Source organism: Erinaceus europaeus, chromosome 15 (genome assembly GCF_950295315.1).
Source record: "Erinaceus europaeus chromosome 15, mEriEur2.1, whole genome shotgun sequence".
Lineage (NCBI taxonomy): Eukaryota > Metazoa > Chordata > Mammalia > Eulipotyphla > Erinaceidae > Erinaceus > Erinaceus europaeus.
In genome coordinates, this window is record NC_080176.1 from 1,020,201 (window position 1) to 1,090,200 (window position 70,000).

Genomic DNA, 70,000 nt, shown 5'->3' on the forward strand with positions numbered 1-70,000 from the left:
TTGCGAGTGGTGAAGCAGGGCTGCAGGTGTCTCTCTGTCTCTATCACTCCCCTCCCTCCCTCTTGATTTCTGACTGTATCCAATAAACATATAAAGATAATAAAAATTGGGAGTCGGGCTGTAGTGCAGTGGGTTAAGCGCAGGTGGCGCAAAACACAAGGACCGGCATAAGGATCCCGGTTCGAACCCTGGCTCCCCACCTGCAGGGGAGTCGCTTCACAGGCGGTGAAGCAGGTCTGCAGGTGTCTGTCTTTCTCTCCCCCTGTCTTCCCCTCCTCTCTCCGTTTCTCTCTGTCCTATCCAACAACGACAACAACAATAATAACTACAACAATAAAACAACAAGGGCAACAAAAGGGAATAAATAAAATATTTTTAAAAAATAAAAGATAATAAAAATTATTTTTTAAAAAGTGGGGACTCCCCACTGCGAAGGGCAGCTGGTCAGCCTGCTCTGCCCCTCGAGGAAGACGGGTCCTGACATGGGAGCAGCCTGGAATGTTCCAGCAGTGCCCAGGGACTGTGAGCTCAGCCTGACAGGGACTCGGGTCACACAGGCTCCCGTGCTGGATGTGAACAGACGTGGGCCTGGGGCAGGTGGATGGGGCGACAGTTAATGGTACTTATATACTTTCCTCATGTTTGGGAGCTACTCTCTGCCCTGATCCAGCCTTTTTTTTTTTTTAAAGATTTTATTTATTTATTCATGAGAAAGATAGGAGGAGAGAAAGAACCAGACATCACTCTGGTACCTGTGCTGCCGGGGATTGAACTCAGGACCTCATGCTTGAGAGTCAGATGCTTTATCCACTGCGCCACCTCCCGGACCACCTGATCCAGCTTTCTAGGCCCAATCTCAACATCTTCTCAGATGATGCTTTTTTTAAAAGATTTTATTTCTGATTTTAATTTTTTAATATTTATTCCCTTTTGTTGCCCTTGTTTTATTGTTGTTGTTGATGTCGTCATTGTTGGATAGGACAGAGAGAAATGGAGGAGAGGGAGACAGGGGGAGAGAAAGACAGACACCTGCAGACCTGGACTTCAGAGCTTGACAGCGTATGCCCTGAGTTTAAGTCTCCCACCCAGGGATTCTGGATCTGCTCAACACCTGCACTCACCACTGCGGCCCCAGGCCCAGCCCTGTAAGGACTGTTCCCTTAAGGCTCTGGTGGGTGGGCCCAGCTGTTGTGGCTTGAGGTGTCTTCAGACTCCCAGACAGGAAGTGAGTCAGCGCTGGGGAATGGGCAGCAGCCCTAGCGGGAGCAGGGCCAACCCCAGGTCACCCAAGGGGGGGACCAGGCCTTGCGGGGAGCAAGGAAGGTCTCTGCCGCCGGTGTCCCAAGCCCACTCAAGGCTGAGGGCACAATGAGAACCCCCCAAAAGGGCTGGACCCACCCGCCAACACCCATGTCCAGCGGAGAAGCAGTGACAGAAGCCAGAGCTCCCCCCTTCTGCTCCCCATAGAGAATTTGGGTCCCTGCTCCCAGAGGGGGAGAGATGTCAGGGGAAGAGGCCCAGAGGGCTCTGAACCCCCAACTCCATCAGGACCCGGAGACAGAAGAGGGAAAAGGGAAGGCAGTCGGGGAAGTAGTGTAGGTGTGCCTTGGAAAGGAAGAGAAGGCAGGACCATAGGAGAAAAAAGGGGTGGGGGAATATATATAAATACAGTTAAGAGAAATAACAGGTTGCCGGGTGGTGGCGCACCTGGTTAAGCGCACACGTTACAGTGCAAAGGACCTGGGTTCGAGCCCCCGGTCCCCACCTGCTGGGGGAAAGCTTCCCAAGTGATAAAGCAGGGCTGCTGGTCTCCGTCTCTCCCCCTCCCTCCCTCCCCTCTTAATTTATCTGCCTCTATCCAGTAATAAATAAAAATTAAAAAATAATAAGTCAACCCAGATCTGTGACCTTGGAAGAGTCACTGCAGTTCTCAATGGAGGGGGTGGTGGGAACAGGAGTTATACCCCATTATCTTACCATTTTGGAAATCAACATTGTCACTAATAAAATTAGATTTAAAAAAGAACCCCCCCCCCAACAAGAGGGTACTTCTTTCTAAGCTGTTACCCTTTCTCAGCCTGACTTCACAGAGGGGGTAACTGGGGAAGCCCACCCCGTGCCCCTCGATGTCTGAAGCCCAGCTCCAGCCCCACGGGGAAGGTCCCAGGGAGGAGCACCCCCCTCAGGTCAGGCCCTGAGGGGGAATGACAGGGAGGCCAGGGCTGGGCACCAGATACTCAGTCCCTGCCCTTCGAGGTGTGTCCTTGCCTGGGCCAGCAGGGTCACCTAAGCCAAGGACAGCCTCCAGCCTGAGTCACCGAGACTGCTGGCCAAGGGGTTCGCCTCACCAGGATCAGAACCTGAGCCCGTGTGCTGGGCTCCGTGTCCCCTCACCCATCGCCACAGCCACCACGGGGCAGGAAACTGAGGCAGGGGTGCCCTGCGTCGCTGGGCAGCAGCCAGTGGTCAGAGCACGCAGCCCTGAGCTGGAAGCCGGGTGGCGGGGCTTGGGGTCCGCTCACTGCGTTCACTCCCGGGCCGCAGGTGGGTGGTGAGGCGTGTCCCAGGCCTCCCCCCAGGTGACCCGGGCAGCTGGCGCACAGCTGCGAAGCCCTGACTCACCACCCGGGGCCTGTGGGCACAGCTTCCTCTGCCCCTGCGAGGAATGTCCACACTTCCTCCCAGCCGCCCGCCGGCCCGCCCAGGGAGGGCGGCGTCCTGTGGCCCTGGAGACCAGAGCCTCAGCATAAACAGACTGCTGGCACCCACCAGGCCACCGTCCCTCGGCCTTCCCCGCAGACGCAGGAGCTGGGGAAGGGCCCCAGGGTGCACGCAGAGTGTGAGCCAGGGAGCTGGGGTGAGGGAGATGGGACGCTACCCAGAGAGGCGGCAGCTGGGGGCAAGTGTGTGCCACAGCCTGTCAGGGCTCAGCTGGGTGCTGGGAAGACCCGAGACTTGCGGCTTTCCCAGGGGCCTGGAGCACCCCGTGACCGTGATGTCACCCGGCCCATCCCCATCCCAGGGAAGGACGCCCTGGGGTCCCTCTGTAGCTGTGAGCAGGAGGCTGGGGAGCGTTCAGCTCAGGTGTTCAGGGAGGTGGAAGTGGCCGGACCCGCAGGTACAGATGTCAGGTTCCAGACACAGGGACTGTCAGCGCCACTCAGGTGCCAGCTCACCTGGGGGGGAGCTGTACTCCCAGGGCACCCCCCCTTCCCCCAGGGCCAGCCTAGAGAAGGGCCCCTGCTGCCGGAAGCCAGGGTGCTGACCCCCAGGAAGCCCAAGCCCACCCTCGGCCCTCCTGCTGGCTGAAGCTTGTGTGATAAGCTGGCGCTGTGGTGCCCACCTGAGACCCCAGCAAAGCACCCGCTGGGCCCTCACTGCGCCGTGCGGGGGCTGGGCTCCGGAGACCCCGGGAAGGAGAGTGTCTTGCACAGGGTGGCGGCAGCCCTGAAGCCCCGTTCAGCACACACGCTCATCCTCCGCCCGGTGCCTCCCCGGGGTCTCCTGTGCCAGGCCCCGTGAAATGAGACCAGAGCCCAAGCTGCAGTCACAGGGGCCGGGGGCCGTGCCCAACTGGCTCTCAGCGCGCACACGCACACACACACAGACACAAACACACACACACACAGACACACACACAGAGCAATACACCGCAAAGGGCCTGCGCGACTCGGCTCTTCCAACTCATCCCGTCTTTGCCTCTGGCGAGAGCAGGAGAGAAGAACAAGTGCCAGGTCTTTAGGCTGAGGTGGTGGTTCCAGACAGACAGACACACTCAGCACAGCCTGCTCTCGCAGGAGCCTGCATCAGTGCCGTGCACTCCTCGCCAGGTCAGCAGCCAGCGCAGGGCCTATCTGGAGCTGTGCCTCCCAACACCCGCTCACAACAGGCTCCAGGGGCCCAGCTGCTCTCAAGGATTTTTTTTTCTTTTGCGCCCAGGGTCACTGCTAGGGCTCTACACAGGCTCTGCCAGTCCACCCACCGTCCCGGGCTTCATTAGCACCTTTGTTTATTGGATCGAGATGGCTAGAAAGTGAGAGGGGAGGGGGAGAGAGAGGGAGAGAGACAGAGACACACCTGCAGCCCTGTTTCACCACTGTGAAGCTGTCCTTCTGCAGCAGGGGGCCAGGGGCTCGAACCCGGGTCCCTGCACATTGCAACATGTGCACTCAGCCTAACAGCTGTACCACCTCCTGGGCCCCCCTTTATTTTTCTAATTTTTTTTTGCCTCCAGGGTCATTGCTGGGGCTCAGTGCCTCCACCACGAATCCACTGCTCCTGGAGGCCATTTTTTCCCTTTTGTTGCCCTTGTTGTGGTTATTGTTGTTATTGATGTCGTTGTTGGATAGGACAGAGAAATGGAGAGAGGAGGGGGAAGAGAGGAGGACAGACACCTGCAGACCTGCTTCGCTACCTGTGAAGCGACTCCCCTGCAGGTGGGGAGCGGGGGCTCAAATTGGGATCCTTAAGCCAGTCCTTGTGCTTTGCGCCATGTGCGCTTAACCCGCTGCGCTACTGCCCGACCCCCTTTCTCTAATTTTTATTAGATAGGACAGAGAAACTGAGAGGACGGGAGACGGGAGCAGGCCTGCTTCACCGCTGCAGGTGAGGGGCAGCGGCTGGATCCCGGCCCTTGCGCTTAAGCAGGTGCACCACCACTTTAAGGAGTCTGGCATACAAGATGGCGGGAACCAGACTTGGGGCCTCATTCTTGAGTCTAGCACTTTTATCTACCGTGACACCTGAAGGACCAGAGACGGCACCAGTAAGTGCAACAGACTACAACTGCCCGAGGTTCGGGGGTCGCAGGTTCAATCCCCAGCACCACCAGACCAGAGCTGAGCACCTTTCTGATGGAAGGAAGGAAAAGAAGAATCTTTGAAAGGTGTCCAAGAGTACACCAGTGGCAGGTGGGCTGAGCGCAGAGGTCAGCGGGGTTCTCTCAGCCCCGGCAGCAAGCCGGCCCGCCTTCGGCCACGCACTCTGCCTTCAAAGGGGACACGAGGGCCATCGGGCTCCAGGGCTTCTGCCTGCTAGCGTTCAGCTCCTGAGGGCTAAGATGGGGGGACACGTACACTCAGCTTCTGAGGGCTGGCTAAGATGGGAGCCGGGGGCCTCACCACCGAGCTCAAGTAGCAGCCGACAGGGCGACCGGGACTTGAAGGGCCGGCGGTAGTGGGCCAGACCATCCGATGTCACCCATCTCCGCCTGCGTCACGAGAAAAAGAAAGGAATCGGAGCGTCACCTGCCGCTGTGTATCTGCTATGGAGACGGGTTGCCAGAGGCCCGGCAACAGTGAGCACAGCTTGACCGTGACAACCACCGGGTCACCGCCTGCAGAACCACAGCAAGGGGCACGGGGAACCCACAGCAGCGCCGGTGAGGTGAGTGTCGTGTCGGGCTCTCAAAACCGTCCGCCACGGCTCACTCAGGGTGTGTGGCAGGAGGGAACGCTGCATCTCACCAGGTGTCAGCCCGGTGCAGATGCCAGGGCCAGTCCATGTCCATGCTGAGCAAAGCTCCACACTTGCCAAGGAGGGGGAACTGAAGCTTACGCGTAACTTTCAAGCAAATCGCTATCTCTTGGCACAAGTTTTCAGATCTCTCTCTTTTTCTAAGATCCCCAAGCTCAAACTAGACAAACTATTAACTGTCTGAAATAAAATGAGATGAAATTAATGTCAAGTCACCAGGTGTCTCTCTCAGAAAAAAAAAGTTTTTTTCAGGTAGTAACCATGCCAAGCTTTTAATGGTGTGTTCAATTTTCCTCAACTCAACTGTGCTGTCCAGGCCCCCCGGCAAGGCGCCACTTTCCAAGTCGCTTCCTGGGCTCCGGCTACAGGTCAGATGCCCCGGAGCCCAGCCCAGCCGTCCGTCCGTCCGTCCGTCCGTCCGTCCGTCCGTCCGTCTGCCGCTGGCTGTTGGTTGTCTCGGGACCCAGAGCCGCTGAGCTGCTGTTTTCCAGCGGCAGAGAAACTTCAGAGGCCCGATTCTTCTTCAGAAAGCCTGGGCTTGCTTTGACTGCAGAATGATTTGGAAGTGATGACCAAAACAGGACATCAGGCAGGCCCTGTCACCTTCAGGTTTTTGAGTGGTTGGTTCGCTGAGTGATGGAGGTGTGCAGCGCTGCCCCAGCAGGGTAAGCCACGCTGGAGGTCTGGCCGCAGGGCTTCACGTTCAGTCAAATGCTTGCGGCTACTTCCGCTGTGGTTTTGCAACGCTTCATCATGCTCAGATGAACTCAACGCACTCAACGTACTCAGGGCGGCAGGAACAGAACTAAGGAGCAGCCAGATCCCAAAGAACCAGTCAGTCTTCTGATTTAACACGGAGAGAGGACCAGTCCCCCACAGCAAAATTCAGCCCACACTGTTCAGACTGGGACCATAAAACAGACCAATGAAAAACCCTCTGAACAAAATACCACCACCACACAAAACATGCGCCCTCTCTCTCTCTCTCTCAGGATTTGGGTTAGTATCTGAAGTGGCACAAAGAAAGGCTTGAAAACATCTAGCAGCCAGAACAAAGTTCTCCTCAGAGAAGTCCCATCCCTTCCCTTCCTGCTCTTCAGTCTCAGGCGGGCTCTGCAGCAGGACAGCGGGCGGGACATGGTGAGCGGACGGCATCTAGCATTTATGGGTAGATGCAACGGAAAAAGGAACAAATGCTGTGGTTTTTCTTAAAAGTTTAATGGCGCCAATAAGGTATATAAATTGTGTTCTGGCAGAGACCTGCTTCCTCCTAAGAAAATGGCACATGTTTTTAAGATTTGACAATCAAGAGTAAGGGTACTGAGATTAAGCTTCAGAGCACCAACTAAAATAAAAACCAAGAAAAAAAGTTATTCAACTTGGAAAGAGGAACTAGAACAGAACCAAGGCATAAGGGGAGAGATTAAATAAGCGTCCCTCAACCTCACGATCCTCAAGATCCTCACGACCCGCACGGGGCGGTTCTGACCCCGCCACAGGAAAACAAAGGGAACTCCAGACGCGTCTCAGCTCCTAAAGGAAACGCCAAAGGGCTCTGAACACACAGGCCGTCCGTCTCAGGCACAGTGACAGGTTGCTATGGTTCTTCCTGCTATTCTATGCAAACAAGGGAGGACCCCCACTTTTGCAAAGTTTAGCAATACCTTACTTTCATTCTTAGTTTGAGTATGGGATCGACTGCTTGAAATAAGGGCCCTGTCGATACTGAAGCAGAACTTCAGTTCACACGAACATCTGTCTGTCCACATCCCACCTGGTCAGTATTATGAACTGAGCAAAGTCTCTCCACTAAAAGGTATTATCAACTGGCTGAAGAAATTGCAGACTTTAACAAAGTGCTATAATTACTAGAAAAACCCTCACACTAATTTGCAATGGTCTTTAGAGATCAAAACAGGAAGTAACTGATACTGGACTACAAGTTTGCAAGGAAACATGTTTCACTGTCCTACTTGGTATATAATATGATAAGAATAAATTACAGGGCCTGGCAAGCTGACATCCGTCCATCTACAATGACTGTCATTCTCCAAGGGATGAAAAGGGAGGTGAAACATGCTGTGTGTAGCTCAAAACTAGAGTCTACGGGGAAGTTCATGTAAGTCTACCTAAGTCTCGAAGCTCCCACGGAATTCCATCTTTTCCAGCATGAGATTTCAGACTGCGCTTCCTTGGGGGAGGGTCAGAGCTGTCACACTGTCAGCAGAGAAGGCAGCTTGGCCGCCCAGCTAGCCCAGTAGGACCTGGAGGTGGGCACTCGTGAATAAGGTGAGTACTGTCCCATCCATATCTTAACACTGAACATAAGGAAGCCCAGCCTCAAGATCATGACCTCTCTCTCTCTCTCTCTCCCCAGGCCCCTGGCGGTCCATGTCACGTCACCCTAAGGACAGTGCCCTGTGCGAGGAGGGGCAGTCCTCATCTTAAAGCCGAGTACTGTGAGCCTACAGGATAATCTGGATCATTTGATGGCATCGCTAAGTTGAGAGCACTAACACACACCAGGAGAATCCACAGAGTTCTACGTATCGATCCAATGTCAAGCCTCAGCCGCCTGGCCACCAGAGCACCTCTTTAATCAATCACAGAATCACCAGAACTGAAAACAGGGCACGGCCCAGGATGAGAAGGGACACACTGTCCCGGCATGGACACCAGGTATGTGGGGCAGTGCTGCTACAAAAAAAGTGGAAGCCTGCAGGCTGGACGAGGAAGCCGAATCGTGTTTCAGACAGTTTTAAGAACCCGGCAATACTGTTTAAGTAAAATACTCAACACAGCAGGAAATGGACCAAAAAAAGGAGCGAGAGAGGAAAAAAAAAAAAAAGCATTCTATAACCAAATAAACATCTGCTATTTCCTTTCCCTTTGAGAATAAATACAGGTAAGGTCACTTTTAGCCTTGGAACGGATATGCGCTTGCCTATGACGACCTTGCTAGTGACTACGGTATCTGGCGTCCTCCGCTAGGATCATGGTTTAAGAAAGCCGTGGTTACAAGAGGCATCTACTGGAAAGACCTAGGACTTCCTTTATGGCGACCACTACAGAATTCACTCCTCTTAAACAGTGAGCAAGGGAAGACGGCCTCCGTCTCCTTCGCGACGGCACGTGTGGGGCCGAGTGGCTTTCAAGCAGCAGCACGCGGGCGAGGAGCCGCCCGCCACCTAGATCATCCGGTTGCGTTTGTGGGTGGGAGAGTCTGTGATGACGTCGCCACACTGGGCTGAGCTACGCTTTCTAGTTCCACCATTGTCCAAGTGGAGTGCCATCTCTTCTGATATGAAAGTGTTCAGGTCCACATCGTGGAGTCCATTTCTCCTCCGACTAGCGTTGGAGCCGCCGCTCACATGTGTGGGAGAGCCGGGGGCGCCCGAGCGCACGCTGATACTGGCCATCGCACCGCTGAGGCCTGGGGGGAGAAGAGAGGTTCAGAGTCGCTCCACCACGGCCCCTCCGCCCCGCGACGGCCGCTTTCAAGGCTCACCGGGGAGCGACTGAGTCTCCGGCCACTCGGCTGCGACCTGGAAGGCGCTTTGGGCGACCCCGCCCGCGTGTACACTACCGGCGACCAGGCTGGGTGCTGTCTCCCACGGGACGTTCAGCTTCCCAGCAGGTTCCGCCAAGGTGAACACGGGGACTCGAGGGTCAATGCTCCTTGCCGAGCCCGAGCGGGCTTGTTCCAACAGCCCTCTGAACACGGGACCACAGAGTCTGGGAAAGGCCGCCGCGCCAGCCAGCGTGGGGCGAGCCAGCCCTGCACACCCGGTCTGCACTCTACCTGGCAGGCAGACACGGCCTCCGTTAGACTAAACCTTAGCGAAGGGGACGGCAAGGCTGGGACAGAAGCCCGCCCTTGTGTCGCAGCGCATCCACGCACCTGTACCCGGCTGAAGACAGGCTCCCACGGCCGAGGCCGCACAGCAAGAGGCAGATGGGACTCCGGCAGCGAGCACACCCCGCCAGCGCCCTCTACAGGGAAGCGCCTCGAGTCTGCGGCAAGGCTGTAGGCTGGCTTCTCCCGCACCTGCTCTCCCCCGGCAGCCTTGGGCTCACTCTTCCTCTGTCCTACTTTTTTCTGTTCTCCTGTCTGCCAGCTCCCTCCTCTATGGCCTCGGAGGGCCCTCTGTCCCCGACACTTTGGAACCCAAGGTGAGAGCATGGCCCTAGGGCTCACCTACGGTGTCATCCCAGAGTGCCACGGGGCAGGTCTTGCTCCTGAGCACAGGGCCTCGCTGCTTTTCCAACCAGCTGCTGGACATCTCAGACAGCTGCCAAGCAGACAGGGCCTGTGCTACCTTCTTCCCCAGACAGGCTGACCACACATGCTGTGAACTAACGGCAAAGAGCAGACAGGACCGGGGAGACAGCACGGTGGTTCTGCAAAAGATCCCTGCCTGGGGCTCTGACTTCCGGGCTCAATCCCAAGCACCACCAGCAGCCAGAGCAGTGCTCGGGTCTCCCTAACTCTTTCATTAAAAATAAATTAAGGGGGGGTCGTCGGGTGGCAGCTCAGCGGGTTAAGCGCACGTGGCGCACAGCACGAGGACCGGCATAAGGATAACGGCTCGAGCCCCGGCTCCCCACCTGCAGGGGAGTCGCTTCACAGGTGGTGAAGCAGGTCTGCAGGTGTCTATCTTTCTCTCCCCGTCTTCCCCTCCTCTCTCCATTTCTCTCTGTCCTATGCAACGATATCAATAACAACAATAATAACAACTACAACAAGAAAAAACAAGGGCAACAAAACAAAGGGGGAAAGAAATAAATATTAAAAAATTTAAATAAATAAAGGGAGTCTGGCGGTAGCACACTGGGTTAAGTGCATGTGGTGCAAAGCGTAAGGACCAGCATAAGAATCCTGGTTCGAGTCCCTGGTGTCTGTCTTTCTCTCCCCCTCCTCTCTCCATTTCTCTCTGTCCTATCCAACAACAATAATAACTACAACAATAAAATAAGGGCAGCAAAAGGAAATAAATAATTTTTTAAAAAATTTTAAAAATAGGGGAGTCGGGCGGTAGCACAGCAGGTTAAGCACATGTGGCGCAAAGCGCAAGGACTGACGAAGGATCCTGGTTCGAGTCCCCGGCTCCCCACCTGCAGGGGAGTCACTTCACAGGCGGTAAAGCAGGTCTGCAGGTATCTATCTCTCCCCGTCTTCCCCTCCTCTTTCCATTTCACTCTGTCCTATCCAACAATGACGACATCAATAACAACAATAACTACAACAACAATAAAAAACAAGGGCAACAAAAGGGAAAATAAATTTTTAAAAAAATTTTAAAAATAAATTAAGTAGTGGTCTGGCAGATGATGCTGCAGTGGGTAAAGCACTGGATTATCAAGCATAAGGTCCTGCGTTCAATCCCTGGCAGCTCGTGTGCCAGAGTGATGTTTGGTTCTTTCTCTCTCTCCTACTTTTTCATTAATAAATAAAATCTTTTTTAAAAAAATGTTAAGTAGGGAGTCGGGCAGTAGCACAATGGGTTAAGTGCAGGTGGCACAAAGCGCAAGGACCAGCATAAGGATCCTGATTCAAACCCCTGGCTCCCCATCTCTCTGTCTCCCCCCCCCCCTCCATTTCTCTGTCCTATCAACAACAACAGTAACTACAACAATAAAACAACAAGGGCAACAAAAGGGAATAAGTAAATAAATATTTAAAAAAAAATAAGTAAAAATGTTTTTTGAAAATAACGAGAAAGCGAGGGTGGGTGGGTGGATGGATGGGTGGATGGGTGGGTGGGTGGGTGGGTGGGTGGATGGGTGGGTGGGTGGGTGGGTGGGTGGATGGGTGGATGGATGGATGGATGGGTGGGTGGGTGGGTGGGTGGGTGGAGGCGAGGGGAAAGAAACCCTGAGCTAGCCTCCCATCTCACAGCACACTAGCAGTGGCTTCCAGAGGCCCCTCACCTCCACCTAACAAACGGCAGGCCTGACACACAGCGCCGCCTTCTCGAGGCAAGGCCTGAGGCCCTTCTGAAACCCAAGCCTGCTGGTGTCTAGTCACCTCCTCACGCCAGGTTTGAGATAAACCGCATGGCTCTCTTCGCGGATTCCTTTGCCATCAAGTCAGTCGATCCTTTCCGAATCACTAGCTTTTTCTAAACTCTCCACTCAGCCCAAGTCCTTTTCTCCAGCCTCGAGTCCCGCCACAGAAGCTGTCAGCAGCCAACCACCTTCGCGCGCTCAGTTCCCAACTGGAGGGGCTCTAGGGTGACGGTAAATTGGCCTCCTTGACCCCCGAGAGCACTGAGCTCACAAAGCCCACCCCACCGGGGAGCTTGTCAACACCCAAAGCAGCCCACCCACCACAAATGACCAGGCACTTCAGGGGATGTCACTCTCAAAGGCTAGTCTCCATGGAGGGGAGAAGAGCAGGGATGACAGCTGGAACATCTTTCTCGCTGCAGGTGACTTGGGTCTCGCTTCAACATCTAAGCAAAACCACACGTGCAACAACAACTGCTTACTCCTTGCCGTCAGCAGGAAAATGAAGTCGGCCCAACCTCCCCGACTTCCGTGTATACACAGGCATCAACTAGCAAAATGCACAGGCTGTAAGAACCAGACTTGGCTGCGTAAGAAACCTTGGCCAGGCCACAAGAAAACTAGGCCTGTCCAAATGCTGAGCCTAAACATGCTGCAGGACTGAAAACTAAGCTGTACAGAAAATACACTTTTCCAGGGCCAGGCAGTGGCACACCTGCTTAAGTGCACATATCACAGTGAGCAAAGATCCAGGTTCAAGCTCCTAGCCCCACCTGCAGGGGGAAAGCTTCACGAATGGTGAAGCAGGGCTGCAGCTGTCTGTCTCTCTCTCAACGTCTCTGCTCTGTCTCTACCACTATTAATACGTGGATTTTTTAAAAAAAAATATTTACTTATTTCCTTTTGTTGCCCTTGTTTTATTGTTATACTTATTATTGTTGTCGTTGTTGTTGGATAGGACAGAGAGAAATGGAGAGAGGAGGGGAAGACAGAGAGAGGAGAAGAGAAAGACAGACACCTGCAGACCTGCTTCACCGCCTGTGAAGCGACTCCCCTGCAGGTGGGGAGCCGGGGGGCTCGAACCGGGATCCTTACACCGGTCCTTGCGCTTTGCGCCACCTGTGCTCAACCCGCTGCGCTACCTACCGCCCAAGTGCCAGTCTTTAAAGGCAACGACAACATCAGCCACCAAAGGCAGCAGTGAGCAGTGTGACTAACACAAGTCTCAGAAGCTAGCAGCAGCCAGAACCAGTTTTAGATGATGGGAGCCGCGGGTAGGAGAGCTGCTCACTCCTTCACTCCTTGAAAAGAAGGCTCATCAGGTGCTCAGGTTGTAGGCCACTGTCCAGACCGAGTTCGCGCTTCCACTATCAGCCCTTTTCAGATGCCACGCGACTCCACGGAGTTAAGTCACACACAGGACAGGCACAGAACGAGCAGTGCCAGGCCCGAGCCCCTCCGCCTCCCTCTGGCTGCGGCCTCGCCACCTACAGCCCCGGCCCACCCACAGGTGCGGGCTGACCCTCCCCATCCCTGCCGGCCCTGGCCGCCCTGGCCCAGAACACTGTAGCTGTCTGAGAGCTCCCCAGCCGGCTCCCCAGTCTGAAGCCTACTAAGGTGAGGGCACCAGATCAACCGATTCGAGACTCGCGTGTCACACCGAGAAGACATTTTTAGCCGTGCCGACAGCCTGAGGAGCTTGAGAGGGTGTAACGGCACGGGGAGGGCGCCTGCGGGAGGGAGGGCCTCAGCTATGGGATTACCTACACCGAAGTCAGACGTTTTAGCTGCACTGACCTCTGCATTAACGGGATCACAAAATACGGAGTGTCTTCCCTTTGGGGAGGTTTTCCAAGGAAATGTTATTTACACATCAGGAATCAGTAAGAAATTCAAAGTCTGGTGTGGAAGCTGCTTCGTAAGGGCCAGTGGATATTCCAAGCTGCAGGTGTGGTGACATAACCTCCCTTCACACTCCAATGGGAAAAGCCCGGCAGTGTTACTGCGATTGAGACGGCTCTTCTGTCGCTATTGTTGAGAGCTTTAGCTTTAAGCTGTATGCCCAGAGAAATTCAGCAGTTAATATGTGATATACAGAAAATGCCGACTTTTCATCAGTATTTGCATTGTCTTAACGGCCTTGACTGCTCTTGTTGTCAGAGACTGGCTTGAACAGAGGGTCTAATTTAGAAATCCCACCCTTCAGCGGGAACTTTAGTTGAATCTTTGAAATGGGGGGTCGGGCGGTAATGCAGCGGGTTAAGCGCACATGGCGCGAAGCACAAGGACAGGAGTAAGGATCCTGGTTCAAGCCCCCAGCTCCCCCACCTGCGGGGGGGGGGGGTCCCTTCACAAGCAGTGAAGCAGGTCTGCAGGCGTCTGTCTTTCTCTCCCTCTCTCTGTCGTCTCTTCCCTCCATTTCTCTGTCCTATCCAACAACAATGATATCAATGACAAGAATAACAATAAGCACAACAATAAAACAAGGGCAACAAAAGGGGGGGAAGCCTCCAGGAGCAGTGGATTCATGGTGCAGGCACCGAGCCCCAGCAATAACCCGAGGGAAAAAAAAAAAGAATCTCTGAAATGACCGATTTCAAGCAATTAAGAGATGCAATTGACTTAGTACAATTGACCTCTGACACCTTGACTTTCTTTCTTTTTTTGACACCTTAATTTTCAAGTAAGGTCTTAATACAGTTTGACTGCTCAACAGTACAGGGATCCAAGATGCAGACTGCAACATCCAGCTCTCGTTTTTTCCTCCCCTTCCTGTCCCCTCAACTCCTGTTTTTAAAAATCTTTGTCCCGGGTAGAGGGGTTAGGTAGCATCATGGTTATGCAAACAGACTCTCATGCCTGAGGCTCCAAAGTCCCAGGTTCAATCCCCCGCACCACCATAAGCCAGAGCTGAGCAGTGCTCTGGTTTAAAAAAGAAATCTGTGTCCTGGGGGTCGGGTGGTAGTGCAGCAGGTTAAGTGCAGGTGGTGCGAAGCACAAGGACCAGCGTTAAGGATCCCGATTCGAGCCCCCGGTTCCCCACCTGCAGGCAGGGGAGTCACTTCACAGGCGGTGAAGCAGGTCTGCAGGTGTCTGTCTTTCTCTCCCCATCTTCTCCTCCTCTCTCCATTTCTCTCTGTCCTATCCAACAGCAATGACATCAATAACTACAACAATAAAAAAATATATATGGGCAACAAAAGGGAATAAATAAATTTTAAAAATCTGTGTCCCACACGCCAGAGAAAAAGCATTCTGACAGCTGGTAGAGGCCCACAGATCAGTTCTACTAGCCCTCTGCAAGAAAAAAACCATACAGCCCGTCACCCTGCACCTCCTGCCCACCAGCTGGCAGGCTGTCTGCGAACATTCAGCTCTACCAGTGGAGGTGATGGGAAGGAGAGGCAGGGTTCCAGCAACTTCCTGACAACCCAGGCCGTGAGCGTCTTGGAAATTCTACTAGAGACTTGCTTGCAGTAGGATGTGATGACTTGTGTATCATCCTAGTAAATACAGGTCACAGAATGTTTGAACAAAATAACAAAAGTTACAAAAAAAGAAAAAAAGAGGCTGGCTGGACGTTACAGTGTATGAGGTCCTGGGTTCAAGCCCCCAGTTTCCCACCTGCAGGCCGAGCCCACACCAGGACGGCACGGCGGCCCGCTCCCGGAGGCCCCACTGGGGGGAGAGACCAGGGAAGGTCAGCTGGGGCACGGGGCACAGTGCAGGCGAGGCGTGGAGGCACCTGGAGGGGCAGAGACAACAGGAGAGCAGGAGACCCCGCAGGCGCCTCCTCAGCACTCAAGGGCCACCGCACAAGCCTCACCCCGCCGTAGGCCTGAGTGTGCAGAGTTCCGGCGAAGACAAAGAATGTTCAAGAAACGGGGGGCCGGCGGTAGCACAGCAGGTTAAGCACACATGGCAGCAAGTGCAAGGATCCCGGTCCCGGCCCCCGGCTCCCCACCTGCAGAGGGGTTGCCGCTTCAGAAGCAGTGAGGCAGGTCCGCAGGTGTCTGTCTGTCTCTCCCCCCGTCTTCCCCACCTCTCTCGATTTCTCTCTGTCCTGTCCAGCAACAACATCAAGAGCAACAATAATGACAAGGGCAACAAACGGCCTCCTGGAGCAGTGGGTCATAGTGCAGGGACTGAGACCCCTGGAGGCAAAGAGAGGTTAAGCTAGGCAGGGGAGACAGCATCATGGTGATGCAAACAGACTCTCATGCCTGAGGCTCCAAAGTCCCAGGTTCAATCCTCCGCACCACCATAAGCCAGAGCTGAGCAAAAAAAAAAAAAAAAGAAGAAAGAAATGGGTGAGCCGGGGGGCACACAGGGTTATGCACACATGGCGCGCAGCACAAGGACCAGCGCAAGGATCTGGGTTCAAGTCCCCGCTCCCCACCTGCGGGGGGGGGGGGGGCACTCTTCACAAGTGGTGTAGCAAGCAGGTCTACAGGTGTCTCTCTTTCTCTCTCCCTATCTCCCCCCCACTCTCAGTGACAACTCTGGAGCCAAAAAAGCAAAAAAGCTTAAAATAAAAATGAGTGAGCTAACAGAAGGAAGAGCTTATCCAACAGCAAGGAGGCAGGCGGCAGACTAAGCAGGGTGGCAAAGCTACCAGACCCCAGCTGCAGACTTCCCAAGCCAGTCCTGCCTTGACCCTGCAAGCCAGGGGGAAGCAGAGGGCCTCAGGGTCTGGCAAGTTGCTCCAGGGACTCGGGAAAGACAGGGCAGCGAATGGGCCAGCTCACCTCAAGGGTGCAGGACTGTGAAGTGTCCCTTCCCACCCCCGAATAGCGTCATGACACGTTATCAGCCCCAGAGAAAGGCATGTTCCCAAGCCACCCGGGCTGCGGGGAAGCACGTCGACGCTGAGGACCAGGCTCGCGCCTGCTTCTACTGAGCTCAGGACGTGTTGCGTCAGACAAGGCCTGGCAGCACACCTGACAGACAGCTCCTCCAGAAGAAACCGGCGGCCTCTCAAGGGCCTGTCGGGGCATCACACAGCAAAGGGGCAGTGTAGGAGGGAGGGGTGACAAGCAGTCATTATTAAGTGACTAATACAATTTATTCTAAAAAATTAAAAAGGGGAGTCGGCCGGTAGTGCAACGGGTTAAGCGCACATGGTGCAAGGATCCCAGTTTGAGCCCCCGGCTCCCCACCTGCAGGGGAGTCGCTTCACAGGCGGTGAAGCGGGTCTGCAGGTGTCTGTCTTTCTCTCCCCCTCTGTCTTCCCCTCCTCTCTCCATTTCTCAGTCCTATCCAATAATGACATCAATAATAACTACAACAACAATAAAAAAAAAGCAAGGGCAATAAAAGGGGAAATACATATTTTTAAAAAGTATTTTATTTATTTTTCCTTTTGTTGCCCTTGTTTTTTATTGTTATTGTAGTTATTATTGTGCTGTTATTGATATTGTCACTGTTAGGACAGAGAGAAATGGAGAGAAGGACAGACACTTGCAGACCTGCTTCACCGCCTGTGAAGCGACTCCCCTGGTGGGGAGCCGGGGTTCGAACCGGGATCCTCACAGTGGTCCTTGCGCTTAATCCGCTTAATCTCCCAAAATACATATTTTAAAGGGTGGGGGTATGCAATGGTTATGCAAAGAGACTTTCATGCCTGAGGCTCTCAAGTCCCAGGTTCAATCCTCCACACCGCCATAAGCCAGAGCTGAGCAGTGCTCTGGTAAAAATAAATATTTTTAAAAATTTTTTTAAAAAGAGGGAACGTGGACCTAGAGCGTTGGTGAAAGTGGTCAGTGACGAGGGCCAGTGGTGCACCCAGCAGAGCGTACACACCAGCACACGCAAGGCCCTGGGTCCAGGCCCGTCCCCGGCTGACTGGGGGCAGAGTATGGGAGGACCTTCACGAAGCAGTGCTCAAGTCTCTCTCTCTCCAAATAAATAAATGGGGGCGGGGGCCTTCCCGGGAGCAGCAGACCGGTCGAGCAGGCACCCCACCCGGTGGCAGCCAAACACAAAGGCACAGCGCCACTCGTCTGCTTTGAGAAGCTGGCGCAGGTGCTGCTTCCTATGTGCCTCCCATGGCGTCCGGCAGAACCCCACAACTGCAGCGGCCAGGCTGTAGCTAATGACGTGCACCCCTGTGAGCACCTGCTCAGAAAGAAGTCACCTGGCCACTTAGAGACTCCTAGTCAATCGCTAAACAGAAAAGCTTTTAACAAAAAAAGAAAAAGGCAGCAGGGCAGGGCAGCAGTCTTCTCCCAACGCGCTGATGGCTCCAAGCCCCCAGGAGAGCTCGCTGCCCGCCCAGGCTCCAGTCCATCCTAGCAAAGTCCCAAAACCCAGGGAGATCAGGTCCCAGAGGCAGGGCCTATGTGCACAAGCATCCAGGCTCGAGGGCGGCTCTGTGGTGCTGTGCTGTCTTCCTGGTGACGACCACAAATTCAAAGAAAGAGTATCTGTGTCTCACCATAATACTCTAAGCTACAGGATTTTAATAGTATTTTACCGTTAACACTCAACTACATGAGTTTGGTATGTAAACCCTAGAAATGAGAGTTAATTGAGGACTGAGGAGACAGCGTAATAGTTCTGCAAAAAAGACTTTCATGCCAGAGGCACCAAAAGTAGCAAGATTCGATCCCCAGCACTTGAACAGTGAAGTTAAAAAAGAAAGCTGAGCTTCCAGTGGACTCTGAACTTGCGCTACTTCAAAGCCATCAAGGGACACTCTCTACACTGCTTTATAACTCCACTTTCTCAAGCACCCCCTTTTTTTTTATTGGGGAATTAGTGTTTTACATTCTACAGTAAGTACAATAGTTTGTACATGCATAACATTCCCCAGTTTCCCATCTAACAACACAACCCCCACTAGGTCCTCTGTCAAGCCCCCTTTTTAAGAAAGGCAAGTCTCACCTCAAGTAGCCCTTAGCAGAAGCACACCATCACTACCAGCCCCAAGTTGAGGGAAATAACAAGCTGCAACGGGAGACGGAGTGGAGCTGGGGTCCATGGCCACAGTAAGACTGAGGGGCAACAGTGGCTGTGTCCTGGAACGTCTTCTCAGAATAACCACGATCAAAGCAACTGTGGAGTCAACTGTAAGCCTACCTGGTAAGAACTCAGAATACGGGGCCAGGCAGTAGCCACCTGGCTAAGCGCACACAGCGCATGGACCCAGGTTCAAGCACCTTGCAGGGAGAAAGCTTCCCAAGTGGTGAAGCCAAGCTGCAGGTGTCTCTGCCTCTCTCTATCTCTCCCTTGCCTCTCAATTTTTCTCTATCCATTCATAAATAAAAACATAAAAAAAATCCTTCGGGGGAGAAAAAGAGAGGCAGAATACCCCAGAGGCGACTCCATCAACAGCACCAGGCTAGCACGAGTCATCTAGAAGCCGCACTCCTGAGAGCTGCTCCCCCACCTCACGGTGCGCCAACAGAAACGAAGCCATCTCTCTGTCGTCCGAGCTTCAACGATTCTGCCGGCACGACCGTCCCACTGGATTAGAATCAGCAGGCAGTGGAAAGGGCTGTCACCCACACCACAGAATGGACCTTCTCAAGTACTTCTACCTCGCAGGGCTGGACAACACCTTTCCTAACTTCACGTTCTGACCAAGGGTTTCAAGAATCAAGGTTTGCCGGAGAGAAGAGGAATCTCTAAGACCCAAAGCTTGCAGGCTCTGGTTTCGGGACCGGTTCTGAGGCCCAGAAGTGTGGACTTTCACCAGGACTCATGCCTTCCACCCACACGGTCACCACCCAGGCTCTTCCTCTGGTGTCTGATGTCCCCGGAAGGCCTCCCCCAGCTCCCTCTGCAGTCGTGTCAGAAAGCAACGAGGACCCTCAGTTTGACGTGCCCTCCCATTTCAATCTGCCTACCCCCTTGGGCAGGTCCTCCACGCTGGCCTCTCCAGGCAGACCCACGACAGAGTGGCAGGACGGCCCTCAGAACTGCCCATCGACGGGCCTGATGCCTGTCACTAGCCAGGCCCTGTCACTAGCCAGGCCCCCCGGGCAATTCTCAGCAAAGCAGAGTGAAGACATTCCTCCTTGGACTCTACATAAGAAACACAATTATTACCCTGGAATCCTCACCAAGGTTGTAAAAGATCAAGCTGCTGAATGAATAAACACTCTTCCTAGACATTAAACGGCCTTTTAAAGGGATGAGATGAGCTTCAAGCCTGCCCGTGACTCTGGGCTCACATCCCAGGCACGTCTAGAGTGGCCACTGTCCCAGAAGCCAGCAGCGCCTGGAGCGGGCCGGGAGAGCAGGCACACGGCAGACACGGGCACCGCGACCATGTCCCAAAGAAATATGCTGAAAGGGCTTTACCATGCAGCGCTATGGCTTCCCGGAAGGGCTGCAAGTCAGTCTCTACAGACGAGCTAGTTTCTGTGGAAGCAGCTCTGCTAGGGGACACTACAGTCAGTCTCGGGGGGGCTCGAGAGCTTCTCGGCGGAGGGACTTTCCCACACAGGAAGCTGATCAGATCTTCTCTGCGAATAGTTCTTCTGCGCTTTTTCACCCAGGCCAGCACGTCCTTATTACGCCGCTGGTAGCCGATCTGAATTCCAATGTCAAAGCTTCGCTGATGGGTATCCACGCTTTCTGTCAGGGAAGAGAAGGGAGAGGTGACGATCGCACCGTCCTGCCTCACAGGAGAGGCGTCCGAGTGCTAAGTTGGGACGGAGCACGGGCTTCTCCGCCCTGTCCGCGTCCGGGAAACCGGCCCAGAGTCCATGCGTGTCTGCTGTGTGCACACGACGCGCAGTGCTGACACGCTCGGACTGGAGTCTCACACCCCACACGCATCTCGAGGCCTCAAGCCCACATCCAGGGGGAGAAGCTTCACTAGCGGTTCTGTCCTCCGCTCTCCCTCTCCCCCCGAAAAAGAAAAGTGCTAGCAGTGGCACACAGCCCCCACAGGCCCAGCAAGACTGAACGCTGCTGCACAAGGAACTCTTCAAGCACGGTCCCCTTAAAAATCCTCCTGGACTTGGCACCGGCGCCCCTGGCCGAGCACACACACCGCAGCGCCGAGGACCCGGGTTCAAGCGCCCACCCAGTTCCCACCTGCTCAGAGAGGCTTTGCAGCAAACGGTACCACAGCCCCATCCCCACCCGCACCCCCGCTTCTATGCCCATCTTCCCTCGCAATTTTTGTCACTATTAAAAATAAAAAATCTGGGAGTCCGGCGGAAGCACAGCGGGTTAAGCGCAGGTGGCGCAAAGCACAAGGACCAGCCTAAGGATCCCGGTTCAAGCCCCCGGCTCCCCATCTACAAGGAAGTCATTTCTCAGGCAGTGAAGCAGGTCTGCAGGTGTCTGTCTTTCTCTCCCCCCTCCGTCTTCCCTTCCTCTCTCCATTTCTGTCTTATCCAACAATGATGACATCAATAACAATAATAATAACTACAACAATAAAACAAGGACAAAAGGGAAAATAAATATTAAAAAATGGGGCCGGGCGGTAGTGCAGCAGGTTAAGCGCACATGGCACCAAGCTCAAGGACCGGCATAAGGATCCCGGTTCAAGACCCCTGCTCCCCACCTGCAGGGGGCGTCACTTCACAGGCGGTGAAGCAGGTCTGCAGGTATCTGTCTTTCTCTCCCCGTCTTCTCCTCCTCTCTCCATTTCTCTCTGTCCTACCCAAAAACAACAGCAATAACAACAAGAGCAAGAAAAATGGGGGGAAAAATGGCCTCCAGGAGCAGGGGATTCGTAGTGCAGGCACCGAGCCCCAGCAATAACCCTGGAGGCAAAAAGAAAAAAATAATAAAATGAAGGAACTTGGTCTCTATCTCTAGACTATTGTAAAAGTGATTGTGTACACAAAAAGCAATCCTCGTGGTCCGGGAGGCGGCGCAGGGATAAAACTTTGGACTCTGAAGCAGGAGGTCCTGAGTTCGATCCCCGGCTGCACATGTGCCAGAGTGATGCCTGGTTCTTTCTCTCTCCTCCTATCTTTCTCATAAATAAATAAAATCCTCTGGGGGAGAGAACATGTTTCTGCAGAGGCTCTCTCCTGCCTGAGGCTATGAAGTCCCGGGTTCAATCCCGAGCACCACTGTGAGCCAGAGCTGCACAGAGCTCTGGTAAAAAAGGAAGTGGATCTGGAAAAAGCGATTCTCTTATCGCTCCTGGCCTTCACTTTCCACGCCCTTCTGCTTACTTCTAGAATCAACAAAGGTGACGTAATAAACACCGCGAAAGAACGGCGGCAGTGCAGACTCCGGGGGTTCTGACTGAAGACGCGGAAACCCCCGAGTCAGAGCCGATGCTCCGGCCCACACTTTCCAAAAGCTGGGGTCTCAACACCCACTGCCTCAGATAGAAGACAGCTTACCAATGACTCCACCTCGAGGTTTCTGAGCAAGTTTCAGGAGGAGAACCAAGCCAGAAGGGTTTAGCCCGGCCTCCGCAGAAAGCAGAGCAGACCCCACAGCTCAGGTGTCCCACCGCCTGGACGGGACCTGGCTATACCATTAAGCGCGGCCCATCGCCCCGCCAGGTGAGTCCAATCTCGGCCTCTCACCCAATGACCAGCAAGCTGACAGTAACCTGTTTAAAGGTGGCCCTCAAGTCTGGCGTTTCACTGCCCCTTGAACTACACACAAGGAACTTCAGTGCGTCCAGAGACGGGAGACGGTGTGTCGTAACCGGCCCACATTCCTAGTGAGATTCCAGACCAACTAGCCAGCACACAAGCTCAAGGGCGGCCTCCCGCAGCTTATCAATCAACCAAAGGCTTCCAGCAGCCACCCAGAGTCTGCAAGCACAGCACACAGAAATGGTGTGTGTGTGTGTGTGTGTGTGGGGGGGGGGGTCCTTCCTGCCCAAGACTGTTTGACAGAAGCCAAAGTCACTGTGGAAGAGCCATCAACTTGAAGCTTAGGCAAATCCCAAGATAATCAAAATGTCAATCTAACCTTTCACCACAACACTAACTTCCTCATTCAAGGAATAAACTGACTCACGCCCGTCACAGCAGCCATCTTGTGTTCTCCTGGTTTTTTTATTTCTTATTATTTTGGGGGAGGGACAGGCAGAAAAACCGGAGCACTGCTCCGCTCTGGCTTATGGTGGTGCGGGGCACTGAACCATGGACTTTGGAGCCTCAGGCGCGAGTCTCTCTGCAGAACCCTTCTGCTCCCCCCGCCCTGCGTCCCACTGTCAACGTGTTAGGTCTGGGCAGCTGGAGCCCCACCACCCCAGGACAGCAGACACAGAGCCACAGTCTTTGCCGAGACCAGATGCAGAAGCTTCCTACGTGACAGAGACCAGCGCCGAAGTTCTCTCCTGCTCAGCCCTCTAGCCAGAGTAGCTCCACTTCAGAAACACAGAACTTGACTGCAGCTCAAAGACCTCACCGGTGACTGAGTGCAAGGCAGTTCCGTCTCCAGTACAGGGCTCCTCAGCCAAGAGCAACCATCTCTGTGCAAACCTCATGGGACCCTGACAGCTCAAGCAACCCTTCCAAGCAAAGCAATGACTGAAACGCTTGAACTCTGAATGAAGCTGGCACTAAACAGTCTGCCAGAGAGTATTTTTTTAACATTTGTTATTTAGTTTCCCTTTGTTGCCCTTGTTTTTATTGTAGTGGTAGTCATTGTTGTTAGGAGAGAGAGAAATGGAGAGAGGAGGGGAACAGAGAGGGAGAAAGACAGACACCTGTAGACCTGCCTCACCACCTGTGAAGCAGGCGGGGGTGGGGTGGGGGGTGGGGGGGTGGTCTCGAACCGGATCCTTATGCGCTGGTCCTTGTGCTTTGCGCCACGTGCGTTTAACTCCCGAGAAAAATATTCCAAAGGCTTCGTCAGAAGCAAAGACGCCGGCAGGGAAGACAGCAAAATGGTTATGCATGACGTCCTGCCTGAGGCTCGAAGACCCAGGTTCAATCCCCCTGCCAGAGCTGAGCGCTGCTCTGGTGAAAAACAAAAACAGTAATAATAGAAACAAAGCCCCAGGCTGCACAGCAAAATAAAACTATCCTGTCTTCCCACGTGTCTAGCGAAGCAGTGCCCAAAGCCAGCACCAACTGCTCCGAGGGGAGGCAGCCCCTGGCCCTGGCCCTCTCCTGAAGGCTGCCAGGTCTTCATCTGGAGAGAGAGCCCTGGGGAAGCTTCCTCTGCGTCTGCTCAGAGGCTGGACCTCTCTAGCCCAAGCTGACCCACACAAACCCCAGCCTGGGCTGAGTGAGCAGGACATCAGGACACACCTGAAGAGTCGGGGGCGACCTTGAGACACAAGCTGTCCGCACAGCGAAACTCAGCCGAAGACGAGATTCCCCCCAAACCCATGGGGCAGCCAGACTCTGGTCCTGGTCTGGTTCCGGTTCAGAGCACCCAGTCCACGCTCACACCGGGGAAGCCAGTCTGACTCTGCGTTTTACTGTCCAAACACCCTCTGACAGAAATTATGGTAAGAAAATGTCCTCAGGGGCCGGGTGGTGGCACACCTGGTTGAGCGCACAGGCTACAATGCGCGAGGATCTAGGTTTGAGCCCTGGTCCCCACCTGCAGGGGGAAAGCTTTGCGAGCGGTGAAGCAGGGCTGCAGGTGTCTCTCTGTCTCTCTCCCCTTTTTCCATTTCTAACTGTTTCTACCCAATAAATAAAGATGATAAAAAAAAAACTTAAAAAGAAAAAAAAATTTCCTCGTGGGGTGGGGGTAGAGAGCATAATGGTCTGCAAAGAGACTGTCATGGCTGGGGCTCCAAAGTCTCAAGTTCAATCCCCCGCACCACCATAAGCCAAGCTGAGCAGGCCTCTGGTTTAAAAAAAAAAAAAAAAAAAGAAGGGGTGCTGGGCAGTAGCGCATCGGGTTAAGCAAATGTGGCACAAAGCACAAGGACCGGCGTAAGGATCCCGGTTCGAGCCCCCCGGCTCCCCACCTGCAGGGGAGTCGCTTCACAGGCGGTGAAGCAGGTCTGCAGGTGTCTGTCTCTCTCTCCCCCTCTGTCTTCCCCTCCTCTCTCCATTTCTCTCTGTCCTATCCAACAACAACAACCACAACAATAACAATAATAACCACAACAAGGCTATAACAAGGTCAACAAAAAAGGGGGCAAAAAGCGGCCTCCAGGAGCAGTGGATTCATGGTGCAGGCACCGAGCCCCAGCCATGACCCTGGAGACAGAAAAAAGAAAAGGGGGATTCAGGCGGTAGCGCAGCGGGTTCAGCGCACATGGCGTGAATCGCAAGGACTGCGCAAGGATCCCGGTTCGAGACCCCGGCTCCCCACCTGCAGGGGAGTCGATTCACAGGTGGTAAAGCAGGTCTGCAGGTGCCTGTCTTTCTCTTCCCTGTCTCTTCCCCTCATCTCTCCATTTCTCTGTCCTATCCAACAACAACGGCATCAATAATTACAACAACAACAAAAAAGGGCAACAAAAGGGAATAAATAAATATTAAAAAAAGAAAGAAAAGAAAATTTACCAAGTCAGGCACGACTGAGGCTCCTACTCATTCTGGTAGGTTTTTACAAGAAAATCTGAAACCAATCTAAGCTGGAGATGGCGATGCCAACACTTTCATGCCCGAAGCACCAAACTCCCAGGTTCAGCCAGAGCTGAATATGCTGGGAGGCGTGTGTCAAGCTGTCCAGGTGTTTTAAACACATCTCCCAAGTTCATCCGGTAGCGACTTCAGCAAGGCACGTCGATTCACCTGCAGAAAGTCTGTCTGTCTAGCTGCCCTTCAGCTGACACAGGAGCCTCCTCAGTGCAGAGGCAGACAGAGGCGAGGACGGAGCTCGGCGTCAGAGCAGGGGAGAGCCGCAGAGGAGCCCCTGGGGCGGTGAGCACGACCGGGCCAAGCCAGGTCCTCGGCACCCGGCAGGGCTGTGCTGTGCTGTGCTCTCAACCTCTGCCGGGCTGAGGCCCTGAGGCCGGCAGCGAGCCTGCCACCACCCCCACCCCGGCAATGTGCAGGGAGGCTGTCTGACAGGCAGCAGCCGGAACTGACCGAATCAACCTACAAACTGGCCCGGTGTCCGGAGGGACGCAGGTATCAAAGCGGTGCCTGCGCCCAGGGCCCTGGACGGGGCAGCTCCACTAGTGCGTCTCTCCTCTCGCTCCTCCCTTCCCTTCTCCACAGAGAGAGACACCTGCAGACCTGCTTTACCGCCCAACTCCCAAGTATAAAGCGTTTTTAAAGGAGTAATAAAATAGGAGGCGGGCGGTAGCGCAGTGGGTGAAGCGCACGAGGCGCAAAGCGCAAGGACCGGCGTGAGGATCCGGGTTCGAGCCCCCGGCTCCCCACCTGCAGGGGAGTCGCTTCCCAGGCAGTGAAGCAGGTCTGCAGGTGTGTCTGTCTCTCCCCCTCTGTCGTCCCCTCCTCTCTCCATTTCTCTCTTATCTAACAACGACATCAATAACTACAACAACAATAAAAAACAGTAAGGACAATAAGAGGGAAAGTAAATTATTTCAAAAATTTAAAAAAAGGTAAAATAGTAATAAAACATCACGCTAAAAAAATAACAGGGTGGGGGTAGAGCATAATGGCTACGCAAAGAGACTTTCATGCCCGAGGCTCCCAAGTGCAAGGTTCAATCCCCCACACCGCCATAAGCCAGCGCTGAACAGTGCTCTGGTAAACAAACAAACAAACAAAAAACCTGAACAGGGCAGGGGAGACAGCATCACAGTTATGCACAGACTCTCATGCCTCAGGCTCCTAAGTCCCAGGTTCAATCCCTCACACCACCATAAGCCAGAGCTGAGCAGTGTTCTGGTGTTTCTCGCTAGGTCTCTCTCTCTGCATCTCTCTGGAAAATAAAAAAAATAAAATAAAGAGTCCTTGTGATGCGACTTCCCCAGAGCCTTCCCAAAGCGGCCGACTAAGCAGCTGGCCCGTGTTCACTCTTAAAGCCCGCCGGCGGGCGAGAAGGTGCTCCGCTGGGCTTCTGCCTCAAGTCTCGTCACCTATGCGCGGCTCAGGCTCACCTGAGGAACGAACGCTCGGAAGCCGGTACGGGCAGAGATAGACAGCATAACGGTTACCAACCAGACTCCCGTGCCTGAGGCGCCAAAGCCTCAGGTTCAATCCCCCGCACCTCCATAAGCCAGAGCTGAGCAGTGCCCTGCTGACAAAACCAACCCACACCAGGAAGCTGGTACAGAGTGCAGAGCCCCCCAAGGAGCCGTCTTCGCTCACTTAGGAGCCTGAGGCATGAGAGTCCAAGCCCCTCCGTCCCTCGCCTCGGCACTGAGCACCCCCACCCCTCCGTCCGCTCTCTGAAGCCCACACGCCACCAGGGGAGCCCCGCGGGCACACCCCACACTCCTGACGGGGCCCAGCCCGCCGAAGAGAGGAGAGGAGAGGAGAGGAGAGGAGAGGAGAGGAGAGGAGAGGAGAGGAGAGGAGAGGAGAGGAGAGGAGACAGACAGCAGCCAGTCCGCGGACAAGCCTCGGGTCACAAAGCAGAGGCAGCTTGGCGTCCACGTCCCGCCATGGCGCCGAGAGGGACGGGACGCCGCTCACTCAGGCCTCACACGGGCAGAGTCGGCTCAGAGTCGGCTCGGGCACACCGCGGCGAGCGAGCTGTGACGCCGGACGGACGGACGGACGGCTGCTTCACACCAGAGAGCGCAGGGGGGCTCTCGTCGCGCAGGCCTGCGACATCTCGGCAGCACAGGCACAGCAGACAGACGGATGGACGGGCGGGCTGGACAGACAGACGGCGTGAAGGGAGCCGCACCGGCAGTCAGCAGGGGCCGTGCCCAGCGAGCTCTCCCTTCTACCTCTCTGCCTGTCTGCCCGGTGCTCCCGCTCCCGTCCCACCGCACGCAGCCCACAGGCCCTCCTGCCGCCGAGCCCCCCGTCCCGTCCCGAAGAGACTCAGAACCTCCCGGAGTCCGCCGCCACTCAGGAAGCCACTTAGGGCCGCGGCGGCCGGCTGAACTGCTTCCCTCTGCTCCGTCTGGACCCGTGCTTCCTCCTTCCCCAAAATAAACTCCGGTCGGTCCCCTCTCAGGTTACTGGGCCGACACACCCGGCATCTCAGAGATGGCCTCGGAGACCGCCTCGGAGACCGCCTCGGAGACCGCCTCGGAGACCGCCTCAGAGACCGCCTCAGAGATCACCTCGGAGATCGCCTCAGAGATCGCCTCAGAGACCGCCTCAGAGATCACCTCGGAGACCGCCTCAGAGATCACCTCGGAGATCGCCTCAGAGATCACCTCGGAGATCGCCTCAGAGATCACCTCGGAGACCGCCTCGGAGACCGCCTCAGAGATCACCTCGGAGATCGCCTCAGAGATCGCCTCAGAGACCGCCTCAGAGATCACCTCGGAGACCGCCTCAGAGATCACCTCGGAGACCGCCTCAGAGATCACCTCGGAGATCGCCTCAGAGATCACCTCGGAGATCGCCTCGGAGATCGCCTCAGAGACCGCCTCAGAGATCACCTCGGAGACCGCCTCAGAGATCACCTCGGAGATCGCCTCAGAGATCGCCTCAGAGATCGCCTCGGAGACCGCCTCGGAGACCGCCTCAGAGACCGCCTCAGAGACCGCCTCGGAGAACACCTGGCCAGAAGCAGCCGCAGCCCCCATCCCCCATCCCCCAGCCCCCGGCATGCTGCTGACTTAGAGCCAAGGGGCGTCTGTCTGTCTGTCTGTCTGTCTGTCTGCACCCACAGGGCCACAGCCCCCACCCCCCAGCATTCTGCTGAGTTAGAGCCCGGGACTGACTGACTGACTGACTGTCTGTCTGTCTGCCTGTCTGTCTGCGCCCACAGGGCCGTAGCAGCCGGCGGGCGACCTGGGAGCTCCGGGAGGCGCCACCCGGAAAGGCCGGGCGACCGTCTGGCAGGGCAGCGGAGGGCTCCGCCGGCCGGCAGGTGAACAAAGGGCAGGTGTCGGGCCTAGAGCACAGGCCCGGCGGGTGCGGGTGCCGGGTGCGGGTGCCGGGTACCGGGTGCCGCCCCCGTCCCCGCCCCCCCCCCCCCCGGCCGGTTACCTTTGTAGAGGTTGGTGACGGCGGTGGCCGCGTTCTGGAAGGGCGCCCAGAGAGACAGTCCCGGCTGCTGGCACACCCGGTCTGCGGCGGCGGGCGGGCGGACGGACGGACGGAAGGACGGACGGACGGACACAAAGGGAGACACGGACGGAACGTTACTCGGAACGGCCATGTTGCCTCTCGCCATTTTGTCCCCGGCTCGGGGACCCCGCCCGGCGGGGGCGGTGGGGGCCGGGGTCAGGGGTCGCGGGGTCGGGGGTCGCGCCGGGGCGGGGGGCCACCGGGAGGAGGCGCCGCACCCCGCAGCCCCGCCGGGCACAAAGGGCCGCCGCCGCCTTCGCCATTTTGTGACGGGGGCTCCTCCCCGCGGCGCCGGGCGGGTGCGGGCGCGGGCGCGGGCGCGGGCGCGGGCGGGGGGCGTCGGGGTCCCGGCTGCCGCCCTCCTCCTCCGCCCCCCACCCGCCGCCCCTGCCCTGCCGCCCTCCCCGCCCTCCCGCCCTCCCCTCCCCCACGGGGCCGCCATCTTGGGGCCGGGCCGGGCCGCGGGGGCCGCGGGGAGCCGCCGGGCAGGTCGCGGGAGGTCGGGGGGCATGTCGGGGGCCCGGGGCGGGGCGGGGCGGGGCGGGGCGTAGGCCGCAGAGGGGCAGGTCGGCCCCGGGTCCGAGCCGGCCGGCCGGTGGCCGGTGGCCGGTTGGGCGGGGGTCCCCGGGGCAGGCAGCCCGCCCCGGCCCCGGGTCCGAGCGCACCTTTGTAGAGCTGGGCCACGGCGGTGGCCGAGTTCTGGAAGAGGTGCCACAGCTTCTGCTGCTTGTGCTCGGGCTGCGCCGCCGCGTCGTCCCGCAGCTCGGGCGGCAGCTGCTCGTCCTGCTCGGCCTCCGCCAGGCACTGGCGCTCCCACTTGGAGAACCAGTGCTCGGGGCCGTGCTCCTGGATCTCCGCCTCGCCCTCCTCCCGCCGCTCCTCCATGCCGCCGCCGGCCCCGCGCCCCGCCGCCCCGCCGCCCCGCCGCCCGAGCCGCCCGAGCCGCCCGAGCCGCCCGAGCCGCCCGCCTACCGCGCCCCCATGGCGCCGCGGCCGCCCGCCCGCCCGACACCGACGAGCCGCGACGCCGCGGCCGCCTCGACGCCTCTGCGGCTGCGGGGCCCCGCCCGCCCCGCCTCGCCCCGCCCCGCCCCCAGCCCCGCGGCCCGGCGCCGCCCCCGGGCCCCGCCGCCGCCCCTCCCGGGTGGGGCGCGCCCGCAGCGCGGACGCCCATTGGTCGGGCCCGCGCGCCGGCCGGGGAGGACGCCGCGCCGCGATTGGCCGGCCGGGCTGTCGGCGTGACGTCGCCGGGGGGCGGGGCGGGGCGGGGCGGCTGTCAGGCCGGCCGCGGGGGGAGGCGGGGGGCGCCGGCGGTGGTCGCGTCCGCGCAGGCTCGGAAGACGGGGGAAAAATAGCCCCGCTGGAGCCGGCGCGCGTGCGCACGGGCCGCCGCCCGCCCGGTCACGTGACGCGCCCGGCCGCGCCCCGCGGGCCCCTTCCGGTACGGCCGCGCCCCGGAGCCGCCGGATCCCCCCCGCGCCCACGCGCCACCCGGGACGGAGCGGCCGGGACGGGGACTGGACGCCGCGCCCAGCAGGCCCCGCGGGGTAAGCCGAGTCCCCGCACGGCGGGAGGGCGTCCCGGGCGCCTCGGGGCCACGTGGGTCGGGGCGACCTCCGCCCGGGCACCCCGTCACCCCGCGCGGCCTGTCACCCCGTCACCCCGCGCGGCCTGTCACCTCGTCACCCCGCGCGGCCTGTCACCCCGCGCAGCCTGTCACCGACGGCCTGTCACCCCGACACCCCGCGCGGCCTGTCACCGACGGCCTGTCGCCCCGACACCCCGCGCAGCCTGTCACCGACGGCCTGTCACCCCGCCACCCCGCGCGCGGCCTGTCACCCCGTCACCTCCGCGGCCTGTCAGCCCCACACGGCCTGTCACCCCTGACACCCCACACGGCCTGTCACCCCTGACACCCCACATGGCCTGTCACCCCACACTGCCTGTCACCCCCAATACCCCACACGACCTGTCAGCCCTACCACTCCACACGGCCTGTCAGGCCCGACATCCCACACGGTCTGTCACCCTGACACCCCACGTGGCCCTGTCTCCCCCACACACACCCCACATGGCCTGTCACCCCGACACCCTACAAGGCCTGTCAGCCCCGACACCCCACACATGGGCCTGTCAGTCCCCACACCCCACATGGCCCTGTCTCCCCCCAACATCCCGCAAGGCCTGTCACCCTGCTGTGGCCCTCTCACCCCTCTCACTCTGACGCTCCAGCATCGCCCTGCGGCCCCCCTGCACCCATACACAGCCCTGTCACTGACACTCTAGCACCACCCAGACACCCCACACAGCCTGGACACCCCATGTCACCCTGACACGGCACTCTCCCACACACGTACATCCCCACATCCAGCATCACCTGACACCTCCACCCCTTGTCACCCTGACACTCAACATCGCTGCGACCCCGAGACCCTGAAGCTCACCTCAGGTTCCCAGGCGTGCAAGAGACCCTGGAGCACTGGACCCCAGTGACAGATTTCCTCATTTACTTTATTTTAATGACAGAGACCAGAGCCCTGCTGAACTCTGGCTGCTGGTGGTGATGGGCTTGAACCTGGGGCCACGGGGCCTCAGGCAGGAGGGTCTTTCAAAGACCATGGTCCTGTCTTCTCTGCCTTACCATTATTATTATTATTGTTATCATTGTCATCATTATTTTCCTCAGAGCCCTACTGAGCTCTGGCTGCTGGTGGTGCTGGGCTTGAACTCAGGGCCTCAGGTGGGAGGGTCGAAAACTGTCCGCAGCCACCCCTCGCCGCCGTGCCCACTCAGTGGGGCTGTGTGTGCTCGCCAGGTTCATCCCCTCTGTCAGCAGAAGGGGAGCAACTGCCAGGCTTGGCCACTCAAGTCTTGCCCTGCCAGCACATGGTGCCAGGGCCTCACACCTTCCAGTCACCTCCAGGGCCTCACACCTTCCAGTCACCTCCAGGGCCTCACACCCTCCAGTCACCTCCAAAGCCTCACACCCTCCAGTCACCTCCAGGGCCTCACACCCTCCAGGGCCTCATACCCACCAATCACCTCCAGGGCCTCACATCTACCAGGGTCTCACACCCTCTAGTCACCTGCAGGGCCTCACACCCACCAGTCATCTCCAGGGCCTCACACCCTCCAGTCACCTCCAGGGCCTCACACCCTCCAGTCACCTCCAGGGCCTCACACCCACCAGTCACCTCCAGGGTCTCACACCCACCAGTCACCTCCAGGGCCTCACATTTACCAGGGTCTCACACCCTCTAGTCACCTGCAGGGCCTCATACCCACCAGTCACCTCCAGGGCCTCAAACCCTCCAGTCACCTCCAGGGCCTCACACCCTCCAGTCATCTCCAGGGCCTCACACCCTCCAGTCACCTCCAGGGCCTCACACCCTCCAGTCACCTCCAGGGCCTCACACCCTCCAGTCACCTCCAGGGCCTCACACCCTCCACTCACCTCCAGGGCCTCAAGCCCTCCACTCACCTCCAGAGCCTCACACTAGTCACCTCCAGGGCCTCATACCCACCAGTCACCTCCAGGGCCTCACACCCTCCAGTCACCTCCAGGGCCTCACACCCTCCAGTCACCTCCAGGGCCTCACACCCACCAGTCACCTCCAGGGCCTCACATCTGCCAGGGCTTCACACCCTCTAGTCACCTCCAGGGCCTCACACCCTCCAGTCACCTCCAGGACCTCATACCCACCAGTCACCTCCAGGGCCTCACACCCTCCAGTCACCTCCAGGGCCTCACACCCTCCAGTCACCTCCAGGGCCTCAAACCCTCCACTCACCTCCAGGGCCTCAAACCCTCCACTCACCTCCAGAGCCTCACACACTCTAGTCACCTCCAGGGCCTCATACCCACCAGTCACCTCCAGGGCCTCAAACCCTCCAGTCACCTCCAGGGCCTCACACCGACCAGTCACCTCCAGGGCCTCACACCCTCCAGTCACCTCCAGGGCCTCACACCCTCCAGTCACCTCCAGGGCCTCACATCTGCCAGGGCTTCACACCCTCTAGTCACCTCCAGGGCCTCACACCCTCCAGTCACCTCCAGGGCCTCATACCCACCAGTCACCTCCAGGGCCTCATACCCACCAGTCACCTCCAGGGCCTCACACCCTCCAGTCACCTCCAGGGCCTCAAACCCTCTAGTCACCTCCAGGGCCTCACACCCACCAGTCACCTCCAGGGCCTCACACCCTCCAGTCACCTCCAGGGCCTCACACCCTCCAGTCACCTCCAGGGCCTCACACCCTCCAGTCACCTCCAGGGCCTCACACCCTCCAGTCACCTCCAGGGCCTCACACCCACCAGTCACCTCCAGGGCATCACACCTGCCAGTCTCCTCCCAAGCCTCACACCAGCCTTTTGATTGCCTCCCGGGCGCCTCGCAGATCAACAGGCTGCTTGGCTCTTGAGTGGACGACTGGGTGGTGCCCTCAGGCTGAGTGAGCTGGAACATGTCTTTAGCTGCAGTGGGCACTGTACTCTCCCAGGGGCTGAACCTGGGACTTGAGAGAGTCTCTGCACAACTGAGATATGTCTACCCATCCCTCAATTTAATTTAAAAATCCTCCAACTTCCAGGAAATGGCCTTTCCTGAGGGAGGCTGAGCACATGGAACAACGTCTACTCCCGCAACCACAACCATTCCTCTTTAAAGGGCCCAGGCCAAAGAACTACACTTCCGGAGAGCTCTCTTGCAACTGAGAACTATGCTTCCCAGCCTCCCTTGCAACTGAGAACTACGCTTCCCAAGCTCCCTTGTAATTAAGGAGGATGATGAAAGAAGAGGAAGTCACTGGGCGAGGCTTCCGGGAACGCTATTTAAAGGAAACTGCCTTGGCTTGCTTTCTAGCATTGGCCACTTCCTCCTTCCTGCTCCCTGGAACATAAACAAGATAGCTGGGGTTACAGCAGCCATTTTGGACCATGAGGAAGGAAGGGAGGACATCAGATGACAAGGGCGATGGTACAGAAAGGGATGAGTCACAAGCACTTGTGGACATCCCTAGATGTCCTCTAGACTTGAGTTATTTTTATGAATTTTCAATATGGTGTCAGAGGTCAATTTTTTTAAATTATTTATTTTTTAAAGAGTTTTATTTATTTATTCCCTTTTGTTTCCCTTGTTTTATTGTTGTAGTTATTATTGTTGTTGATGTTGTTGTTGTTGAATAGGACAGAGAGAAATGGAGGGAGGAGGGAAAGACAGAGAGGGGAAGAGAAAGATACACACTTGCAGACCTGCTTCACTGCCTGTGAAGCGACTCCCCTACAGGTGGGGAGCCGGGGGCTCGAACCAGGATCCTTGCACTTTGTGCCACCTGTGCTTAACCCGCTGCGCTACTACCTGACTCCCCCAATGTTTGTTTTTTAAGATTTTTAAAAATATTTACCCCCTTTTGTTGCCCTTGTTTTTTATTGTTGCAGTTATTACTGTTGTAATTATTATTTTCTACATATTTATTTATTTTCCCTTTTGTAGCCCTTGTTTTTTATTGTTGTTGTTGTAGTTGTTACTGTTGTTGTTATTTATGTTGTCATTGTTAGATAGGACAGAGAGAAATGGAGAGAGGAGGGGAAGACAGAGAGGGAGAGAGAAAGATAAGACACCTGCAGACCTGCTTCACCATCTGTGAAGCGACTCCCCTGTAGGTGGGGAGCCGGGGGCTTGAACCAGGACCCTTACATCAGTCCTTGCACTTTGTGCCACGTGCGCTTAAGCCGCTGTTACCGCCCAACTCCCTACTGTTGTAATTATTGATGTCATCGTTGTTGGACAAGACAGAAAAGGAGATAGGAAGGGAAGACGGGGAGAGAAAGACAGACACCTGGAGATCTTCTTCACCGCCTGTGAAGCAACTCCCCTGCAGATGGGGAGCCGGGGGCTCGAACCAGGATCCTCACGCCAGTCCTTGTGCTTCATGCCACCTGTGCTTAACCCGCTGCGCCACCGCCGACTCCCGTTTTTTAAGATTTTACAGGAGGGACGGGGAGGCAGCATAATGGTTATGCAAAGAGACACGTGCCTGAGGCTCCAAAGTCCCAGGTTCAATCCCCTGCACCACCATAAGCTGAAGCTGAGCAGAGCTCTGGTTAAAAAAAAAAAAAAAAAATTAACAGCATCACTCTGATACATGCAGTGCCAGGAATCAACCTTGGGACCTCACACTTTTTTTGTTGGTATTTGTTTAGTTAATTGTATAGAGACAGAAGTTGAGAGGGGAGAAGGAGACACCTGCCAACTTGCTTCTCCTCTCTGATAGATTCTCTCCTGCAGGTGGGGACTGGGGAGTTTGAACCCAGGTCTGTGTGTACTGTAATATGTGTGCTCAACTAGGCGCACCATTGCCTGGCTCCAGGGATCTCACAGTTTGTTTTTTAATGTTTTTATTTGTTTTAATGTGAAAGATACCAGAGCCCTGCTGAGCTCTGGCTGAAGGGGTGCTGAGGATTGAACCTGGGGCCTCAGAGCCTCAGGCAGGAGTCTGCATAACCAGCTGTCTCCCCAGCCCTCTCTCTCTCTCTCTCCCCAGCCCCATATATATATATGACAGAGACATTGAAGGGGAGGGGTGTTAGGGAGAGTGACAGAGAGACACCTGGAGCCCTGCTTCAGTGTCCTCACTGCAGGTGGAGACCCGGGTCTTTGGCCACGGTGATATGTGCACTCAGACAAGTACCACCACCTGGCCCGGCCCTCACATGTACAAGGGCTGTGCTTCACCGCCTGTGGAATTCTAGTCATTGCTGTCTTTGTCCTCTGGCGTCAGGGCCTGACCCATGCAAAGCAGGTGCTCCACCGCTGAGCCCGACTAGCGCTTTCAGTGGAGAGAGAACCCCTCGGGTGTTCCAGAAGCGGCCGCCGTGACACCCAAGCACAGCTGACGGCTCACAGCGCCCAGCTCCCGGTGCCTGGCACGGGGCTGAATCAGGACGACTCTGCGGGCTGGGGCTGGGGACGGTCACCGTTGTCATTTCCCAGGGTGGCTTTACACTCCCACTCCTGGTACCTGGGCCTTGTCCCTGTGCGCACAGCCCCCCGCAGGCGGCGGCCGGCGCTACCCGGTGGAGAGCAACGGAGGGCACCGCGTGAGGAAAGCCTCTTCTGAGTGCGACCGGTCGCAGACCGTCAGATGCAGGGCTTTGTGTGTTCTTGTTCCTACCCTCCCCGTTCCTTTCATCTGAGCCCTGGGGACTCAGCTCTGGCTGCTGCTGGTGGTGCAGGAGTTTGAACCTGGGACCTTGGAGCCTCAGGCAGGAGAGTCTCTTTGCACAACCATTATGCTGTCTCCCTTCCCTTGCCCTTGGTTTAGCTTTTGTTTTTTTTCCCTCAGCACTGCTCAGCTCTGAGAACTGAATCTCGGACTTTGGAGCCTCAGCCGGGAAAGTCCTTTTGCATGACCATTATGATTATCTCCCTCACCCTCAGGTTTATTTTAATTGAGAGAGAAAGGGAGAGACCAGAGCACTGCTTGGCTCTGGCATATGGCGATGCCGGGGGTTGAACCTGAGACCTCTCACCTGGCAGCATGCAGACCTTGTGCATGACCTCTGACCCTTAAATGCTTTTTTTTTTTACCTCCTGGAACTTCAGTGGCCATTTTTTCCCTTTTTTAAAATATATATTTTATTGATTTATTATTGGATAGAGATAGCCAGAAATTGAGGGGAAGAGGAGAGAGGAGAGAGAGACATCTGCAGCCCTGCTTCACCACTCGTAAAGCCTCCCCGCCTGCAGGTGGGGACCAGGGGCTGAACCCGGGTCCTTGCACACTGTAATGTGTGCGCTTAACCAGTCCTTTTTTTTTTTTCTTCCTATTTTATTCAGTAAGACAGAGAAATTGAGAGGGGATGGGGAGAAGGAGAGACACCGGCAAACCGATTCACCACCTGTGTAGCTTCCTCCCTGCAGGAGGGGAACGGAGGCTTTGAACCCAAGTCCTTGCGCATGGTCCTTGCTCATGGTACTATGGTGCACTTAATTAACCAGGTATGCCCCCAAATGCGTTCTCTTAAAATAAAGATTTATGTGGTCCAGGAGGTGGCGCAGTGGATAAAGCATCGGGCTCTCAAGCATGAGGTCCTGAGTTCAATCCCTGGCAGCACATGGACCAGAGTGATGTCTGGTTCTTTCTCTCCTCCTATCTTTCTTATTAATAAATAAATAAAATCTTTAAAAAAATAAAATAAAGTTTATTTATGTCCTGTATATATTTATTTATGGAGAGTGAGGGGAGAAAGTATCAGAGTGGTCTTTCTTTCATAAGTAAATAATCTAACAAACTATTGTATTTACTGTCGAATGTAAAACATTAATCCCCCAATAAAGAAATTTAAAAATAATAATCTAAAAAGAAAAAGACATGTACAGTCAGCACCCTGTGGAGTGTCAGACTGCAGTCTCTGACTGTCCTTGCAAATGGGCTTCAGTTCAAACGTCACCTCTTTTGGTGTATTGCACCAAAGTAAAAGATTCTGGGTGGGGGGAGGGCTCAGGTCCTGGAACATGACAGCAGAGGAGGACCTCCAGGGGGTGAGTTGTTGTGTGGAAAACAGAAATGTTACCCATGTACAAACTACTGTATTTTATGGGCAGAAGGTAGATAGCACCATGGTTAAGCAAACAGACTCGTGCCTGAGACTCCGAAGTCCCAGGTTCAATCCCCTGCACCACTATAAGCCAGAGCTGAGCAGTGCTCTGGTAAAAAAGGAAAGATAAATTTAAAAAAAAAAAAAAATACTGTATTTTACTGTTGGCTAGAAACCATTAATCCCCCCATAAAGAAAAAAAAAAAAAAGTCATCTCTTCAGGTAGTCCTTGATAAACAGCTAGCTCAAGGCACAACTAACTCCCCCACATGTGTCATTTGTGCCCAGTTTCTCTTGAAGGTGTCTATTGTCCTGAAAGGCTGTCCAGTCTCTTACCTGCTTGTCTGTCTCCTCATTCCACCTGAAGGTTCCCTGAGGGGAGAGGCGACCCTGTTCGCCACCACATCTCCAGCACCTGGAGCAGCACCTGGCGGTCAAAGTGGCAAAGAAACCCAGCACCTCTCAGCCAGAATGTTCTCCCAGGCCAGACAGTCACTTCCAGCTCTGGCAGGACAAACAAAGCTGCCTGTTTTCTGATAAGGAAACTAGTGCACCTGCTAGGGAACACGTTTCGGGCCAGTGGTAGTGCACCTGGCTAGGCTCACTGGTTCCCATGTGCAAGGACCTGGGTTCGAGCCCTCACTCCCCACTTGCAGATGGGAAGCTTCACTAGCAGTGGAGCAGGGCTGCAGGTGTCTCTGTTCCTCTCTATCTCCCACTCCCTTCTCAGTTTCTCTCTGTCCTATCAAATTAAAATAATAATAATAGGAGAAAGAATTTTTTTCTCTAAAAATATGAAGAGGCAATTGCCTTAGAAGCCCAGAGTCGGGAGTCGGGCCGTGGCGCAGCGGGTTAAGCGCACGTGGTGCAAAGCGCAGGGACCGGCGTAAGGATCCCGGTTCGAGCCCCCGGCTCCCCACCTGCAGGGGAGTCGCTTCTGGAGCGGGGAAGCGGGTCTGCAGGTGTCTGTCTTTCTCTCCCCCTCTCTGTCTCCCCTCCTCTCTCCATTTCTCTCTGTCCTATCCAACAACAAAGCAGCGTCAACAATGGCAATAATAATCGCAACGAGGCTGCAACAACTAGGGCAACTAAAAGGGGAAAAAATGGCCTCCAGGAGCGGTGGATTCATGGTGCAGGCACCGAGCCCAGCAATCACCCTGGAGGAAAAAAAAAAAGAAGCCCAGAGTCTCAATGGTGGTGCAGTGCATAAAGCATTGAACTCTCAAGCATGAGGCCCTGAGTTCGATCCCTGGCAGCACATGTACCAGAGTGATGTCTGGTTCCCTCTCGCTCCTCCTATCTTTCTCATTAATAAATAAATAAATAAATGTTAAAAAAAAAAAAAGAAGAAGAAGAAGAAGCAGCCCAGAGTCTCGTGGTCCGGGAGGTAGTGAACTGGATAAGGCATTGCACTCTCAAGCATGAGGTCCTGAGTTCAACCCCTGGCAGCATGTATACCAGAGTGATGTCTGGTTCTTTCTCTCTCCACCTATTTTTCTTATGAATAAATAAAATAATCTTTAAAAAAAAAAAAAAGAGTCGGGCAGTAGCGCAGCAAGTTAAGCGCACGTGGCACAAAGCGCAAGGACCCAAAGACCGGCTTGAGGATCTCACTTCAAGCCCCCGGCTCCCCACCTGCAGGGGAGTCGCTTCACAGGCGGTGAAGCAGGTCTGCAGGTGTCTTATCTTTTTCTCCCCCTCTATGTTTTTCCCTCCTCTCTCCATTTCTCTCTGTCCTATCCAACAATGACGACACAATAACTACAAAAACAATAAAAAAACAAGGGCAACAAAAGGGAAATATATATATTAAAAAGAAAGAAAAGAAGCTTAGAGTCTCAATAGAGCTGGAGAGATAGCACAGTGGTTCTGCAAAAAAGACTTTCTTGGGAATCAGGCGGTAGCGCAGTGGGCTAAGCGCAGGTGGCGCAAAGCGCAAGGACCGGCATAAGGATCCCGGTTCGAGCCCCCGGCTCCCCACCTGCAGGGGAGTCACTTCACAGCCAGTGAAGCAGGTCTGCAGGTGTCTGTCTTTCTCTCCCCCTCCTCTCCATTTTTCTCTGTTCTATGCAACAACGACAACATCAATAACAACAATAATAACTACAGCAATAAAACACAGACAACAAAAGGGAATAAATAAATAAATACATTTTTTTTTCTTACCAGAGCACTGCTCAGATCTGGCTTATGGCAGTGTGGGGGATTGAACCTGGGACTTGAGAGCCTCAAGCAAGAAAGTCTCTTTGCATAACCATTATGCTATACCCCCACCCCATAAATAAATATTTTTTTAATCCTTAAAAAAATTAAAAAGACTTTTCTGCCTGAGGCTCTGGGGTCCCAGATTCAGTCCCCAGCCCCACCTTCAGCCAGAGCTGAGCAGGACTCTGAGAAGAACAATCAATCAGACAATCTCAGCCCACATTCTTTCTACAAGTTCTGAGGCGCCTGCGAAGGGGTTGGCACCTCCCCAGCTGCATGGCTACACTGGAGCGCCAGTGGGCTAGGGCTCTCTGACCTGGCCCAGAGGGACACAGTGACCTGAGACGGTTCCATTAGCTTAGATGTATGATGCTGCCCCTTTCCAGGTTCAGTCTCCCGCACCATTAGAAACCATAACTGAGCAGTGCTCTGGTTAAAAACTGATAACAATGCCATCTTTTTATTCATTGCACAGAGAGGGTTCAGGCTGGCTGCTTCCTGGCAGCCAGGCTTATGAACAGTCTTGACATGCACAGGAGTTCTTGCTGTAACCTAGTACTCTCCCTTCCCACCTTTGATATTAATATAGCCTTTTTTTTTTTTTTTTTACTTTTTCAAACATCTTATCTTTTTATTGTTTTAATAAGGGAGAGAGAGACACCAGAGCCCTGCTGAGCTCTGACTGATGGTGGTGCAGAGGATTGAACTTGGGGCCTCAGAGCCTCAAGCAGGAGAGTCTTTTTTTTTGCAGAACCAATATGCTGTCTCCCCAGCCTTAAAAAAATAAAATAATAAACAGTTGATGTAGGGAAGATCCTCCTCTTTGTCCACATCATAAAATTAGCAGTTGCCCTGGGGTCTGGGAGGTGGCACAATGGATAAAGCACTGGACTCTCAAACATGAGGTCCTGAGTTCAGTCCCCAGCAGCACAGGTACCAGAATGGCATCTGGTTCTTTGTCTCACTATCTTCTCCATGAATAAATAATTGTTTATATTATTATTATTTTACCAGAGCCCTGCTTAGTTCTGATTTATAGTGGTGTGGGGGATTGAACCTGGGACTTCAGAGCCTCAGGAATGAGAATCTCTTTGCATAACCATTATGCTACCTACCCCCACCCAACAAATAAAATCTCTGAAAATAAATAAATTAGAGATTCCATGAGTAAAAATCAGAAGAGGGGCCAGGTGGTGGCGCACCTGGTTGAGTGCACCTGTTAACAAGCACAGGGACCTGGTTCTAGCCCTCAGTCCCCACTTGCAGGGTGGTGAAGCAGGGCTGTGGGTCTCTCTCTTTCTCTCTCTCTCTCTCTTGCTTCCAAGGTTATTGCGGTGCCTGCACTATGAATCCTATGCTTCTGGAGGCCACTTTTTCCCCTTTTTGTTGCCCTTTTTTTTTTTTAATCATTGTTGGATAGGACAGAGAGAAATGGAGAGAGGAGGAGAAGACGGGGAGAGAAAGACAGACACCTGCAGACCTGCTTCACTGCTTGTGAAGCGACCCCCCTGCAGGTGGGGAGCCGGGGGCTGGAACCAGGGATCCCTACACTGGTCCTTGCGCTTTGCACCATATGCACTTAACCCGCTGCACTACCGCCCGGCCCCCTCTCTTTCCCGCTCTATCTCCCCCTTCCCTTTCAACTTCTGGCTGTTTCTATCCAATAAATAAAAGTTTCAAAAAATAAAATAAAAGGAAGAGTCCGACGAGGTAGAGGAGAGGAAGCCCAGGGCTGGAGCAGAAGGTCCCGTTGACTCCAGCGCCCGTGCTCTGAGCGCGCTCGCATCCGTCTCCGCGTCCACCCAGCATCCCTGTTTGCGCATCACCCCTGCGCCCCAGAGGCTGCTCTGTCTGCCTTATGGGCTCCCCCACCCCCAGCTGCTCATGGTCTCTCAGCTGGCGCTGGCAGGAGCCATCCCTCAGGCAGAAGGGCCTCCGCATCCCAGGCCTCCCCCAGGAGGCCCACCCAGCACCCCGTACCCGGCACAGACCTCTAGGCTCAGCCCCGGGGAGGGAGCCACTGGCTTCACCTTGTAGAGCCCCATGTGTCCATGGGGGCGGGAGGGGAGACCCGGCCGTGACTGTGACCATCACGCACAGTGCTGGGAACGGAACTAGGGCCCTTGCTGTGCCTGTCCTGTGCTCTCCCTGTCGCCCGACACTGACAGAGGCTTCTCGTGGGGTGGGGGGTTCAGAACAGAAACCCCTCAGGCCTCTCTCCAGGGGTGTGGGGTGCTGTCGCCAGCCGCCAGGGCCCCTGGGTGCGTCAGAAGGGCAGAGCAGAAATGCTGGCTCCCCGGTGCCGCCTGTGCCTTATGGGGCAGAAGAGCCTCCGATCCAGTTCCTGGTCCATGGGCCCTGCCAGCCCTTAGGAGAGGAAGGCCCATGCCTGGGTTGTCCCAAGGGTCAGGACCTCTGACCTGCAGTGGCGCAGTGTCCAGGGCTGGCAGACACCCTGCTCAGTGCTTGTGATGTGAAAGATGCGTTTGTTTCTTTAATATGAGGAGGGTAGACACCAGATCCCTGCTCGGCTCTGACTGATGGTGCTGGGAATTGAACCTGGGCAATGAGAGCCTCAGGGATGAAAGTCTTTTTTATTCTTTTTTAAAAAATATATTTATTTATTCCCTTTTGTTGCCCTTGTTTTATTGTTGTAGTAATTATTATTGATGCTGTTGTTGTTGGATAGGACAGAGAGAAATGGAGAGAGGAGGGGAAGATAGCGAGGGGGAGAGAAAGACAGACACCTGCAGACCTGCTTCACCGCCTGTGAAGCGACTCCCCTGCAGGTGGGGAGCCGGGGGCTCGAACCGGGATCCTTATGCTGGTCCTTGCGCTTTGCACCACCTGCACTTAACCCTCTACCTGACTCCCTAGTCTTTTTTATTCTAAAAAGCCCTGTAGGTGAGGAGGTGGCGGTGGCCTGCCGGCTGTGCTGACTAGCCCCAGGGAGTGCTCAGGGAGCCACTTCTGCAGCAGAGGAAGCTCTTGGAGGTAGGTGACAGCCGTCCCTTCTGCTCACCTGAGGGAGTCAGCTGGTGTCCATGGACAAGAAGGCTGGCCCCCCAACAAGGCGACAGATGCGTGGCCAGGTGTGGCACACTTAGCTGAGTTCCCATCACCAGGTACAAGGTGTGGGGTGCTGTCGCCAGCCGCCAGGGCCCCTGGGTGCGTCAGAAGGGCAGAGCAGAAATGCTGGCTCCCCGGTGCCGCCCCCAACCCCACCTGTAGGGGGGCACTTTCAGGGGCAGTGAGCAGGGCTGCAGGTGTCTCTCTGTCTCCAGCTAGCTAGCTCTCACCACCCCAAATTTCTGTATCTATAGAAAATAAATAAAATAATTTACAACAAACTAATAAGTCAAAACGGGATAGATGCCAGCTCGAGTCGTGTGCCAGTGAGCAGAACGTCAGCTGGAGTCCAGCACTGACCCGCTACTGGGCGTCACACAGAGCCACTCCTGGCCCGGCACCCAGCTTGTCCCAGAAAGGGAGCCGTTCTCAGAGTGGCCCCTGCTCTCTGCACCACTCGCCCCTCAGGAGGCGTTGCTGCAGGTAGAAGGGGCAGGAGAGAACGCTCACTGCCTCACCGTGCACACCGGCAGCCCAGGCCTGAGCCCCAGCAGCAACGGGAAGCTCTGCTTCCGCCGGGTCTCCTGTCTTGCTCTCTCTTTACCTGAAAGAAAAGTTGCCCGGCTGGTGGGGGCGGCTACGGCTAGGGGGAGGGGAGGGAGGGGCAGGAGGAGAGAGAAGCAAGGCGGCAAGCTGTGAAACCAGTGGGGCTCAGGGAAGCAGAAGTGACCCCACTTTCTGGCTCCAGATGGGGTTTCTGTGACTCTCCTGCAGAACAAAACTGCGGCCTCCACTCCTTGTTGAGATGGAACACGAGAGGCCCCGTCCTGGCCTTTGGCTTTGCAACTGGCCCTCAGCTGCTGGTAGAGTGCAGGACTTGCATGGCCAGAGCTCTCTGCTCTGGCCCGTGCCGCAGCTGCCAGAGTGGTTCTCTGTTCTCTTATTTTGGAGAGAGAAATTGAGAGGGGTGGAGGAGATAGAGGGGAAAGAGACAGAGAGACACCTGCAGACCTGCTTCACCGCTCATGAAGCGTCCCCCCACAGGTGGGGAACAGGGGCTTGAACCCAGGTCCTTGAGTATGGTGTCTGTGCACTCGACCAGGTGCACCACCACCTGGCCCCAGTCAGGTGAATCTGAAAGTATACCAAGGGCTGGGGAGACAGCCTCACGGCTCTGCAAAAGACTTCCCTGCCGGAGCCCGAGCGCCCAGACTCAAGCTTTGGCACCGCCAGAAGCCAGAGGGAGAGGGACACTGGGGGAGGGTCACATGGGCATCCGAGGGCTGGGCTGAGGCTGAACTGGGCAGGGGCTGGTCAGGATAACCTGGCCGTCTGCCTTCTGTCTGCTTGTTTTTAGTTCTTCTTCCGTTCCTCTCCATTCGGGTGTGAGCTTTAGATTGACCCCTATCTATTACACTTGAGAGAGTGAGTTTTGCAAGAGGAGGGGGGAGAGACAAGGCCCACGGAACCAGGGGACGGAACCAGGAGCCTCAGGCCGCAGGGGCCAGCACTCGGCCCACTCAGTCATCTCCCCAGCTGGGCTCATCCCCATCTCTCTAGTTCTGCGATCTTCCCTTTCAAAAAGTTCGTCTACTTATAAATGAGGAAGGAAGGAAGAGAAGAGAGTAAGAACCAGGCGTCACTCTGGTGCATGGGCTGCTGGGGGCTGAACTCAGGGCCTCACCAGTGCTCTATCCATTGCACCACCTCCTGGACTGCATTTCAAATCATCTTTAGTTATTATTGGACAGAGACAGCCAGAAATCAACAGGAAAGCAGAGTTAGAGAGACACCTGCAGCCCTGCTCCGTCACTCACAGCTTCCCCCGCAGGTGGGGACCGGGGATCTTGAACCCGGGTCCTTGTGCATTGTAACATGTGTTCAACCCGGTGTGCCACCACCCCGCCCCTCTTTTTTTTTTTTTTTTTTTTTTTAACCAGTGCTGTACTCAGCTCTGGCTGATGGGGCTGGGGAAGGAGGAGGAGGGGCTTGAACCAGGGACTTGGGACCTGGGACCTGGGAGCCTCAGGCATGAGAGTCTCTTTGCAGACCATTATGCTGTCTCCCCTGCCTGAGAGCTTTGGATTTCTCTGCTGGAGGTTCAGGTTCGATCCCCAGCACTGAGATTCTCTGACTTGCTCTCCCTGCCCAGAATGCAGAGTCTCCCTCCAGGCTGAGAATTCTGCCCCTGCCTCGCACCCTGCTGTGGCTGAGCCCCGCTGCAGAAGCCCCTGTGCATGTTGATGCGGTCAGCTGGGGAGCTCCCAGGAGACTGTCTCCTTGCTTCTGTTCTTCCCACTGAGATCTCGCTGCCTGAGCCCCTGTCTGGTGATCCCACCACTCCTGCCGCCTTCTATGCTTGTTCATTTGTTTTCCTTACTTTTTTTTTTTTTTAAAAAATTCTTTTCCCTTTTTTATTTTATTTATTTATTTATTCCCTTTTGTTGCCCTTCTTGTTTTATTGTTGTAGTTATTATTATTGTTGTCATTGTTGGATAGGACAGAGAGAAATGGAGAGAGGAGGGGAAGACAGAGAGGGGGAGAGAAAGACAGACACCTGCAGACCTGCTTCACCACTGCGCCAACTCCCTTATTTTCCCTTTTGTTGCCCATGTTTTTTTTTTATTGTTGTTGTAGTTGTTTTTACTGTTGTTATTGATGTCGTTGTTGGGTAGGACAGAGAGAAATGGAGAGAGGAGGGGAAGACAGAGAGAGAGGGGAGAGAAAGACAGACACCTGCAGACCTGCTTCACTGCACGATCCTTACACCGGCCCTTGTGCTTTGCGCCACCTGCGCTTAACCCGCTGCGCTACCGCCTGACTCCCGCAACCCTGTCTTTTCACTAAAAGATGCTTTGACTCACCGCCACGTGCTTCAATCAGCCCTCGCTGACTCAGGATTTGCTTTCATGAATTATTTTTTCCCTCCCCTTTTCTTTATTTTTATCCTGATCCCATTAAGAACTCTTCTAAAAAATTGAAAAAGAAGAAGGAGTGTTGTTAGTAGTTGTTGTTATTGTCAAGGGGCTGGGTGGTGGCTCACCTGACTGAGTGCACATATTACAACATGCTAGGACCTGGGTTCGAGCCTCCAGTCCCCACCTGCAGAGGGAAAGCATTTTTTTTTGTTAAACATTATTATCGTCATCATCATTATTATTATTATCTGTATTTATTGGACAGAGACAACCAGAAATCAAAAGGGAAGGGGGAGATAGAGAAGGGGAGAGAGAGACACCTCAAGACCTGAAGACCAGCTTCACCACTCACAAAGCTTTCTCCCCGCAGGTGGGGACCAGGGGCTCAAACTTGGGTTCTTAAGCTTTGTAACCTGAGCACTCAACCAGGTGTGCTAGCACTTGGCCCCAGGGGAAAGCTTTTTGAGTGGTGAAGCAGTGTTGCAGGTGTCCATCTGTCCCTCTCCTTATCATCTCTTCCCTCTCCATTTTGGCTGTCTCTATCTAAGAAGCAAAGATAAAGAAAAGGAAAGAAAAGAAAAGAAAAGGAAAGGAAAGAAAAAAGAAAGGAAAGGAAAAGGAAAAGGAAAGGGTGGGAGGGTTAGGTAGCATCATGGTTCTGCAAACAGACTCATGCCTGATGCTCCAAAGTCCCAGGTTCAATCCCCTGCACCACCATAAGCCAGAGCTGAGCAGTGCTCTGGTTAAAAAAAAATAAAATTAAGGGAGTCGGGCGGTAGCGCAGCAGGTTAAGTACAGGTGGCGTGAAGTGCAAGGATCCCTGTTCGAGCCCCCAGCTCCCCACCTGCAGGGGAGTCGCCTCACAGGCGGTGAAGCAGGTCTGCAGGTGTCTGTCTTTCTCTCCCCCTCTCTGTCTTCCCCTCCTCTCTCCATTTCTCTTTCCTACCCAACAACAACAACATCAATAACAATAACTACAACAATTTTTTTAAAAGCCAACAAAATGGGAATAAATAAATAAATAAATATTAAAAATTAACTTAAATATATATATATAGAGAGAGAGAGAAAGAAAAGACAGTGTTTGTGGGCTGGCCGTGAGCACCCGGTTGAGCGCACACACTACAGTGCACAAGGTCCCAAGTTCAAGCCCCAGCTGTGGGTGTCTCTCTGTCTCTCTCCCTCTCTATCTCCCTTCCCCTTTCAATGTGTCTCTGTCTCTATCCAATAATAAAAATAAACCTTTAAAGAAAAGAGAAGATGGTGTTTGGAGACAAACATTTGGTGGCTCAGAAAAAAGAAAAAAGGTTCTGCGGGGTGGGCAGCCCAGACAAGTGCTGCCAACTCCCCCCCCCCCCCCCCCCCCCCCCCCCCGTCGCCTGGGCTGAGGTGCTGCTCCCAGAGTCACCGGCAGCCCAGTGTGAGCTGTCTCGCTTCGTGTGTGAAGCAGCCTGGGCCGCCCGGGCAGGTGCCAGAGGCCGGCCTCCTTCACCACTGCCCACCAGGTCCTCCTCTGCCTCTGCCGTCAGGACCTAAAAGTCTTTTCCGTTGGTGCAGTACACCAAACCCAGTCCAAGTTCTGCTTTACGTTCTCTTATTTTTCAACTTCCTTATTATTATCATTATTATTATCAGTGATTTAATAATAATCGACAAGGCTATGGGATAAGAGGGGTACAATTCATACAATTCCCACCACCAGAGTTCACTTATTTTTGGATAGAGACAGAAATTGAGAAGGGAAAGGGGGAACCCGCAGCCCTGCTTCACCACTCATGAAGCTTCCCCCTGCAGTTGGGGACCGGGGTTTGACCCTGGGTCCTTGTGCGCTGTGATGTGTGCGCTCTGCCAGGTGTGCCACCTCCTGGCCCTGAATTTTAACTTTTTATTTGGAGACGATTCTTTAAAGATTATTTACAGGAGAAGAGAGAGGGCCGGAGCGTCCCCCCTCCCCGGCACATGCGATGCGGGGGACTGAACTCAGGACCTCCTGCTCCGTCGTGTCTGTTCTGCTGGGTGAGAAGCCAAGGGAACCGTCTGAAGGACCCTGCACTGCTCACCCAGCACCCTCGCCATCGGCCTGAGGAGAAGCAGGCAGTGAGCTACTCTGGCTCAGCTACGGGGTGGGCTGGACTCCGCCTGTTTGCCGCTAGCATCCCTTTTCTGTTTATCATTACTGCTGTTGTTGTTATTATTTATTAGATAGAAGCAGAGCAAAATTGAAAGGAAGAGGGAGAGAGACAGAGATACCCACAGCCCTGTTTCACCACTCCTGAAGCTTTCCCCCTGCAGGCAGGGTCCAGGGGCTTGAACCCGGGTCCCTGTGTATGGTAACATGTACGCTCAACCAGGTGCACCACCGCCTCTATCAGCCAGGGTCCCGTTTCTTTTGCAGGACCCCAAGCTGGTGGTGCAAACTGGGCTCTGGTCTGCATCCCGATTCTGGAAGCCTATCCCCAAGCGGCCACCAGGGGGCAGCGTGCAGCCTCTGCGGCCCAGGACCCTGGGCAGAGCCTGGAGCAGCTGGGGGGCGAGTCTGCTGGCCTGGGACCCCAGAGGGCCTGTCTCTGCGCCTGCCAGGGGCAACTGCACCTGCTTCTGAGTCCTCCCTCTCTCCCTCTCTCTCTCTCTCTCTCTAAATGGTTTTTTTTTTCTTTTTTGTGGTCCGGGAGGTGGCGCAGTGGATACAGCACTGGACTCTCAAGCATGAGGTCATGGGTTCAGTCCCCGACAGCACATCTACCAGAGTGGCATTAGGTTCTTTCTCTCCTCCTGCCTTTCTCATTAATAAATAAATAATATATTTAAAAATAATGTTAATGAAGGGAGTTTGGCCAGTAGCACAGCGGTTTAAGCGCACATGGAGCAAAGCCCAAGGACCGGCTTAGTAAGGATCTTGGTTCGAGCCCCCCTGGCTCCCCACCTGCAGGGGAGTCGCTTCACAGGCGGTGAAGCAGGTCTGCAGGTGTCTGTCTTTCTCTCCCCCTCTCTGTCTTCCCCTCCCCTCTCCATTTCTCTCTGTCCTATCCCACAAGGACAACAATAATAATGACTACAACAATAAAACAACAAGGGCAACAAAAGGGAATAAATAAATAAATATTAAAAAATAATGATGATAATGACTTTTATTTATTTATTGGATAGAGACAGAGAAATCAGGAGGGTGGGTAAGATAGAAAAGGAGAGAGACAGAGAAACACCTGCAGCCCTGCTTCACCAGCGAAGCTTTCCTCCTGCAGGTGAAGGAAAGGGGCTTGAACCCGTGTCCTCATACATGGCAACAGGTGTGCTCAGCCTGGGCCTGCAAGTCTCTTACTCGGCTCTGCCTCCACAAACAGGAGCTGTGGGTAGGGGCTGCTGACTCTGAGTTCTGTGTGCTCCTTCTCCCTTCCTTTCTCTTTCTTTTTATTTATTCATGAGAAAGATAGGAGGAGAGAGAACACCAGACATCACTCTGGTACATGTGCTACCGGGGATTGAACTCAGGACCTCATGCTTGACAGTCCAATGCTTGATCCACTGCGCCACCTCCTGGACCACTTATTTTCCCTTTTGTTGCCCTTGTTTTTTTATTGTTGTAGTAGTTATTGTTGTTATTGATGTCATTGTTGTTGGATAGGACAGAGAGAAATGGAGAGAGGAGGAGAAGACAGAGGGGGAGAGAAAGACAGACACCTGCAGACCTGCTTCACCGCCTGTGATGCGACTCCCTTGCAGGTGGGGAGCCGGGGCTCAAACCAGGATCTTTATGCCGGTCCTTGCATTTTGCGTCACATGTGCTTAACCCGCTGCGCTACCGCCCGATCTCCGGAAACTTTATTTCTTGAAGTTCCCGATGGCATGAGGCAGGAGAGACCACAGCACCTCTCAGCCTTTTGTAGAGAGCCCTTGCATCTGGTTCTTGCATGTGGTGGCTGGGGCTCGAACCTAGGTCCTGGTGTGTGGTAAAGTGTGCACTCTACCCAGTCCCCTTGTCCCTTCTGTGACTTTTCCACCTATCTCTCTCAATCTCTCTCTCTCTCTCTCTCTCTTTCTAAGATTCATTTATCTTTATTAGAATTACTCTCATTTTGCTTTTCCAGATAACTGCTCAGCTCTGGCTGATGGTACTGTTGGGGACTGAACCCAGGTCCTTACCCCTGTGAGTCCTGAGCTCTGCACTGTGCCCTCCTTACTCTGGCCCCAGGCTACTTGGGCCCCTCCTGCCTTAGCCCATCAGCAGGTGCGGAAGCAGGGCCCCTGCCCCAGCCCAGGCCTGATCAAACACAGGTGCTGAGGGTGTCCACACAAGTGGGGAGGCAGGCTGATACCGGGGTGTCGGGGCTGTGAGGAGACAAGAGGGGACATGCCCCAGGAGTCTGCACCTTGACAGCTGTCCCTGGGACCCACCCACCAGTGTTGGCAGCGGCGGAGGAGGTGGCTCAGTAGGTAGTGCAGGCCCCAAGTTTGACACCTCAGCCCTGCACTGCAGATCACAAGGACTGTACTGGTCCTTTATTATTTTTTTTTTTTTTTTTTTTTTTTTTTTCTCCTCCAGGGTTATTGCTGGGCTTGGTGCCTGCACCATGAATCCACCGCTCCTGGAGGCCATTTTTTCCCCCTTTTGTTGCCCTTGCTGTAGCTTCCTTGTGGTTATTATTATTGCCCTTGTTGACGCAATTCGTTGTTGGATAGGACAGAGAGAAATGGAGAGAGGAGGGGAAGACAGAGAAGGGGAGAGAAAGATAGACACCTGCAGACCTGCTTCACCGCCCGTGAAGCGACTCCCCTGCAGGTGGGGAGCCGGGGGCTCGAACCGGGATCCTTACGCCGGTCCCTGCGCTTTGCGCCACATGCGCTTAACCCACTGCGCCACCACCCGACCCCCTATTATTTTTAAATTAACTAATGGATTCATTATTTTTTTTTCTTTCATGGGGATTCATTACTTTTTTAAATACACTGAGGCTTCAAGCAGGCATGATTTCATAATGCACAGTCTGACTTTTTTTTTTCTTTTCAAATTTCAGAGACAGAGAGGGTGTGATGCCAAAACCCAGGAGCTTCCCTCAGTGCTGTGGCATTCTCCTGTGGTGCTGGGTTCAGACCCAGGCTGTACACGGGCCAGGAACACCCTTCCACCCTTCCCAATAACATAGCATCCAGCATCTCCTTTTTTTTTTGGGGGGGGGGAATGAAGGTTATTTTATTTTATGTATTTATGTATTTATTATTGGATAAAGACAGAGAGAAATTGAGGGACCCAGGCGGTGGTGCACCTGCTTAAGGCACACATCACAGTGCTCAAGGACCCAGGTTCAAGCCCCTGGTCCCCCCACACACACCTGCAGGGGGAAAGCTTCATGAGCAGTGAAACAGGGCTGCAGGTGTCTCTCTGTCTCTCTCACTCTTTGTCTTCCCCTCCCCCTCTCAATTTCTCTCTGTCTCTATCCAATAATAAATATATATATGGTCATTTTATTTTCATTTATTATTATTATTTTTAAAGAATTTATTTATTTATTCATGAGAAAGATAGGAGGAGAGAGAAAGAACCAGACATTTCTCTGATACACGTGCTGCCAGAAATTGAACTCAGGACTTCATGCTTGAGAGTCCAGTGCTTTATCCACTGCACAGACCACATATGATCATTTTTTAAAACAATTTTTAATATTTATTTATTTCCTTTTGTTGCCTTTGTTGTTTTTATTTTTGTAGTTATTATTGCTGTTGTTATTGATGTCGTCGTTGTTGGATAGGACAGAGAGAAATGGAGAGAGGAGGGGAAGACAGAGAGGGGGAGAGAAAGACAGACACCTGCAGACCTGCTTCACCGCCTGTGAAGCGACTCCCTTGCAGGTGGGGAGCTGGGGGACTGAACCGGGATCCTTATGCCGGCCCTTGCGCTTTGCGCCACGTGCGCTTAACCCACTGCGCTACCGCCCGACTCCCCACATATGATTCTTTTAAAGAAGAATCTTTTGCAGGACCATCATGCCTTCCTCCCTGGCCCAGAAGGAGCTGAGCAGCCCTGGCAGGCTGGGCAGCGGGTGGGCATACGCTCTAACTGACACTTCCTGCTTTGTGTTTGTTGTTGTTTGATTGTGTGTGTGTGTGTGTGGGGGGTGCCTGCAGCACTGCTCTGCCTTTTATTTTATTTTATTTTACTTTATTTCCCAGAGCACTCTGCTAAGCATCAGATCACTGGAAAGGACACGTGAGATGACGGCCCAGTGCAGGTTTGACATGGTTTTCTGCTCCCTGCTCCATTAATGGTATTCGAGCATATAGGAGCCGGAGGGAGGAGGGAGAAGGAACCTCCCACCACCTGGGTTGACTGAGCTTTGGGCGGGAGAGGCGAGCAGGAGGTGAGGGTTCCAAGAATGTAACTCTTGGCGAGTCCTGACAGAAGGAAGTGGGTGGCAGTGCAGATGCAGAAGCAAACTGCAGAAACTTCAACCGCCACTGAGACAAGTGAAGTGGGGAGCTGGCGGGCGGCGCGGGCCTCTGGCTTCTTTGCTGGCTGCCTAGTGCCTCCGGCTGTGCCCAGTGTGGGGAGGAGTTCCCCAGTCCCCTGAGGAGCCAGCGCTTTGCACGTGAAAGAAGCAGCCTGGTGAGGGGCAGCGGGCCAGGTGGCATCTGGGAGACAGGTTTCCTGCTTGGCCGCTGGGTGGCACTAAATTGCGTGTCTGCTCCAGCTGGCAGGTGGGTGAGAGCCGTCATGGCTGGGCCTGTTTAGCTGTGTAGACCCTTGGCAGGTGGGTGAGAGCTGTCACGGCTGGGCCTGGCTAGCTGTGCAGACCCTTGGCAGGTGGGTGAGAGCCGTCACGGCTGGGCCTGGCTATCTGTGTAGACCCTTGGCAGGTGGTGAGAGCCGTCACGGCTGGGCCTGGCTAGCTGTGCAGACCCTTGGCAGGTGGGTGAGAGCCGTCACGGCTGGGCCTGGCTATCTGTGTAGACCCTTGGCAGGTGGGTGAGAGCCGTCACGGCTGGGCCTGGTTAGCTGTGCAGACCCTTGGCAGGTGGTGAGAGCCGTCACGGCTGGGCCTGGTTAGCTGTGTAGACCCTTGGCAGGTGGTGAGAGCCGTCACGGCTGGGCCTGGCTAGCTGTGCAGACCCTGCTCACTGCTCTGTCTCCTGCGCCTCCGTCCCCCCCACCCACATAGATGCAGATGACAGTATCTGGTTTTTTAGATATTTATTTATTTATTTATCAATGAGAAAGATAGGAGGAGAGAGAAAGAACCAGACGTCACCCTGGCACATGTGCTGTCAGGGATTAAACTCAGGACCTCATGCTTGAGAGTCCAAAGCCTTATCACTGTGCCACCTCCCAGACCACTATTTTTCATTTTTAAAATATTTATTTATTTATTTCCACCCTTGTTTCCCTTGTTGTTTTTTTATTCTTGTTGTAATTATTATTTTGTTGTTATTGATGTTGTCGTTGTTGGATAGGACAGAGAGAAATGGAGAGAAGGGAAGACAGAGAGGAGGAGAGAAAGACAGACAGCTGCAGACCTGCTTCACTGCCTGTGAAGCGACTCCCCTGCAGGTGGGGAGCCGGGGGCTTGAACCGGTATCCTTATGCCGGCCCTTGCGCTTTGTGCCATGTGCGCTTAACCTGACTCTCATATATATATATATGTTTTTTTTTTTTTTTTTTTTACCAGAGCACTGATCAGTTCTGGTTTATGGTGGTGAGGGGGATTGAACCTGGGACTTTGGAGCCTCAAGCATGAAAGTCTCTTTGCATAACCATTATGCTATCTACCCCCACCCAATAAATATTTATTTAAAAAGATCTATGGAGGGGGTGGGTGGTAGTGTAGTGGTTTAAGCGCACATGGTGCAAAGTGCAAGGACCGGCTCAAGGATCCCAGTTCAAGGCCCCATCTCCCCACCTGTGTCGGTGAAGCAGGTCTGCAGCTGTCTGTCTTTCTCTCCCCGTCTCTGTCTTCCCCTCCTCTCTCCATTTCTCTCTGTCCTATCTAACAACAACATGAATAACAACAACAACAATAACTACAACAACAATAATATAACAAGGGCAACAAAAGGGAAAATTAGAAAATATAGACTTAGTGGGGCCAGGTGGCAGCACACCTGGTTCAGCCCACAGGTTACAGTGCGCAAGGACCCAGATTAGAGCCTCCAGTCCCCACCTGCAGGGGAGAAAGCTTTGCAAGCGGTGAAGCAGGGCTGCAGGTGTCTCTCTGCTTCTTGCCCTCTGGATCTCCCCTCCCCCTCTCAATTTCTGTCTCTATCCAATAATTAATTAATTTTAAAGTTAAAAAAAACATGCCTCTAGGAGGAGAGCATATGTGGCGCCAGAAACTGAACCCACAGCCTTGTGCTCGCAAGTCGGGGGCTGTAGCCCCTGCAGCCCACCCAGGCCACCGTGACTGAGGGTAGCCGAGAACCCATTCATTGGGCAATGCCTGGCTCTGATTGGTCTAGCCTTGGGCCCTTGAGCCAGTCACAGGCGAGAAGACGGGATTCCCCTGTAAGACCAATCAGAGCGCCCTCCTGGTTGGCCGGCCCGGTCACGTGGCCTGCACGCCAGGTGTTGGCACTGGGCTCAGCGCCAGCGCGGAGCAGGAGGCTCCTCACGTGGGTCGGGGCAGCGAAGGGGCAGCGTGGGGCTGCTGTCGTGCCGTGCAGGGCAGGCAGCGGAGCGCCCGCCGGACTGACTGCTTTTCCTCTTTATTTATGTATTTGTCTTTTTATTTATTTTAATTCCTGCTTGTTAGAAGAGAGAGAATAAACCCCCGGGGCCGCGTGGCTTGTAGGCGGGCGACTCCCCAGTGCGAGGGAGCCTGGGGGTGACTGCGCCCTCACAGCCGAATGTCTCCCCCGTGCCGTCTCAGACCAGAGGCCGGCCAACTATAGCTCTGGCCTGCTCTTTGCAGAGAATTATCCATGCAGTGAAGACCTCTTTCTGCAGCGCAGAAACATTAGGGCTAGAGTTCGATCCCCTGCATTGCATGTACCATAGTGATGCTCTGACTCTCTCTCTCTCCCCCCTCTATCATAAATAAACAAGGCTCGTTAAATAGCTCCTGGCTTTGCAACGTGCAAGACCCAGCCTTGAACCTGGCCCCACTGTACTGGAGGATGTTTCAGTACTATAGTCTCTCTGTCTCTAATAAAAAGCGGGTTAAGTGCACATGGCGCGAAGTGCAAGGACCAGCACAAGGATCCGGGTTCGAGCCTCCAGCTCCCACCTTAAAGGAATCGCTCCACAAGCGGTGAAGCAGGTCTGCAGTTGTGTATCTTTTTCTCCTCCCTCTGACTTCCCGTCCTCTCTGTCCTATCCAACAACAATAATAACAGTGATAAACAAGAGCAACAAGAGGGAAAAAGTAGCCTCCAGGAGCAGTAGATTCATAGTGCAGGCACTGAACCCCAGCAATAATCCTGGAGGGGGAAAAAAAAAGGAAAGGAAAAAGGAGAAAGAGAAGAGAAATAAAGAGGGGCCGGTGGTGGCGCACCTGGTTGCCTGCACATGATGCAATGTGCAAGGACCCAGATTTAAACCCTGGGTCCCCACCTGCAGGGGGGAAGCTTTGGGAGTGGTGAAGCAGAGCTGTGTTTCTCTGTCTGTCTGTCTGTCTGTCTCTCTACCTATCTAGCACCCCCTTCCCTCTCAATTTCTGGCTCTCTATACAATAAATAAATATTTAAAGAGCATTTTAAAAAAGATCATTATAGGGCGGGGGTAGATAAAATAATGGTTATGCAAACAAGCTGTCCTGCCTGAGGCTCTGAAGTCCCAGGTTCAAAACCCCCCCCATAAGCCAGAGCTGACGAGTGCTCTGGTTAAAAAAAAAAAAAAAAAAAAAAGGATCATTATAAAAGAAAAGAAGGACCAGTTGGCAGTGCACCCAGTTGAGCACACATGTTATCATGTACAAGGATCTGGGTTCAAGCCCCAGCCTCCGTCTGAAAGGGGAAGCTTTGGCTGATAGTGGTGTTGGGGATAAAACCTGGAGTCTCAGAGCCTCCAGCAGGAGAGTCTCTTTACAGAACCCCTGTCTGTCTCCCCTAACCCATCAAGCATCCTTTTTTCACCTACCTGCAGGATGTGGGCCAGGCAGCCTCTCCCTTGTCAGCAGCAGCCTGGGCTCTCCCCACCCCTGGGGGGGGGGGGGTGCTGTGACCAGATGCAATCTGGGTTACAGAGGCCGCTGCTGGTATGGGGTCACCTGAGCCCTAGAGCACCCAGCAGCACGGAAAGGCCTCTGGGGGTCCCCAGGAATGCAGGCCAGATGGCAGCCAGCTTAGCCAGGAGAGCAAGGGACCAGCAAGGAACACACACTCACACATGCGTGCGCGCACACACACACCCCACCCCCCTCCTGGCTCCTGAGTTCACCCCACCTCCGAGGCTGGGAGCTTAATCTTCCTACTGATAACATTACAAAGGACGCTTTTGATCCTTCCTACTTCCTAGGGTCATTCTTTTTAAAAGAGAGACTGCCCCCTAGGATAAGCCTTCCTGACCTGGGAGTATTCCAGGAATATTGGAGTGAAGGTAGATTGTTTCCACATGTAACAGGGTGGGCCAGTAAGATAGCTCAACCCTGGGGGGGGAGGAAGATAAGACCCAGGCTGGAGCCCAGGCACACCACAGAAAAGCACCCCGGCACCAGAGGGAGCTTCAGTGCTGAAATGTCTCTGTCTCTCTCTCTCTCTCTCTATCAGCAAAAGTCAGGCTGGAGCTTGAAACCCTGAGACAATAAACCAACAAAGCAGGAACTTCAGAGACTGAGCAGTGGTCCCGGGTGAAACAGGTCTACTATGGAGATAGCTCAGCTGGTAGAGTGTGGGACTTGCATGCCTGGGTTTCCTGTTTCGAGCCAATAATGATCTGACTTCTCTCTCCCTGTCTTACAAAACTATCAAATATGAAAAAGGGGCTGGGTGGTGGCGTACCTGGTTGAGTGCACATGCTACAATGTGCAAGGACTAGGTTCAAGCCCTTGGTCCCTACCTGCAGAAGGGAAGCTTCCCCAGTGATGAGGCAGGTCTGAAGGTGTCTCTCTCCCTTTTTAAAATTTTATTTACCAGCTCCAACTTATGATGATGTCAGGGACAGAACCTGAAGAACCTCAAGTGATATGGGATCCAGATTTCTACACCTCCCCCCCATTTTTTGTTGCCTTTGTTGTGTCCTTGCTGTTGTCATCCTTGTTGGACAGGACAGAGAGAAATGGAGAGAGGAGGGGAAGACAGAGAGGGGGAGAGAAAGACAGAAACCTGCAGACCTGCTTCACCGCCTGTGAAGCGACTCCCCTGCAGGTGGGGAGCCGGGGGCTCGAACCAGGATCCTTGTTCTACCGCCCAACCCCCCTTTATTTTTTGAAGATTTTATTAGGGGCCAGGTGGTGGTGTGCCTGATTGAGCACACATGCTGCAATGCACAAGGACGTCCCCACCTACACAGGGAAAACTTTGCGAGTGGTGAAACAGTGTGGCAGGCATCTCTGTCTCTCATTAACCAGAGCACTGCTCAGCTCTGGCTTCTGGTGGTGCGGGGATTGAATTTGAGACTTTGGAGCCTCAGCCATAACAGTCTCTTTGCAGAACCATTATGCTGTCTACCCCTGCCCCTTTCTCTCCTTTCTCTACCACCCCCTTCCCTCTCGATTTCTGCCTGTCTTTACCCAATAAGTAAATAAAGATAATAATTTTTTAAATTTAATTTATTAATGAGAAAGATCCAGATATCATGCTGGTATATGTGCTGCTGGGGATTGAACTCAGGACCTCATGCTTGAAAGTCCAGTGCTTTATCCACTGTGCCACCTCCTGGACCACTCTCTCTATCTCTCTCTCTCCCCCTCAAATTCTTCTCTATCTAGAACAGATAAATAAAAAATAAAACAAATGGCGGTAGCATAGCAGGTTAAGTGCAGGTGGCACAAAGCGCAAGGACCGGAGTAAGGACCCCGGTTCGAGCCCCCGGCTCCCCCCCTGCAGGGGAGTCGCTTCACAGGCGGTAAAGCAGGTCTGCAGGAGTCTGTCTCTCTCTCTCCCCCCCTCTGTCTTCCCCTCCTCTCTCCATTTCTCTCTGTCCTATCCAACAATGGCAGAGTGATGTCTGGTTCTTTCTCTTTCTCCTATCTTTTGCATAAATAAATAAAATCTTAAAAAAATAAAATAAAACAAGTGAAGTAAATAAACAACACTTTGTAATACGTTTATTTATTTATTTTATTTAGATGCAGACAGAGAGAAACACTAGAGCACTGCTCAGCTCTGGCTTATGGTGGTGCGGGGGATTGAACCTGGGGCTTTGGAGACTCAGGCATGAAAGTCTGTTTGCATAACCATTATGCTATCTCCCCCACCCATAAACAATTTTTAAAATTTTATTATTAATTTATTTTTTTTAACAGAGCACTGTTCAGCTCTGGTTTGTGGTGGTGCAGGGGATTGAACCTGGCACTTTAGAGCCTCAGGCATGAGAATCTCTTTGCTTAACCATTATGCTATCTACCCTCTTCCTAAATAAATCTTTAAGGAGAAAAAGTTGTGCTTCTAGCCAGAATAAGATTCTATATTCTACCTACTTTTAGCTGAACTTGTGACTGGCAGGATGCCCACAGGGCCCTCCCTCCGAAGGGTGTCTGCAGGGTGCTAGAGCGATGCTCTGCTCCGGATTCTCTCTCACTATGAATAAATGCATGATTATTTATATAACAAGTGAGCAGACAGTGTTTAAACATGAACAAAGAAACGCCAAGGGACGGGCCTGGGAGGTGGCACAGCCTGACATCCTGGAGCTGATTCCCGGCATCACACGCGCCAGATTGATTCTCTGGCATATCACCCGATAGATAGATAGATAGATAGACAGACAGACAGGCAGACAGGCAGATAAATGAGGTCCGGGGAGACGGCATCATGGTTCTGAAAGAGACTCTCCTGCCTGAAACTCTGAGGTCCCAGGTTCAGTCCCTAACACCACTATCAGCCAGAGCCCAGCAATGCTGTGTTCTCTCTCTGTCTCTTTCTCATTAAAATTAAATAAATAAAATATTCAATAAATAGGGGCCGGGTGGTGGTGCACCTGGTTGAGCACACATGTTATAGTGCTCAAGGATCCAGGTTCAAGTCTCAGGTCCCTGCCTACAGGGGGAAAGCTTTGTGAGTGGTGAAGCAGGGCTGTGGGTGTCTCTCTTTCTTCCCCCTCTCTACCTCCTGCTTTCCCTCTTGATTTCTGTCTTCCATCCAATAAATAAATAAAGATAATAAAAATATATTTTAAAAAATAAATAAAATAAAATTTCCAGTAAATGAATAAGTGACCCAAGATGTGAGGCAGTGGATAAAGTTCAATCCCCGGCAGGGTAGGTAGCATAATGGTTATGCAAACAGACTGTCGTGCCTGAGGCTTCAAAGTCCCAGGTTCAATCTCCTGCACCACCATAAACCAGCGCTGATCAGTGCTCTGGTAAAAATAAAATAAAATTGGGAGTCGGGCTGTAGCGCAGTGGGTTAAGCGCAGGTGGCGCAAAGCACAAGGACCGGCATAAGGATCCTGGTTCGAACCCCGGCTCTCCACCTGCAGGGGAGTCGCTTCACAGGCGGTGAAGCAGGTCTGCAGGTGTCTTTCTCTCCCCCTCTGTCTTCTCCTCTTCTCTCCATTTCTCTCTGTCCTATCCAACAACGACGACAACAACAATAACTACAACAATAAAACAACAAGGGCAACAAAAGGGAATAAATAAATAAAATAAATATTTTTTTAAAAATAAATAAAAATAAAATAAAATTAATAAATTTTTTAAAAATAATAAAAAATCCCCTGAATGACATGACCATATGTGGCAGAGTCCTCTCACTCTCTCTCCCCTCCTCTCACCCCCTTCCCCAGTTTTCTTATTGATAAGTAAACAAATTGTTTTTGTTTTTTTTAATTTTTATTTATTCCCTTTTGTTTCCTTTTTCTTTTTTTTTTTTTTTTACTGTGAAACTCTGCTTTTCCTGCCCCTTCTCTTGCTCATAAATACATCTGGTTTTTGTTTTTCCCTGTCACCAGGGTTATTGCTGGGGCTCCATGCCAGCGCTAAGAATCCACCACCATTTTTTCCCTCCTATTTTTTCTTTCTATTTTTTAAAAAAAATTAAAACTTTATTTATTATTTATTTGCCTCGAGTGCCTGCACTAAGAATCCACCGCTCCTGGAGGATATTTCTCCCATTTTGTTGCCCCTGTTGTCACCCTTGTTGTGATTGTTGTTGTTATAGCGTTGTTGCTGTTGGATAGGACAGAGGGAAACGGAGAGAGGAGGGGCAGACAGAGGGGGAGAGAAAGACAGACACCTGCAGCCCTGCTCCACCGCCTGTGAAGCGACTCCCCTGCAGGTGGGGAGCTGTTGCTTCAGGTGTCTTGCTCCTTCTCTATCTCCCCCTTGCTCTCAACAGATAAATTAAAAAGGGGCCAGGTGGTGGTGCATCTGGCTGAGCGCAGATATTATGAAGCGCTAGGACCTGGGTTCAAGCCCCCGGCTGCCACCTGCAGGGGGAAAGCTTTGCCAGTGGTGAACCAGATGTCTTTCTCCCTTTCTTTTGTTGCCTTTTTGTTGTTGTTGTTGTTGATGTCGTCTTTGTTGGATAGGACACAGAGAAATCCAGAGAGGAGGGGAAGACAGAGTAGGGGAGAGAAATATAGACACCTGCAGACCTGCTACACCACTTGTGAAGCAACTCCCTTGCAGGTGGAGAGCCGGGGGCTCGAACCAGGATCCTTGTGCCCGTCCTTACGCTTAGAGCCACGTGCGCTTAACCCGCTGCGCTACCGCCTGACTGCCTATCACCTCTTCCCTCTTGATTTCTGGCTGTCTCTATCCAGTAAGCAAATACAGATAAAAAAGAATTAAATAAATAAAATAAACAGTATCTTTTAATAAATAAATATAATAAAAATAGAAAAAAGTTATTAAGAAAAGAGAGACAGACAGAGAGACACCTGCAGACCTTCACAACTCGAGAAGCATCTCCTCTGCAAGTGGGTATTGGGCTCGAGTCTGGACCCTTGTGCATGGTGACATGTGTGCTTAACTGGAAGTGCCACCATCCAACCCAGATAAATAAATCTTTAGGGAAAAAAAAGTGGGTGGTCCGGAAGATGGCGCAGTGGATAAAGCATTGGACTCTAAAGCGTGAGGTCCCGAGCTCAATCCCTGGCAGCACATGTACCAGAGTGATGCCTGGTTCCTTCTCTCTCTCCTCCTATCTTTCTCATAAATAAATAAATAAATAAATAAATAAATAAATAAATAAAATCTTTGTTTAAAAAGTGGTGCGGAGTGTGCTGGGGAGATAGCAGAATGATTCTGCGAAAGGTTCTCCCACCTGAGACTCTGAGATCCCAGGTTAAGTCCCCAGCACCACCATCAGCCAGAGCTGAGCAGGGCTGGGGGGGAGAATGTAATGTAATGTAATGTAATGTAATGTAATGTAATGTAATGTAATGTAATATATTTAATACAGGGGAGACAGCATCATGATTCTGTAAGACTCTCCTGCCTGAGGCTTGAAGTCTCAGAGTTAAGCCACATACCCACCAACAGCCAGAGCAGAGCAGGGCTCTGGGCTCTCTGTGTGTCTCTTCATTAAAAAACAAACAACTAACAATAACAAGGGCCTTACAGTTGCTTAGAGCTGAACTGTGGCTGAAATACGCCTTCCTCTCATGCAAATGAGCCAGGTAGTGCCTGGCCTGGGAGTAGCTGGGGGCTCTGGGTGGGAGCCGGGTGGGGCGGCTGGTGGGCCTGGTTCTATAAATAGCAGATTGAGGGTCCCCGCTCCCGCCCACTGAGGGTAGCAGAAGACAGGCTTCTAGGAGCTCCGTTGGCGGGAAAGGCATGACCGGGAGCTCCAGCCAGAGATGCAGGAGAGCAGTGCTCACCCCCAGGAGGAGGAGGAAGAAGCCCAGACTCAGTCCCTGCTGCCTGCAGGAGGTGGCCAACACCAGTTTCCTGACCCGCGTGTACCTCTACTGGAAGACAGGCTGCCTCGAGCCAGGTAGGCGGGTGCCCCAACCCAGCTCTGCGCCCAGGGGCTAGGGACGCACTGCAGGACGTGGCTGCTCCCCGGCGACCCCCAGACTAGCCTTGACCTCTGCCCCAGCTGCTGTGCGTTCCCTGCCTCCCCTGCTCCTCTGCACATTGAGGCAGCTGACCAACCCGGGTCCAGCTGGACTGGGACCCCAGGCTCAGAGGCGGGGCATTGGGGGATGTGGAGAAGGGGGCGTCGAACAGGCCTGGGCAGAATAGAGACTGAAGGTCCAGGTTCAAATGCCAGGGCAAGTTGTGGATCCACCCGGACAGCCCCGTGCCCTCTCTCTCAACCCAGTCTCCCCCCAGGCACAGGCTACCCCTTGACTTAGTCCTGTCACTAGCAAGGTGTCCTTGGCCAGGGAGGGGGCGCAGTGGATGAAGCATTGGACCCTCAGTCACGAGGTCCCGAGTTTGATCTCCGACACCCCCTGTGCCAGAGTGTTGCTTCAGTTCTCTCTCCTCAGTGAAGGGAAGCAGTAAGGAACAGTCTAGGAGGCACAGGCGACCCCAACAAAATGTCTAGGTTGTGCCTGGAAGGTGGCACCATGGACAAGGGACTGGACTCTTCTTAGTTCAGTGGATGAACTGAAGTGTCTAGGGGCTGGACGGTGACAGACATGGTTACTAAGTGCATATATCACCATGCTCAAGGAACTGGGTTCGAGCCCCCAGCTCCCATCTGCAGGGGGAAACTTCACTAGCACTGAAGCAGTGCTACAGGTGTCTCTCTCCCCTCTCAATTCCTCTGTATCCTATCATATAAAATAAAGGAAAAAGAAAAAGAATTTTTTAGAAAAAAAAAAAGTGTAAGTGTCTACCATCTGAGGCTGTGGATGGGCTTCTTGGGAAAGGCCTGAGGGAAGGGGCAAGGAGGGACTGACCTCACAAGCGAGAGACTTAACTGTCTTCCCACCAGCACTGCTTGTGGTGGTGCAGGAGAGTGAACCTGAGACTTTAGAGCTTCAGGCAGGAAAGTCTCTTTGCATAACCGTGTTGCTGTCTCCCTGGCTGGCCCTTGGAACTGCCTTTTGAGTGGATAACTCTTTGGGCAGAAAGCCTGGAAGCCTGGATTTCCCTGGGGGCAGGCATTCTGCACCACAAGAAGCCACAGCACTCTGGTAAAAAAGGAAAAGAGAGAGAGATGGTAGAGGGCCCGGTGGTGGTTGAGCACCCATGTTACAGTGCAAAAGGACTTGGGTTCAAGCCGCCAGTCCCCACCTGCAGGGGGGAAAGCTTTGCAAGTGGTGAAGCAGGTGTCTCTCTGTCTCCCCTATCCTCTCAATTTCTGGCTGTCTGTAGCTAATAACTAAAGATAACTAGAGAGAGAGAGAGAGAGAGAGAGAGAGAGAGACTGAGGTGACAGCAGGGGTGAAACCCCAGTAAGAGGAAAAAAGTCAGTGATTCCATCCAGAATGACACTCGGCTCCCCGGAAAGCCAGGAACAGTTCAATTTAAATCTGCAAACTTCTTCTAGTCTTCTATTTATTTATTTATTCATTCCCTTTTGTTGCCCTGTTGTTTTATTGTTGTTATTGCTGCCGTCGTTGTTGGATAGGACGGAGAGAACTTGAGAGAGGAGGGAAAGACAGAGAGGGGGAGAGAAAGACAGACACCTGCAGACCTGCTTCACCGCCTGTGAAGCGACTCCCCTGCAGGTGGGGAGCCGGGGGCTCGAAACGGGATCCTTAAGCCGGTCCTTGTGCAAAGTGCACTTAACCCGCTGCGCTACGGCCTGGCTCCCTAAAGCTGCAACTTCTTTATTGTATTGGTTGCCAGCCTGAAGCAGAGCGACTGGCCTTGGCTCCCCTCCCTCGCTGCTCTCTGCCTGACTTGTTGGGGCAGTACTTGCAAGCTGTGCTTTGTTTTCTAATACTAGTATCATTTCACTGAGGAATCGTTGGCTTACGGGATTTTGTTGTTGTCACAAGGTACATGGAAGCTTCATTGTGTGTCCTTGTTGTGTTTTGCTACTGTCTTGTTTTTTTGCTAAATCGCTTCAAGCCGATGGGATCGCTGATCTTTAGAGACTGAGGGTTGAGGAACGGACAGAACAGTTAGGGTGAACTATTCACTTGGCTAACCAGGGCTGCCTTGATGGTCTCCCCGACCCCGTCTATGTTTTGGTTTTTCTTTAATTAAAAAAAATTATCAGTGGTTTAATAATAATTAACAAGACTGTAAGATCACAGGGGGACAATTCCACACAGTTCCCGCCACCAGAGCTCCGTGTCCCCTCCCCTCCACTGGAAGCTTCCCTGTTCTTTATCCCTCTGGGAGCAGGGACCCAAATTCTTTATGGGGAGCAGCAGGTGGGAGTTCTGGCTTCTGTCACTGCTTCTCCCCTGGACATGGGCGTTGGCGGGTGGATCCACACCCCCAGCCTGTTTCTCTAGTGGGGTCAGGTGGTTTCTGCCTGGGCTCAGTTCCAGCATAAGTTCTACCATTCCTGGAGGCCATTTTTTTCTTTCCTTTCCTTTCCTTTTCTTTCTTTTTTTAAAACTCCATTATTATTGGCAGGGCTAGATAGCATAATGGTTATGCAAACAGACTCTCATGCCTGAGGCTCCAAAGTCCCAGGTTCAATCCCCTGCACCACCATAAGCCAGAGCTGAGCAGTGCTCTGGTTAAAAAAAAAAAAAATTCCATTATTATTATTATTATTACTATTATTATTAACATTAACCAGAGCACTGCTCAGCTCTGGCTTATGGTGGTGCAGGGGATTGAACCTGGGACTTTGGAGCCTCAGGCATTCCTTTCCTTTCTCTCTTTTATTTTTATTTATTTATTTATTTATTCCCTTTTGTTCCCCTTGTTTTTTATTGTTGTAGTTATTATTGTTGTTATTGATGTCGTCGTTGTTGGATAGGACAGAGAGAAATGGAGAAATGAGGGGAAGACAGAGAGGGGGAGAAAGAGAGACACCTGCAGACCTGCTTCACCACCTGTGAATTAACCCTCTGCAGGTGGGGAGCCCGGGGCTCGAACCCGGATCCTTACGCCGGTCCTTGCACTTCGCGCCACGTGCACTTAGCCTGATGCACTACGCCCGACTCCCCCCCCTCTCTTTTTTTAACGCCTTCTTTAATTTTATTTATTTATTTGTTCTCTCTCTTTTTTAAATTTCTTTATTGGGGAATTAATGTTTTACATTCCACAGCAAATACAGTAGTTTGTACATGCATAACATTCCCCAGTTTCCCATATAATAATGCAACCCCCACTAGGTCCTCTGTCATCCTTCTTGGACCTGCATTCTCCCCATCCACCCACCCCAGAGTCTTTTACTTTGGTGCAATACGCCAATTCCATTTCAGGTTCAACTTGTGTTTTCTTTTCTGATCTTGTTTTTCAACTTCTGCCTGAGAGTGAGATCATCCCATACTCATCCTTCTGTTTCTGACTTATTTCACTTAATATGAATTTTTCAAGGTCCATCCAAGATTGGCTGAAAACGGTGAAGTCACCATTTTTTACAGCTGAGTAGTATTCCATTGTGTATATAGACCACAACTTGCTCAGCCACTCACCTGTTGTTGGACACCTGGGTTGCTTCCAGGTTTTGACTATTACAAATTGTGCTGCCAAGAACATATGTGTACACAGATCTTTTTGGATGGATGTGTTGGGTTCCTTAGGATAGATCCCCAGGAGAGGAATTGCAGGATCATAGGGTAGGTCCATTTCCAGCCTTCTGAGAGTTCTCCAGACTGTTCTCCACAGAGGTTGGACCCATTGACATTCCCACCAGCAGTGCAGGAGGGTTCCTTTGACCCTACACCCTCTCCAGCATTTGCTGCTGTTCCCTTTTCTGATGTATGACATTCTTACAGGAGTGAAGCGATATCTCATTGTTGTCTTTATTTGCATTTCTCTGACAAAGACTTGGAGCATTTTTTCCTGTGTTTCTCGGCCTTTTGGGTCTCTTCTGTGGTGAATATTCTGTCCATGTCCTCCCCCCATTTTTGGATGGGGTTATTTGTTGTCTTGTTGTTGAGTTTGGCAAGCTCTTTATATATGTTGGTTATTAAACTCTTATCTGATGTATGGCATGTAAAGATCTCCCATTCTGTGAAGGGTCTATTGGTTTGGGTAGTGGTTTCTCTGGCTGTGCAGAAGCTTTTTAATTTGATGTAGTCCCATAGGTTTATGCTTGCCTTAGTCTTCTTTGTAATTGGATTTGTTTCACTGAAGATGTCTTTAATATTTATGTGGAAAAGAGTTCTGCCAATATTTTCCTCTAAGTACCTGATAGTGTGTGGTCTAACATCCAAGTCCTTGATCCACTTGGAATTTACTTTTGTATTTGGTGAAATACAGTGGTTCAGTTTCATTCTTCTGCATGTTTCAACCCACTGTTTCCAACACCATTTGTTGAAGAGACTCTGCCTTCCCCATTTAATAGTCTGGGCCCCTTTGTCAAAGATTAGATGTCCATAGGGGTGGGGTTGTTCTTTTTTGTTTGTTTGTTTGTTTGTTTATTTTACCAGACCCTTGCTCAGCTCTGCCTTATGGTGGTGCAAGGGATTGAATCTGGGACTTTGGAGCCTCAGGCATGAGAATTTGCATAACCATTATGCTATCTACTTCTGCTCTTTTATGCCCCCTTTTTTTTCTTTCTATTTTATTTTTAGCATAGAAAAATTGAGAGGGGGAAGTCAGCAGTGGCGCACCTGTTGAGCACACATTGCAGTGCACAGGGACCTGGGTTCAAGCCCCTGGTCCCCACCTGCAGGGGGAAAGCTTCACAAGTGGTGAAGCAGGGCTACAGGTGTCTGTCTCTGTTCCTCTCTGTTCCCCTACCCTCTCTCAACTTCTCTTTGTCTCTATCCAATAATAAATTAAATTTAAAGGACAGTAAGGAAGGAAGATAGTCCCTTTTCCAGCTGCTCACACTTCCTGTAGTACAGAGGTTGTGGGGTGCTCAGGCTCGTTGGTTGCCCTTAGACCAGAGAGGCCATCCCTGTCAGCCCCCAGACCCAGTGTTTCAGTTCACTGCTAGCCCCTGACTTCCCGCCTGGAGCAGTTCGACTGGATTTTTACTGCGATGCAGAAGTCACCTGGCCCGCCACTGTGGGTTCACTGATTCTCCAAAAATGGCTCCGGAAGCAGGGCTGCGGCTGGAGCATCCTGGTCCTAACAGGCAGTGAGCCGAGCAGGGAGCCGCGTGCCACACGCAGGGGACCCGAGAGGCTGGGGGGCTCCCAGAGTGGCTCTCAGGGACAAGGACTTGCTGCCCCCGTCCACTCTGAGCCCGGGCCTAGGAGAGGCTGGAATCAGAATGAATGAATGATAGTGAGGTATATGAATGAATGAGTGGGGTGAGGGAAACAGCTTAATATTTGTGCAAACAGACAGTCTCTCAGATGCCTGAGGCTTCTAAGTCTCAGGTTCAATCCCCCGCACCACTATAAACCACTATAAACTCTGAACAGCACACTGGTTAAAACAAAAAAAAAGGGGAATGAGTGAAGTGACTGCTCGGAGCCCTGAGACAAAGATCTCTCCCAACACGCTGGCTTTCTCAGCCCTCCATGTCAGATGCCTTTGAAACCATCTCATTTTCCAGGTCAGCAATTTATTTTTAGAGTTGTTAATAGAAAAGTTGATTGAGCCGGGAGTGCCTGGGGCAATGCCAGAGGGGCTCCGGGCTGGGGGCTGCTGAAATCCAGGAGACAGACTGTACCTGGGCTGCAGAGGACAGCAGGTGTGGTGGGGCCACCCAGAAGCCAGAGCTTGTGTCTCTGGGGGACAGCGAGCAGTGGCTCCTCACCCTGCATGGAGGCTCCGAGCCTTTCCCGTTTCCTCTCAGCTTCCATAGCACAGTGAGGACAGAGCCTCTCATCAGAAGGTCAAGCAAGGTGGGCGACTTGAGGCTTACACTCTGGTGGCCAGAGACAGCGTGGGGACCACACAAGGCAGAGCAGGCCCTTCCCAAGGGAGCCATCTCCCGACAATCTTATTTATTTTTCCCCGGCTGATGGTGGTACTGGGGATTGAACCTGGGACCTCAGAGCCGCAGGCAGGAGTCTGTGGCAGAACCAGTGTGCTGTCTCCCCAGCCCTCCCGCTCAGGGTCACTCTCCAGGTGGGCTTGGAGAGGGAGAGGTAACTGGACACGCCAGAACTTCTGTGTAGGCCGTTTCGTAACTTGGGGTGAGGAGCAGCCAACAGGACTGGCCTGTTGGAGGCCCCAGGTTCAGTCCCCACTACCACCACTACAGCACCTGGGCCGGGGGGGGGGGTGGGGGCGCTGGGGGTCCCATTTCATCCTTGCTTATTTATTTATTTTCTTATTGCCACCAGGCTCAGTGCTGGCACTATGAATCCACTGCTCCCAGGCCTTTTATTCCCCGTTTTATTGCATAAGACAGAGATATTGAGAGGGGAGAGAGAGACAGAGAATGAAAGAGAAACACATGTAGACCTGCTTTTACCGCTTGTGAAGCCTCTCCCCCTGCAGCTGGGCGTGAACCCGGATCCTTGCCATGGTTATATATGTGCTTAGCTGGGTGTGCCACCACCCGGCCCCCTGCGCCCCTTGTTCTTACAGCGGCCGTCTCACAAGTCAGGATGGCGTTCACAGCAGTCTCCTTGCCTCCTGGGTCTCCAACCAGCCCCGTTAGGGAGCAGGACCTTTCCTCTGACTTCATTATCATTTCCTTTTCCTCTCCTTCCCCCTCTTTCTATCTCTCTCTCTATTTTATTTGATAGGACAGAAGGAAATTGAGAGGGGAGGGGAGATAGAAAAAGAGAGAGAGAGCCGGGAGGACTGGGTGGTAGCGCACCTGGTTGAGTGCACATGTTACAGTGCTCAAGGACCCGGGTTCAAGCCCCCGGTCCCCAGCTGCAGGAGGAAAGCTTTGCAAGTGGTGAAGCAGGGTTGCAGGCGTCTCTCTGTCTCTCTCTGTTTCCCTCTCAATTTCTGGCTGTCTCTATTCAATAAATAAAGATAATAATTTTTTTAATCTTATTTTTTAAAATATCTATGTATTTATTCCCTTTTGTTGCCCTTGTTGTAGTTATGATTGTTGTTATTGATGTCATCTTAGTTGGATAGGACAGAGAGAAATGGAGAGAGGAGGAGAAGACAGAGAGGGGGAGAGAAAGATAAGACACCTGCAGATCTGCTTCACCTCCTGTGAAGTGACTAAAAAAATTGTATTTTAAAAGAAAAGAAAAAGAGAGAGCCAGGCAGTGGTGCAACTGATTAAGTGCACACAGTACTACTCACAAGGACCCGGGTTCGAGCCCCCCCCCCCCCCCCCCGTGCTCCCTGGTTGCAGAGGGGACACTTGGTGGTAAAGCAGGTATCTCTCTCTCCCTCTCTATCTCACCCAGCACTCTCAATTTCAGGCGGTGAAGCAGGTCTGCAGGTGTCTGTCTTTCTCTCCCCCTCTCTGTCTTCCCCTCCTCTCTCCATTTCTCTCTGTCCTATCCAACAACAGTGACATCAATAGTAACTACAACAATAAAACAACAAGGGCAATAAAAGGGAACAAATAAATAAATATAAAAAACTTAAAAAAAACTTTTAAAAATATTTATTTTATTTTTATGAGAGAGAAAGAAATACCAGAGCACTGCTCAGCTTGGCTTATGGCGGTGCTGGGGATTAAAGCTGAGTCCTTTGCAGAACCGTGATGCTGTCTCCCCAGCCCCTCCCGGCCCAGTGTCTGGAGGCTTGATGGTGGCACACCTGGCTAAGTGCAGCTGTTTCAATGCTCAGGGACCCACCCTGGTTCAAGCTCCCGGCCTCCACCTACAGGGGGAAAGCTTCACAAGCGGTGACGCAGGTCTGCAGGTGTCTCACTTTCTCTCTCTATGCCCCCCTCCTCTCTCAATTTCTCTCTGTCCTGTCCAATAAAAAAAAAAGGGGGAAATGGCCTCCAGGAGCAGTGGATTCATAGTGCTGGCACTGGGCCCCAGAGATAAACTTGGAGACATAATAATAACAATGTTTTAAAAATCTCTCAGAAAGTTTTTTTTATATGACATACCTGGGGCCGGGTGGTGGCGCACCTGGTGGAGAACATGTGTTACGTGCACAGGGACCCAGGTTCAAGCCCCCAGCCTGCAGGGGAAGCTTCATTAGCAGTGAAGCAGGGCTGCAGGCGTCTCTGTCTCTCTTCCCTATCTTCTCTTTCCCTCTCAATTTCTGACTGTCTCTATCCAATAGTAAATAAAGATAATTAAAAAAAACCTTAAGGGAGTCAGGCGGTAGGTAGCACAGCGGGTTAAGCGCACATGGCATGCCGTGGAAGCGCAAGGAACAGCATAAGGTCAGGGTTCAAGCCTCCAGCTCCCCAGGTGGAAGGGTGTCGCTTCACAGGCAGTGAAGCAGGTCTGCAGGTGTCTATCTTTCTCTCTCCCTCTCTGTCTTTTCCCTCCTCTCTCCATTTCTCTATGTCCTATCTAACAACCATGACATCAATAACAACAACAGTTACAACAATAAAAAAAACAAGGGCAACTAAAAGGAAAAAAAATTACAAAATATGAAATACCTAAGTGGCAACTTAATTTATTTATTTAATACAATTATTTTATTTAATTTTTAAAAATTTCTTTATTGGAGGATTGATGGTTTACAGTTGTCAGTAAAATACAATAGTTTGGGGCAGAGGGTGGATAGCATAATAGTTATG

At 53.2% G+C, this 70,000-nt stretch overlaps 1 protein-coding gene and 1 long non-coding RNA gene across 3 annotated transcripts; one reads left to right on the top strand and one right to left on the bottom strand.

Annotated features, from left to right (window-relative positions):
- Window positions 1-6,672: 6,672 nt before the first annotated feature.
- On the bottom strand, window positions 6,673-29,443 carry HAPSTR1 (HUWE1 associated protein modifying stress responses). Of its 2 annotated transcripts, XM_060172386.1 has the most exons (4): window positions 29,171-29,443; window positions 28,425-28,505; window positions 19,792-20,067; window positions 6,673-8,908 (listed from the first exon to the last, which is right to left on the bottom strand). In XM_060172386.1, exons 1-4 carry the CDS (start codon window positions 29,388-29,390, stop codon window positions 8,664-8,666), a joined length of 822 nt encoding a protein of 273 aa, XP_060028369.1. In that variant the 5' UTR covers window positions 29,391-29,443; the 3' UTR covers window positions 6,673-8,663. The 2 variants fall into 2 exon arrangements, with proteins under 2 accessions (XP_060028369.1, XP_060028370.1); XM_060172387.1 differs by lacking the exon at window positions 28,425-28,505.
- A 486-nt stretch (window positions 29,444-29,929) lies between these two features.
- LOC132533050 (uncharacterized) lies at window positions 29,930-33,621 on the top strand. Its single transcript, XR_009544933.1, has 2 exons — window positions 29,930-30,052; window positions 33,095-33,621. It is a non-coding gene; the product is annotated as an uncharacterized LOC132533050 (long non-coding RNA).
- The last annotated feature ends 36,379 nt before the right edge of the window (window positions 33,622-70,000 follow it).

Excerpts from the sequence above, each read along its gene's own strand:
- HAPSTR1 (XM_060172386.1), bottom strand. The coding sequence starts at position 29,390 with ATGGAGGAGCGGCGGGAGGAGGGCGAGGCGGAGATCCAGGAGCACGGC. Across the intron at positions 20,068-28,424 it reads CGTCACCAACCTCTACAAAG|AAAGCGTGGATACCCATCAG; the intron begins GTAACCGGCCGG and ends CTTCCCTGACAG. Across the intron at positions 8,909-19,791 it reads GGAAGCCATAGCGCTGCATG|GCCTCAGCGGTGCGATGGCC; the intron begins GTAAAGCCCTTT and ends TTCTCCCCCCAG.